The following is a 72,089-nucleotide window of genomic DNA, read 5'->3' on the forward strand; positions in this document are numbered from 1 at the left end:
AGCGGAGATCCCTAGCAGCTGCTCCTCAAGTGTGAAGCACTCCACCGGTATCCACCAAGATATCAATGTCATGGAGGAGGAAGAGGTTGAGAGAATTAGTTGCCTCCCTCTATTTCTACTTTAGAATTAGGGTTTTTATTTGGGTTGAGGCAAATAGGGTTTATAATAGTATATTTATAGGCAAAATTTTCAGCTGAAAATTTTTCATAAAATATTATTATTATTAATCCTTTAATTGATTATTCTTATTAACCAATTAACTAATAATTAAAACACCTTTTAATCATTAATCCCTTTTCTAAACACTTTAGAAAAATAATTTTCTCACTTGATTTAATTTCCAAAATTAAATTCTTAATTAATAATATTAAGAATTATTTAAATCTCATTTAATCAACTATTAAATCTGCTAATTAATTATTTATTTCACAAATAAATAATTATCTGCCATTATTAATTAATTCCTCCACCATTAAATCATTCTCTTTAATGGTGTGACCCTGTAGGTTCAATATTAAGCCGGTAGTAGAAATAAATCATAATAAAACTATTTTATCATTATTTATATAAATTCTCTAATTCATTAAATCTGATTAATTAATAAATTAATCATATTTATTCTACATCGTGAGGGATACTTCTCAGCATATCGCGACTATCCGGATAATACGAATTCACTGCTTAGAATACCAAGAACCTATTCAGTGAGTAGTTACCGTACAATCAATTCCTTCTACCCTGCAATGTCACGATTAAATACAAGGCATGGAACTTGTGTCAAGCCTATCTTATTTAATCATTTGATTTCCCATTCACTATGCTTAGTTCTATTTAATGTAAATTAGAAACTCCTTTCTAATTTCATTCACTCTAGCCAGAGATTCCTGAACTAGCATAAGTGGATCAACATTGAACATTCTCTTCCTTCACTGGAAGGGGTAGATCATTTATTGATCATACACTATCTTCGTGTACAAATTCCTATACCCAGTAGAGCCCTTATAATTGTCCCTGGAGACTAAGAACTAAACCAAAGCATAGTTCAGTATACACAAGATGACTATGATGACCTCAAGTCTAAGGATACTTGTACAACTATCACTATGTGAACAACTGCTGACACGTGAGTGAACTCCATCAGTTGTTCAGCTGTGTGAGTCATGTTCAGTGAATTTATTCTATAATAAGCACCTACATACTAGCTATAATGTCACCACACAAATGTCTATGAGAACAGAAATCCTTCATAATGAAGCAATCATAGTATGTATCGATCTTTGCGGATTACTAATTACCGGTTAGTAATCCTACGACCAGGAAATATTTAAGTTCAGAGTTATAATCTTTTAGGTCTCATTATTATGATCTCATCATAATCCATAAAAAGCTTTACTCTAAACTATGGTATATGTTATTTAAACACTTAAATAGATAAAGCCCGTAATAAAACCAAAACAAGTCTTTTATTAATATCAATGAAATCAAAACATATTACATAAAAGTTATTCCTAAATCATCATACATGATTGGACTTAGGACACATCTCTTTCAATTCTATAGTAGACTTCAGACTAATGACAAATTTTGAGCAAAGTTCTTAGTTATGCCTTATTTCTAAGGTGTATTGAAGTGAATCAGACTTTACTCCTTGTCTGATATTTAGCTTAATGCACACATTTACACTCCATATGAATGATGAAAATTACTGTGGTGATCAATGTTCTTTTAGATGAACAGCTTAAGTGTCAGTTGCATAAATTCTGAGGACAAGTTCTGATGGAAGTCTTGATGATTAAGTTATGTTGAAACCATATCATTATTTGTGTGAAGAACTACAGAAATAAACATTCATTTTTTGGGTTAAGAAGCCATATTCTGATGACTTTTAAATTCTGATAATAATCAAGTTCTGATGCTTACGTGGAAGTATTTATTTCCTTGATTTATTTTTAAGTCAATACTTGAACGGTCATATTTTATCAGAATATTGGTTTATGTGAGATAAATCAGTCATAATCATTTGTTTAGTGGGAACAATTTTTTTAAAAAAAAACTGCATGTGCATAGTAATCATTACTTATTTCTCGTGCCCATTAACTCTATCTTTAGATCTTTTACTGACTGTTATTATTACACATTGGTCTAGGGAGACGAGGTATCATTATTTTTACCTGTAATTATTAAATACTCCTCGCGTCTTTTGGTAAATATTGGCTATTTAAACCAACTATTCATTCCAGGCAATACATCTTCCATTTTCTCACAAACTCACTCTTTTTACATACTCATCAAAAACATGGTTCGTTTCAACTTGCTCCTGAACTATGATACTTTCAATATCGAGTTGAGTTGTGATGATTGGCGACAAGAGTGGCATGTAACTGTCATTCCTGAAGAGATCTGGAACTCAGTTCCACAAGAGGTTCACACATACCTCTTATTATTTTATATGGACTATCATCTCCATTGTGATCGTCTGGAAGAGGAAAGGAGAGAAGCTCTCCGTCAGCAAGAACGGATCATCCGTCTTGCAGTGCTCTTCGTCAGCAGCAGAAGAAGCTAGTCGTTAGGTCTTCTTAGACTAGGACTAAGGCTGTTGATGTTAAGAATTCTAAGAATAGGACTATCTTGTCATTTTTGCATGTAATTGATAAATTTCATAAATTGTACTCATCCGATATATTAATGAAATTTCCTTTAAAATTGCAAGATTTGGTCTTTGGTTCTCAAATTATGTGACTGTGCATGTTTTAATTGCAATTTGTTAATCTTTACTTCATCGTTTTTAAACTTTATCATGTGATGAATGTTTTGATTTAATAATGGTCAATATTAAATTTTGATGATTTGAGAAAATAATTGAGGTACAGGTTCAAACATCAGAACTTGTTACAAAAGTAGCTGAGAAGGTCTCTTCTCAGAAAGTTCAAGAAACTGGGAGTTCTAGGCCCTTCAAAAGGCTTAGAAAGATAAATTCTGATGATAAAGCTCCCAAAGTGTCTCCACCCTTGAAGAAAGTGAAGAAACAATGAGCTAACAGGGACACAGTTGAGTCAGATTCAGAGGATGTGGAAGCAGCAGCTAAGGAAGGGGATCAGGAATCTCTGATCTCAAAGAAGCCAATTGTGATTGAATCTCTTCCTTCTACAACCAGAATTTGCTGAAGCCACTGAATCTACACCTCTACTGTCACCAATTCAAGCTGAAGAAATTGCTCAAGATAGAGTACATACACCTCTTGTGTCTCCTATCATTGATCAAGTACATGCTGAAACTACAGGTACAAGTGATGAAGTAGACATTCATAATTTGGTTGTGCCTGAGGTTCGGTACTTGGAAGCTCCAACCATTCCTCAACATACTCCACCAACAACACTAATTTTAGATACTAATCTCAATGCAGATATTCCAACAACACCTCTTTTGAATCTAGATGATGAAGATCAGATATTAGGTGAGCATCAAAATTTGGATGTTGATCAGAACTTAGAGGATGATTTTGAAACCTCTATAGCCTCACATACTATCATTTTATCAGAGGAAGCTGATTCTGCAGGCTCTATAAGTTCTGATGCTGCAAATGTTGACATTACTAGTGAAGCTGCTATAAATGAAAATGATGATGCAGCTGGTCCTTCAGGACATGCACCTCTACCAGCAGTTAATAAAGCTGATTTGATTAAAAAAATTGTGAAAGAGGATGCACCAGTACCTTGGAGTGAAACTCCAAGAGGAAAAGAGTGGACCAAGGAATGGAACAAAGTTTATTTTGTTCTTACTGAAAAAATTCTTGCTGAGCACCTGGCTAAAGCTGATGAGATGCTAATAAATGATGATTTCAAAGCACAGCTTAGAGTTACTGCATTAAGTACAAGGTACCTTCAAATTCAACACTCAATAACTCAATCCAAGGTGAACAAAATTCAAGAAACTCTGATTCAGCAAGACATGAATGTCAAATTAGAAAAGAACAGGTTTTTTAAGCCATCCTTTGACCGCATTGGGTACATAGAAAAGACTCAAGAAAAGCAGCAAGCTCAAATATCTGATATTTTGAAGAATCAAGCTGCTCAACAAGATCAACTAAATAAAATCCAAAACTCTGTGGAATTGCTTGTCTCCCTCCTTCTACCTGATGATGCCAAAAAGGGGGAGAAAGTGATTAAGTCCAAATGCAAATTTGATCAACCACTGAAGGGTAAGGATGATGATAATGAAGACCAGGGAAATTCTGAAAGGGGTAGAGTCATGGTCAAGGCAAAGGCTCTTCATTCAGGAAAGCAGGAACTTCTACACAGAGATCAAGCTCTGATGCTGATAGAAGAAAAAGTTCTGATAAGCAAGTTATGTCTATGCCTGATGTTCTAATACAGGGTGAAAGTCAAGAATCACAGAAGTTAATGCAGACACTGAAGCTTAAGGGGAAGGAAACATCAGTCTACTATCAAGACCCCAAGTTACAGAAGCTGGATGAAGAAATTTCTAAAAGACTATTTCTCAAAGACAATCCAGAAATGGACTTTGAAAGTCTGAAGAAAGAAGAAGCCAGACTTAAAGCAGAAAATGTCAAGTCAAAGTCAAAAGCTCAAGTTATTGCAAAGAAACCACCTAAGCCTAAGGGCATTGTGATTAAAGAGAAGACAAACTCTGAGGCAATCAAATCGGAATCCAAAGCCAAATCACAGGTGGAAGTTGATTCTAGATACAAGGGCAAAGCTAAAGTTGATGAACCTGTAAAGGTATATATGCCAATCATGGATCTGGAAGCAAAATCTAGTCTGGTTTTGAAGAAAAAGAATATTCAAACAACCTCTGACAGAGCTCATGTTGTTCAAGATCAGGACTTGGTAAATTCTGATATTACAATGAAGCAAGCAACCTCTGACAGAGCCCAAGTTGGCTTGATATCAGAAGATAAAGAAAAGGAAACCTCTGACATTACTCATATTAAACCTTCAAAAATTCTACTACCTAAGTTTACTAAAGCTCAACAATCTACTCAACTTTTGAAGACTACATCAAGTGGTTTTGAAGCAAGAGTTATTAGAGGAAAGGAAGCTAGAGACAACTCAGGATTGGGTAGTTCTAAAGAAAAGAGAGTAAACAATACTACCTCTGATCCAACTTCTTTGAGTGAACCAGGAGTAGGAACAACTCCTGAAAGATTGAATCAACTGGAGTCTGTACAAATGGTTTACCACTCTGTATTGAAAGAAGATATCATGCTATATTTTATGACAGATGGGAGGGTATTCCAGATTAGAAAGAATCCTATGCGTTTGAAGTATTTTGAAGAATTGCAACATGTGCTATTTCTACTTCAAGTGAAAAACAGATCAACAGATGGTGCTGCCAGTTACTTAAAATCTGATATTGAAAGACAGAAGAAACTTTACTCTGTAAAGTCTGACAGACCATACTATCCTAAGTACAGAGCTCACAATGGTGATATAGTTAAGATGAAGCCTAATACCGCCAAAATCATCACTACATTTCTTGGTATTAAAGGTCTTGAATTCAGTCTAGAGTCTGATAAAGCCTATGTCATCAGACTGGATCAGGATATAAGGAAAGCAAAAATAAATGATCTCAGGGCTGCTATCTTTCAAACAGGTGAAGATACGGTTGAACTTAAAAATTTAAAAAGGAGGATGCAGAATGAACTTGAATATGCTGAGAGAAGTCTGTTGAAGAACTATCTCAGAACAACTACTGACATTAAAGAGAATATACACTGAAGCCAAGTCAAGAACTACAACTGTTAAATTCTGAAGGATATACAGGTTAAAGCTGATATCAGACTTTAAGGATGGTAAAAACCATAAAGACTGTGAGTTGTAGTTACTTAGTCAAATTCTCATATGCATTTGTACTTAATGTTTTTGACATCATCAAATATCTATTGAACTTGTATATTATGCTAATTTACAAGTTGGGGGAGATTGTTAGATATATGTGTGATGTCATGTCTAATAATGATTTGTGTTTAGTTTTCAGATCTTAACTAACAGGACAAATCACGACTTAACTGAAAATCAGTACTTATACTGAAGTTAGAACTTAAGATATCAGAACTCAAGTTATCAGAACTTAAGATATCAAAAGATATTTATCAGGAGATAATATCAGGACTTAAGAAGACTTTCAGATAAGGAAGGCGGCTGTTTGAAGGAAAGAAGATCAAGGCAAACACAAGAAGAGATATACATGGAGAAGAATTCTATGAAGAATAGAATACTTGGAAGAAAAGATAACTACTTGATATATTTTAGGATGCAGGCTTATGTTCGATATCAATTAGAAGATTATCTTGTAACTGTGTGTTTATATAAACACAATATAGGGTTTACACTATAAGTGTTATCTTAATCGAGAATATTATTAATTGTAACCCTAGCAGCTCTCGTGATATTTGTTCATCACTGAGAGAGAACGGTTCCAGTGTAATACTGTTTCATTAATAAGATTATTATGTGTTTCATACTTGTGTTCTTAATTCGATTTGATTGTACTAGACACTGTATTCAACCCCCTTCTACAGTGTGTGTGACCTAATAAATATATAATTGTAATATTATATATATATATATATATATATATATATATATTCGGGGTTTTTTTGGGTTTCGGGTTCGGATCGAGTTTGGATCGGGTTTGGATCGTATTTCAGATTTCGGGTTTCGGATCAGTATATCTAAATTCTAAATCCAAAAAATTTTGGGTTTAAAATTAAATCCATATCCAAATCCAAAAAATCGGGTTCGGTAAATCCAAAATTTTGAGTTTCGGATTATTTTGCCATCCCTATCCTTGACCATTCCCTCATAATCACGTCATTAGACAAGTATGACATTCTCTCGTAGACAAGTATGACATTCTCTTGGTTCGCCTAAATGGTAAAAATTATTCAGCATGGGCATTTCACTTTCATATCTTTGTCAAATGGAAGAACTTATGGGGTTATATTAGTGGCACAACACTTGCTCCAGAGAAAGAAAAAGACAAGGCTGGATATGCTAAGTGGGAAATTAAAGATGCACAGATCATGGGTTGGCTACTAGGATCCGTCGATCCCAAAATTATATTGAACTTACGATCTTTCAAAACTTCAGTTGAGATGTGGGTTTCTCTCAAGATGACATATAGTCAGCATGATACATTGCTCGTCGCTTTCAACTAGAAGATGATATAGGAAAACTTAATAAGATGGCTTATCAATTTCTGATTTTTATTCTTCATTCATGAATTTATGGGTTGAATACACTGATATTCTCTATGCTTCTGTACCGGCTGAAGGTCTTAAATCGGTTCAAGATGTACTGAAACTACTAAAAGAGATCAATTTATTATGAAATTGTGATCTGAGTTCGAAGCTACTAGGTCAAACCTTATGCATCGAGATCATCTTTTTTCTATGGACACATGTCCCAATGATTTGCTTCGGGAGGAACAACGTCTTCTCACTCAAGACACCTTGAAAGAACATAAATCTGAGTTAGTTCATGTGGTGTATGCAACACAAGGTAAACCAAGATGTGGGGATATACGTGATGTTCAAATTTTCTCTTGCAAAGATTTCGGACATTATGCTTCAAATTGTTTCAAAAAAAAATTGCAATTATTGTAAGAAAGATTGACATATAATCAAGGAATGTCATTTTAGTCCACCAAAGAAATCTGAGACAGCCTACACAGCCATGTTGGATCATCAAGTATTGGCGGTATGCTGAATATTGGATATCGCTCCCGTGACACCTAAAATGATTCAGCAAAGATCATTTCGGCATTTACCAATTAAAGAATTTCTACCAGGATCTCCAACTTCAGATCCAATGCAAGCCAATCCACCTCATCAAACTAATTCATTTGTTTATGGTCATGTTCAAGCTACTCCACCCCCTCAAAATGACTCTCTTGATGTTGATCTCGTTCAAGTTGTTACACCTACCACTCATAGACATAGCACTCAAGTGATCCAACCTCCAAGTATATATGGTTTTACTAATCTCATATCATTGACAACTACTGTATCAACCATTCATATTTCCAAATCATATAAACAGGCAATGAAGCATGAATGTTGGAGTGAAGCTATTGAAAATGAGCTTCGTGCACTAGAAAAAAAAAAACAAACATGGGATATTGTAGCACGTCCCCAATCTGTGAAACTTCTGGGCAACAAGTTTGTGTTCTATGTAAAATTTTATCCAGATGGTTATGTTGAGCGGTATAAGGCTCGACTAGTAGTTCTTGGAAATATAAAAGAGTACATCATAGATTATGAAAACACATTTGCACTGGTAGCTAAAATAACCATCGTGCGAACCATATCATCCTTTACTGCATCTCAATCACAGAAATTGTCTCAAATTGATGCGAAGAACACTTTCTTACACGGTGACCTCAGGGAAGAAGTTTATATAACACTTCTCACTGTTATGCCTATTTCACTTAATCATATTTTCAAACTGGAGCGCTTTTTATACGGTTTAAAGCATGCATCTAGAATCTTGTTTGAAAAGTCTAGATCCACTATACTTGGTTTTTCATTTAGGCAAAGTAAATATAACTCTTCCCTTTTTATGAAAAATACAAATGCATGTATAATTATGTTTCTTGTCTATGTGGATGCAATCATTGTCACTGGTTTCGATATATAAGCCATCTATTGTCTTAAAAATTTGTTATGTTCTACTTTCCAAATGAAAGGTCTTGATTAGCTCCATTATTTCTTGGGATTAGAGGTATTTTATCGATCATGGGTACCTTCTTGAATCAACACAAGTATATTCAATATTTGGTTGAATTAGCCGGACTCAATGGCTCTAATTCTGTTGAAACCCCAATGAAAATTAATATCAAATATAACAGAGAAGAAGGAGGGCTACTTCTTATACCTACTTAATATCAGAAACTAGTTGACATCCTTATATATCTTACCATTACTCCATCGGATATCTCTTATGATGTACGTATAGTAAGTAAGTTCATGTAATGTCCTCGGCACTTCCACCTATCAGCTGTCAAATGATTAATCCGGCACATCCTTGGAACTCTTAGTCGTGGCATATTCTTTCCCGCCGGTTCTTCACCCAAGCTTCAAGTGTAAAATGATACAAATTGGGCTGGATGCCCTGATACTAGAAATTATGTTACTAGTTGGTGTATATTTTTTGGAGATGCTTTTATTTCATGGAAATTCAAAAGGTAGAATCGTGTATCGAAGTCGTCTAGAATATCGTGCCATGTATGCGGCTTGTTCTTAAATTATTTGGCCATGTGGGCTCGTTACATAACTTGGATTCTCTCAAACCCAACGAACTCCATTAGATGTTGATAACACTAGCGCTATTCAGATTGCAGCCAATCCTGTTTACACGAACGTTATCGTACAAAAGAAATTGAGGTTGATTGTCATTGTATTCGCGAGACTTATGACCACCTCGTTATTAGTCTCTTACATATCTTCACCACTTTACAAATTGTTGTTTTTCCACCAAATCGATGTCACGTCAGTGCCACCATTTTCTTGTTGGCAAATTGATGCTTGAAGATTTACCAGCATCAATTTGAGGGAGGATGTCAAATGTGTTAGTTTTTTGTTAGTTGTATTACTTGTCCCTATTTAAGCAGAGATATATTAGTTATATTAACATATTTAGTTACCTTGCATATTTAGAGTATAAAACTGTTGTGAAGGTTGAAATATGTAAATTAGTTGCATTTTATAATAAAATTCAGCTTATATTATTGTTATATAATAAGGACTCTACAACGATAGAAGATATACTTTTTTCTTACCAATATTTTTTTTATGAAAGTCTTAAAAAATGAGAAACGATAGGTTCACCAAATTTTTTCCCCAATTTTTTTTCAAAATACTAATATCTCACGTAATAAATAGCAACATTTCTAAATATATTATGGACCTTGCATGCATAAATATGCGCCCAAAAATCAAAACCCGCCACCTAAACTACGCCTTTGATAAAATATTTGGAACTTGAAACTACTCATTTTGAGAATTCTTGCGAGTATTCCCGCTTAATTTTTTAACCCTTTGCGCCATGATGAGTAATAACCAATGATGTTTAGGTTCCGGAAATGCGTTAAAAGACCCACAACCACAACCCCGGTATGTAGAGTATTAGACTATTATCGGTACAACCGGCTACTAATTGGTAATTGATGTGACCCCAATTCGTTTCCTTGCGATGTGTCAAAACGAGTTGCCAACTAGTTGGGTCCATGTGTGCTCTAGTTCACCAATGTTACCGTTGATATATTTTTAGGACACCGATAAGGACTTGTACTTTCCATTATAATTATTTAATTTTAATTTAATCACATAACGATAAAAGTAGCATGGCGATAAATTGGAGTTTGTACTTAAAGCAAGCTAGGTGAGTCACCTAAGTAGATGATTTGATATGCTACTAGTACTACCCTAGGGTCAACGCAGTCTGCTCTTCCCCAAGTACTTCCGCAGTACTTTTATTTATTTATTAAAACTTTGTCATTATTTTTTGATGAGATATTTATATTATCGATTTTTTATGATGAATATATAATAAATAAAAGTTATGTACCAAATTTTATTTAGTTTTATTTTAAAGTACAAATTTTGATGAATCTTTGCATTCACAAATTATAAAAAAGGGTTTATATAATATATGCCCATATATGGTTTTTTTATATGTGTTGGGATCTATCATTATTAAAAAATAATAACCAATTTAAATAAATTAATTTTATAAATTTTCACAGATTTAGTAAGTGCGCTCAGTACAAAACAAAACAGATTGAATTTCAGGATGAGAAATTATTTTTGTTTTAGTAAATGAAGTGAGTGTTGCAGTGCACTATGCATTTAGTGGAAGAGCAATAACACAAGATACCGTGTGATTATCCATGCCTTTACAAAACTGACATGCATTACTACAGAATACAGTACAGTTGTACAGTTGTGGTACGATACTGGCTTTTAAATGCATGCATCGGCGCGTACTTGTTAAATTATTGTCAGTATTTATGTTGTAAGATGTAGTAAATGCACTAATGCTGTGGGGCAGCTAGTGGGGTGCGTGTCGTCTGTTTGGTGTGGGGTTGCACAAAAGTAATTACCCCCAGTTGTGTTTGTGTCTATACTCTACTTACTATATGTGTATGTATGTGTGTATAACGAATGAAGAATTGCATCCAACTGCATCTTATGATTCCTCGCCTTTACTTTTCTCTAAAGCTGCTTCTTTCTTTTTCTCCTTAAACTTATACAATACCCCGCCCCTCTCTCGTGGATGGATGAACTATCATTTGCAAAACACAATAAATAATATGGTTGAGTCTTGTTGTAAACTTATATCTTTAAATAAATCTATATGCTAGCTACTCATATAGAAATAAATTTATTTTATTTTACAAAATTTAAGTATTTATTAATTTTAAGGATTTATATATAATTATTTCTATGATCGGATCGGTTCGATCCGGTTTCTACTTGTAACCGTAACCGAGCTTATTTCGATCCGGTTTCTACTTGTAACCGCAACCGAGTAATCAATTTCGGTTTTTTTATTTTTTTAATTTCGGATCGGTTCGGTTTTATACGGATCGATTTTCACCAGTTTTACAGTTTTGGTTTCGGTTCGGTTTCATTCCGACTTTTTCTCGGTCCTAGCTTCAATATGAAAACGTGAATTATTTTTTGTAAATTAAATAAAGATAATTATATTGAATTGGTTAATTGCTAATATAATTTATGAACTATTTTATTTTAACTGTTAATATATTACTCCCTCTTTCCGTTAAAATGTATGCATATGGTTGAATTTGGAGGTTAAGAAAAAATATAATTTTGTGAGAAAAAATGAGTAAGATAGTAAGTCCAATAAATATTTAAATAAATAAAGTGAGTGTAGTGAAAGAAATAATTTATTCTAAGGAAATACAATTAATTTTATATTATAAAAATTTATTATTTTCAATAAATTTTAAAATATATAAAATTGAACTAAAAATCTAAACAGAAAAGGGGTATAAAAATGAACCGGACGAACTTACTCCTCTATGCTTCATATGGCACCCTTTTCCAATAATATTGTGTGGTGAAAGAAACTTGAACTTACTAATAATTGTATGTTGACGTCCCCATCACAAATTCAAGTGGATGTGACCATTGACAGGCACGTACCGTCAATTTCCTTCATTAACAAATTTTTATATGGAAGTAAGAGCTTAGAATCACTTTTACGGGTCATATTCAATTTCTTTCCAACTATTCGTATCTTTTTCAACTGTGTATTTCTTTTATTTTGCTTTTAAAAATACTTTATGAGGAATGTCACTCTACATTTGATTTCGTAAATTACAAATGGGATCTTAATCAAACAATAACAAGAGTCGATAACGACAGCTTCTTCCTACATCCTCTAACAAAATTACGATTTTAGAACTTAATTTAATTATGTTCTTCGTGTTAATCCTAAAATCTAATGATTAAAATTTGTTCAATGATATTTGAACTTAAATTTTCATGTATGATTTTTAAAAAATTCTTAATGAAATCCATATGAAATGAGACTTAAAAATATCCGGGAAAAACTTGGAATTTTTGAGAATGTTTTGTCTCACATTGAAATAAATAAAGGGGGTTGTGTGCTTTATATGATATCACATACATGAGTAGTATACAACTACTGAGGTGTGTGATGATCCATTGTGTTGTTTTGTGCTTCACGCGCGCCGCCGCCGCCCCGCCACGCACCGGACTAAACCGGGTCGAAGGGCGATTTGGGCGAATGTCTCGGCGTCTCGTGTACGCGAGACGACCTGGGCGAGGATTTTATTTATTTGATAATTAATTTTAATTCAAATTTATTTATCAGTGACTGGATTATTATTATTATTATTACAATTGTTGGGCTGGGTTCGATACTGAATTGGGCTTAGTTTAATTCATTGAACCTGGACATGAATATATAATCTGATCTGTAACTGATATATTGAATTAAAATTTAAATCTGATAATAATGTGGGTGTTAAGTGAAAAACTGTTACAAATAATTTAAATTCGAAATCTGATCAGTTTTGAATTTATTTATTAATAGAGCAGTTTAATTCATACATTAAGTGTGTGGACAGTTTCACTTTTCCTATTCTATAAATAGAGGCTAAAGTGAATGTATTTTACACACCACACAATATTCTCTTCTCTTCTCTCTCTCTGCATTTCTCTCCCAAAAATACAAGTTCGAAGTGCTGTTAGTTAGTTTTCCGGCGACTGAGGTGCTAGTTGAGGTGGATGTTTTGTTGTTGCTGTTAACACAAACTCCGAGTTGTTTTATCCTGGTGGAGATATTGTACGCATTCCAAATGCAGCAGATAGGGGGGCAATATTCTCTTCAAGAGCAGTCATGGCCTCGAGTAAGGCCTGGTGACTCAGTTGTGATCTTCTTTCTTGGCGTTATGTATCTGTGCAGAACCATTATTTTCGGTCACTGTTGAAAGTTATGGTTTCGGGTACATCTTCATTTTCTCTTCGTTATTTTAGTTACTTATTTTGTTTACATGCATGTTTTGTTTTGTTAACTGTGGTCTTGGTCTGGACTTGCTAAATTTTTTATATACTTGCCTTATGTTGCTATATTTGTTAGTGAGATTTACAACACCTCGTCCGTAAGTCTTTATGCTAATGTGTCTCTTTTTAAGTTCATTTTTCCTTTGACTTTGCAGTTATGGTTTTTTTGAAAATCTCAATTTAAATTTGACCTTAATTTATTTATAAAAAAAGATCAGGACAAAAAAATTTAGATTACGTCTTCTAAAAACTTAATTACACTTATTAAAAACAGATTTTGACAAACATATTTGTTCTTTGTAAGATACACACAAATCTGTTTATTTAGTAATGACATAGGTAATATTAAAATTAAGATTAATTTGCGGGCCTAAGATTGGGTGAAGGACAGATCTGTTAGAATTTCAGAAAAAATTGACGAACATAATCGATTCCGTGCAAGATGGCCATCTTTGGGCGAGGGGTCACACATTTCAGATTGGTGTAATTTCAATACGCATTCGGCAGCCGTGTAATTCTTGTTCATTTTTTATTTTTTTTATGTTGGTTACGCATTAGCAGTGGGGGTATTTCCTCATGGTTTTTAATTTATAAAGCTAGTTATGCATATGTGAATGAAGTAATGTTGAATAAGGCCGGATTACGCATTTGAAGGTGAAATAATATTGAATAATTTTTTTAATTGGTTGAACAAAGTGGAGTATTTTTATATAGTACACCAGTACACGCATTGTAGATGGGTGTAATGTGTATTTTTTTAAAAAAAAATCAAAAAGTTAACCGCGATTTGACTCACTAAATCCTAATTCCTAAATTGTTGTGTTTTTTATTCAAATTTTTTATATTTGTAAAACCCATATAATATATAATTGAAACCTACAATATTAAAATTTGTTAAATTAAGATCCAATATTTATATTAGGATTGATTCCTAGGGTTTCGGACCTAAAGTCCTAAACCCTAGATTAAATTAGGGTTTAGACTCTAGTATTTAGGGTCTTTTTTATTAATTTTTAAAAAATATGTTTTTAAAACCTAGAAGAGGACCAATAAACCCTAAAATGTTAAAAAATGTTAAATTAGTTGTGTCTTTTATTAATTTTATAATATTTCTAAAATTTAAAATTTAAAGAGAATTATTAAATCTAAAAAAATTAAATTGGGGCACACCTTTAAATTTAAAAATATTAATTTTAGAATGGCTTAGGCTTAGTATTAAGAGGTGTCGTGACTGTGAGTCGATGTTGGACACAAACACTTCTTATTACTATATAAAAATTAGCTATCCGGTTGTTTAAAGTATTTCAGTTTAATTAAAAAATGTAAATGATGATACGCAATAGCAATGTATTAGATTAGTAGCATATACGCATCTGACAATGGCATGTTGGATCGGTTATTATTGATCAATTTTATAATCTCGGCTATTTTGATATTATTTAATAAAGAGATAGTTGTTTATGTCATTTTTTTCCTAACATCATCTCCAGTTTATAACATCAAAATAATGTAATTTTTATACTTTTTAGTGTCAAAATTAGATCATTAATAAAATTAAGTCTAACCCATTTACACTATATTTTTCACTATATGTCTTATGTCTAACTCAGGATGTGATATTTTTTACTTTTTCAAAAGCTAATAGCTTATTTGAATATAATAGGATATAAATGAGATATGTTGGAAATAAATTTATTTTTATTAATAAAATAAAGAGTATAATATGAATTATGAGTTATATCAAATTTGGTGTAAAAATTATACAAAACATATTTTGACACCAAATTTAATGTCTTACTATTCATTTGATGTTACTTTTACACTATTATAATATTAAATTAAAGTTGATTTAAACCAAAATTTATACAATTATAATGTTATAGTATGGATTGGAGTTTGCACTAACTTACCTACAATACCAATCAATTCCTCGTAAACACCCTGTCAAAAAGCAAAAACATTGGCCACCATTTTTATCATCAACCCCATCGCCATCAGAGTTGAGACTATCTATCTACACAACACAAGTAATATTCTCCCCTTTAAAACTTTTATTGTACGTATTTTTTGCCACATACTTTTATCCCAGTGTTTGGTTATCTCATGACGAGTAGAGGATCACTCGGCGGTGCCATGTCAAAATTTCTATTTTATGCTTCAGTTGATCATGTACATTATAGTCTATTTAGATTATTATCTAAGTCCCTCGAAATTATTAAAAAATTTAAATTTATTGATTATGACTAGTTAGAGCATCTCCAAACGTTAGTTATAATTGATGAGCTAAATTGGACATGTAGACTAATATGTAAAATTTGTTGAACATTATATTTCGACAATATTGACTATACCTTAAAAATAATATGTTATTAAAATTTTATTTTATTATAAATATAATATATTACTTCAAAACGGTAATATATGATTTTTTTTTTACAGATTTCTTACAGACAATATCAACATGTTGACTATATTTATAAATAAGGGAAATGTACAATTAGAGATGAATTTATTTTACATAATCTCTATATTTTCTATTTATAATATGTATTACTAATTTTTAGCTAAGAGTTATACGTGATTCGATATGCTCTTATGATTTTTTACTAAGGATGAATTAATTTAAAAACGTTAATTAGGACCAATTCATTTTGTAGTAGATTACTTTCTAAATTTTAATAAATAAAATATTGATACGGGCCAAAAATAAATCTCAAACACATAATTAATTGGGTATTAATTAATCTAGTCTGATTCGAAAACCTAGGCCCAAAATGAACACGAAAACGATATTGATGGTATTGACGCATTTTATATTTTAAATTAAATTTATTTTTAATATTCTTATTTTAGTAGTAATTTATAAGTTCATATATATATATATCATATTATATAATTATAATTATTTAAATTTAATTAAAATTCTATATTATATATAAAAGTTTATTTGTAATAAATTAATTAAGAAAAATATATAAAAATTAATCAAATTTTAAAAATTGGGTTGATCACGTGCTTAACAAAGAATTAATATGGGATTAATCAAAATCGGAGATGCTCGTAACCACGATAAAACACTTAACTGAACAATTCTGAAAGTCTTTTTGATATGCTAACACTCCTAAAAAATTAACAAAATAAAGTGCACATGACACAAAAAATGTCCCAAGTATAATCATATGTAAAAAGTACAACTGCCCAAGTATAGGCCCGCCCAACTTATTCTGGTAATTCATAACATATATATTAATTATTGCTAACATTTTTTTTTATAAATCCTAAATTTTAATATTTTCTGAAATAATGTACTCCTTTCTTTCTAGCGAAAACGATTATTTTATACCCATTCTTTTCTTTAAACTCGCGATATTTTCAATGTTAATTAACTAAATATTCGGTTATATTATAATTATTTAAAAAAAATTATTTTGAAATAGCTTAATTTAAATTATATATATTAATATAATAATACATAATAATGAGAATATAATAAAATTATAAACGCAGAAACTTAAAAAAATAATATTACCCAAAACTACAAATATTGATTATCAACTTTTTATTAAATATTAAAATATAATAATGAATATTGATGTAAATAAAATTAATTTTGAATAATATAAAATTAGTGAAGAAAATAAAATTATTAATTTAAGAATATAAACATGAGCAAGAAAGAGAATGAGAAATAGGTAGGAGAGAAATAAGAAATAGGTAAGAGAGATTATTACGGGAGAAAATAAATGAAAGAGAGAGGTTGAAAATAAATTACGAGAAGGGACTTGTTAGTGGAAGATGAAATCAGCAGCAAAATTGATGAAAACTTGACACATAAATTTGATGATATAAATTTTTAAAGGGGAGTTTAACATATAAAATATAATTACTTAAGCTATACTTTATTTTAGTATAACGTACAAGATAACAGAGGACGAAGACAGGGACAAAAAGCAGCACCCATGTTAGCGTATTTCGCATCCTTACGAGCTGCTGCTTTAACCCAAGCCCACCAATCCATTACCTTAAGATATGTGGTAGCTGTTATTAAGTGTGTGCTTTTTGTCACGGACTTAAAACTCTCTTACTTCAACCGCACCGGCACTTAACGTTGAGCTTGCTCAGCAGACCTAACCCCACATTAATATGATATTAATACTGGAAGACAGATGTGCCTTCCAGTATGGGCCTAGGGGGAGCAGATAGCCAGATGGACTTCTAGTATGGGTCAAGGGGGAGTCAGATCACACAGGTGTCGGGCCCGATGTGTGAAGAGGGAGATTGTTAGGAGTTGTCTCACATCGTTTGTGGGAAGGGCAGATTGCTAGCATATAAGCAGCCAGTTAACTCCACTAGAATGAGACCTTTTGGGAGGTGCCCAAAAATAAATTCGTGCGGGCTCGGCCCAAAGCGGACAATATCATACTAATGTGGAGTTAAGCCTGCTCAGCAAGCCCAACAGGTGGTATCAGAGCTATGGTTGAAACGGTCCAAAACAATCTCAGATGGGCTACAGAAGTGACCTAGGAAGAGGCAGATGGGCTTGCCCGAGAATGGGCTCAAGGAAAAGGCAGATGGGCCTTCCAGTATGGGCCTAGGGGGAGTAGATAGCCAGATAGACTTTCAGTATAGGTCGAGGGGGAGCCTGGTCACACTGAAGGAGGCAGAATCGACAGGTGTCGGGCCCGATGTGTGCAGGGGGAAATTGTTAAGAGTTGTCCCACATCGTTTGTGGAAGGGGCAGTTTGCTAGTATATAAGCATCCAGATAACTCCAGTAGTATGAGGCCTTTTGGGAGGTGCCCAAAAAACAAATCCGTGTGGGCTCGGCCCAAAGCGGACAATATCATACTAATGTGGAGTTAGGCTTGCTCAGCAAGCCCAACAAGTGGTATCAGAGCTATGGTTGAAACGGTCCAAAACAATCTCAGATGGGCTCCAGAAGTGACCTAGGAAGAGGCAGATGGGCTTCCCCAGAATGGGCTCAAGGAAAAGGCAGATGTGGCTATGGGGAGCAGATAGCCAGATGGACTTCTAGTATGGGTCAAGGGGGAGTCAGATCACACAGGTGTCGGGCCCGATGTGTGAAGGGGGAGATTGTTAGGAGTTGTCCCACATCGTTTGTGAGAAGGGCAGATTGCTAGCATATAAGCAGCCAGTTAACTCCACTAGAATGAGGCCTTTTGGGAGGTGCTCAAAAATAAATCCGTGCGGGCTCGGCCCAAAGCGGACAATATCATACTAATGTGGAGTTAGGCCTGCTCAGCAAGCTCAACAAGTGGTATCAGAGCTATGGTTGAAACGGTCCAAAATAATCTCAGATGGGCTCTAGAAGTGACCTAGAAAGAGGCAGATGGGCTTGCCCTAGAATGGGCTCAAGGAAGAGGCAGATGGGCCTTCCAATATGGGCCTAGGGGGAGCAGATAGCCAGATAGACTTTCAGTATAGGTCGAGGGGGAGCCTGGTCACACTGAAGGAGGCAGAATCGACAGGTGCCGGGCCCGATGTGTGAAGAGGGAGATTGTTAAGCGTTGTCCCACATCGTTTGTGGGAGAGGCAGTTTGATAGTATATAAGCAGCCAGATAACTCCAGTAGTATGAGGCCTTTTGGGAGGTACCCAAAAAACAAATCTGTGCGGCCTCGGCCCAAAGCGGACAATATCATACTAATGTGGAGTTAGGTTTGCTCAGCAAGCCCAACAGGTGGTATCAGAGCTATGGTTAAAACGGTCCAAAACAATCTCAGATGGGCTCCATAAGTGACCTAGGAAGAGGCAGATGGGCTCAAGGAAAAGGCAGACGGGCCTTCTAGTATGGGCCTAGGGGTAGCAGATAGCCAGATGGACTTTCAGTATGGGTCGAGGGGGAGCCTGGTCACACTATTAAGAGGCAGATCCGACAGGTGTCGGGCCCGATGTGTGAAGGGGGAGATTGTTAGGAGTTGTCCCACATCATTTGTGGGAGGGGCAGTTTGCTAGAATATAAGCAGCGAGATAACTCCAATTAGTATGAGGCCTTTTGGGAGGTGCCCAAAAACAAATCAGTGCGGGCTCGGCCCAAAGCGGACAATATCATACTAATGTGGAGTTAGGCCTGCTCAGCAAGCCCAACAAGTGGTATCAGTGCTATGGTTGAAACGGTCCATAACAATCTCAGATGGGCTCCAGAAGTGACCTAGGAAGAGGCAGATGGGCTTGCCCCAGAATGGGATCAAGGAAAAGGCAGATGGGCCTTTCAGTACGGGCCTAGGGGGAGCAGATAGCCAGATAGACTTTCAATATAGGTCGAGGGGGAGCCTGGTCACACTGAAGGAGGCTGAATCGATAGATATCGGGCCCGATGTGTGAAGGGGGGGATTGTTAGGAGTTGTCCCACATCGTTTGTGGGAGGGGCAGTTTGCTAGTATATAAGCAGCCAGATAACTCCAGTAGTATGAGGCCTTTTGGGAGGTGCCCAAAAACAAATCCGTGCGGGCTTGGCCCAAAGCGGACAATATCATACTAATGTGGAGTTAGGCTTGCTCAGCAAGCCCAACAAGTGGTATCAGAGCTATGGTTATAACGGTCTATAACAATCTCAGATGGGCTCCCTAAGTAACCTAAGAAGAGGCAGATGGGCTTGCCCCAGAATGGGCTCAAGGAAAAGGCAGACGGGCCTTCCAGTATAGGCCTAGGGGGAGCAGATAGCCAGATAGACTTTCAGTATGGGTCGAGGGGGAGCCTGGTCACACTGAAGGAGGCAGAATCGACAGATGTCGGGCCCGATGTGTGAAGGGGGAGATTGTTAGAAGTTGTCCCACATCATTTGTGGGAGGGGCAGTTTGCTAGAATATAAGTAGCCAGATAACTCCAATTAGTATGAGGCCTTTTGGGAGGTACCCAAAACCAAAACCTTGAGGGCTCCGCCCAGAGCGGACAATATCATGCTAATGTGGAGTTAGGCCTGCTCAGCAAGCCCAACAAGTGATATCAGAGCTATGGTTATAACGGTCTATAACAATCTGAGATGGGCTCCCTAAGTGACCTAAGAAGAGGCAGATGGGCTTGCCCCAGAATTGGCTCGCCCCAGAATGGGCTCAAGGAAAAGGCAAACGGGCCTTCTAGTATGGGCCTAGGGGGAGAAGATAGCCAGATAGACTTTCAGTATGGGTCGAGGGGGAGCCTGGTCACACTGAAGGAGGCAGACTCGACAGATGTCGGGCCCGATGTGTGAAGGGGGAGATTGTTAGGATTTGTCCCACATCGTTTGTGGGAGGGGCAGTTTGCTAGAATATAAGCAGCCAGATAACTCCAATTAGTATGAGGCCTTTTGGGAGGTACCCAAAAATAAACCCGTGCGGGCTCGGCCCAAAGCGGACAATATCATACTAATGTGGAGTTAGGCTTTCTCAGCAAGCCCAACAAGTGGTATCAGAGCTATGGTTATAACGGTCTATAACAATCTCAGATTGGCTCCCTAAGTGACCTAAGAAGAGGCAGATGGGCTTCCCCCAGAATGGGCTCAAGGAAAAGGCAGACGGGCCTTCCAATATGGGCCTAAGGGGAGCAGATAGTCAGATAGACTTTCGGTATGGGTCGATGGGGAGCCTGGTCACACTGAAGGAGCAGAATCGACAGATGTCGGGCCCGATATGTGAAGGGGAAATTGTTAGGAGTTGTCCCACATCGTTTGTGGGAGGGGCAGTTTGCTAGAATATAAGCAGCCAGATAACTCCAATTAGTATGAGCCATTTTGGGAGGTGCCCAAAACCAAAACCGTGAGGGTTCCGCCCAGAGCGGACAATATCATACTAATGTGGAGTTAGTCCTGCTCAGCAAGCCCAACAAGTGGTATCAGAGTTATGGTTATAACAGTCTATAACAATCTCACGTGGGCTCCAGAAATTATCCAGGAAGAGGCAGATGGGCCTGCCCCATAATGGGCTCAAGGAAAAGGCAGACGTGCCTTCCAGTATGGGCCTAGGGGGAGCAGATAGCCAGATGGACTTCCAGTATGGGTCAAGGGGGAGTCAGATCACACAGGTATCGGACCCGATGTGTGAAGGGGAGATTGTTAGGAGTTGTACCACATCGTTTGTGGGAAGGGCAGATTGCAAGCATATAAGCAACCAGTTAACTCCACTAGAATGAGGCCTTTTGGGAGGTGCCCAAAAATAAATCCGTGCGGGCTCGGCCCAAAGCGGACAATATCATACTAATATGGAGTTAGGCCTGCTCATCAAGCCCAACAAGTGGTATCAGAGCTATGGTTGAAACGGTCCAAAACAATCTCAGATGGGCTCCAGAAGTGACCTAGGAAGAGGCAGATGGGCTTGCCCCAGAATGGCTCAAGGAAAAGGCAGACGGACCTTCTAGTATGGGCCTAAGGGGAGCAGATAGCCAGATGAAATTTCAGTATGGGTCGAGGGGGAGCCTGGTCACACTATCAGGAGGCAGATCCGACAGGTGTTGGGCCCGATGTGTGAAGGGGGAGATTGTTAGGAGTTGTCCCACATCGTTTGTGGGAGGGGCAGTTTGTTAGAATATAAGCAGCCAAATAACTCCAATTAGTATGAGGCCTTTTGGGAGGTGCCCAAAAATAAATCCGTGCGGGCTCGGCCCAAAGTGGAGAATATCATACTAATGTGGAGTTAGGCCTGCTCAGCAAGCCCAACACTTAACTCTTGTCTCCCCTTGAGAGCTACTAAGTAAGCCTTTCTAGCCAACTAAGTGAACACACACAAGAACACTTAGAGTATTTTGAAGAAAGAGAGGATCTTTTATTACTAAGAGCACTAGTGTTTACAAATGAGAGATTGTACAACTTTTTAGATGATCCTCCAAATGAGGGGACCTTCTCTATTTATACTACTCCAAGGAGGATTCTAGAACCTTTTACAATATTCTCCCACTCAATAAGGTTCTAGGAGTTTCCACCTAAAATATCTATCTAAGATATTTTCTAAGTACATTGCATAAGATTCTAGAGCTTTCTTTTATGTACAAGAGATTACTATAATATTCTAGATTACTCTAGAAAGTTCCACAAACAAAAAATGGCATGGACGGGTCCAAATTTAAGCGGTGTGTGACACTCTCCCCCACTTAATTCGGAGACGCCCTCGTCGACGTGTGATAATCGAGAATCTGCCTCTTGAACTGCCACAAATCTTGTTAATTCTCCCATGTAGCCTCACTTGTGGGTAGTCCTTTCCACTTAACCAAGTATTGGGTACTTGGTGGTATGCCTCGATGCCGAACGACTTGATCAGCCAGCACCTCATCTACTTCTCGCTCAAATGACTTTGTCATTAATGGAGGTGCGCGAGATGAGTCGTTCCTTAAGAGGTCTTCCACGTCTTCATGGTAAGGCTTTAGCATGCTTACATGAAAGACTGGATGAATCTTCATGTTGGAAGGTAGTTGCACCTTGTATGACACCTTTCCAACTTTTCCAACTATCTCAAATGGTTCTTCATACTTGCGAATGAGCCCTTTATGCACCTTTCGAAACTTAAATTATTGGGGAAGAAGCTTGACCATTACCTTGTCACCCACATGATACTCCATTGGTCGTCGCCTAACATCCGCCCATTTCTTCATCTTTTTGACCGCCTTGGTTAAATATGCTCTCGTCATATCCGCTTGTTCCTCTCAAGACTTAGCCATGTGCAAGGCTCCCGGACTTTGCCCACTTTATTGGTGTGCAACAGAATGAGGGGTTAGGGGTTGTTGGCCGGTCGTGAGCTCAAACGGGTTCTTATTCGTTGCGTCGCTCCTTTGTAAGTTATAGGAGAATTGAGCCATTTCCAATAACTTTGCCTAATCCATTTGGTTAGCCCCCACAAAGTGCCTCAAGTAGCACTCAAGTAGAGCATTCACTCTCTCGGTTTGTCCATCGGTTTGGGGGTGAAATCTAGTAGAGAAGTGTAGTTCGGACCCCGAGTAATTGAACAATTCTCGCCATAACTTCCCCGTGAAGCACGAGTCTCGATCACTTATGATGGTTTTGGGGAGCCCCCAAAACTTAACCACATTCTTGAAGAACAACTGTGCGGCCTCCTCAGCGGTGCAATCGATGGTGGCTGCTATGAACGTCCCATACTTAAAAAATCTGTCCACTACCACCATGATAGTGCCAAAACCCTCGGACTTGAGTAAGGCCGAGATGAAGTCAAGTGAGACACTCTCCCATGGTCGAGTAGGAATAGGGAGTGGCTCGAGTAGACCCTCCGGTTGCTTATTATCCACCTTGTCTTGTTGGCACACAAGACAAGTCTTCACATAGGCCTCCACATCATCTTTCATTTGGGGTCAAAAGTGGTTCCCCTCTAGAAGTGCATAAGTCCTTCGTTACCCCGGATGGTCCGCCCATTTTGTGTCATGGCATTCCCTTAGTTAGGTCTTCCTTAAACTTCCCCATCTAGGAACGTAAACTCTTGCTCCTTTTGTGTAGAGAAGTTCGTCATCTACCCAAAACCTTTTTGTCTTTCCTTCCATTGCCATGGTCATGAGTTGGGAGGCCACGGGGTCTTGATACAATCCCTCCTTAATATTCTTCAAAAGATCCTCCGTGGCTTGAGTAATAGCCACAAATTCCACCTTCCGACTTAGGGCGTCGGCCACAACATTTGCCTTGCCCGATTTGTACTCCATGGAAAAGTCGAACTCCGTCAAGAAATCTTGCCACCTAGCTTGTTTAGGAGTAAGCTTTCGTTGTGACTGAAAATAGCTAGTGGCCACGTTATCCATCTTGATGGAGAAGTATGAGCCCAACAAGTAGTATCTCCAAGTGCGTAAGCAATGAACAACCGCCATCATCTCCTTTTCTTGTACCGTGTAGCACCTTTCGGTGTCATTGAGCTTGCGACTCTCAAAGGCAATAGGATGTCCCTCTTGCATAAGTACCCCTCCAATAGCAAAGTCGGAAGCATCGGTGTGCACCTCAAACTCCTTAGAACACTCCGGAAGAGTGAGGACCGGTTCCTCCGTGATCGCTTTCTTAAGATCCTCAAAGCTATCTTGGCAAGCTTTGGACCATTTCCAAGTTTTGTTCTTCTTGAGAAGGTTCGTGAGTGGTGCAGCTCTCGAAGAATACCCTTTGATAAATCTCCGATAATAATTAACTAAGTCAAGGAAAGATCGTACCTCGGGGACCTTGGATGGCGACTCTCACTCCTTGATAGCTCTTACTTTCTTTCGATCCATCCTTAGTGTTCCATCCTTGATGACATGACCCAAGAACTCCACCTCATTCTTGGAAAATGAGCACTTCTCCTTCTTGATGTAAAGCTCGTTCTCCCTCAAGAACTTGAATACCATTCTCAAGTTCTTAGCATGATCCTCGAGCGTGTCGCTATAAATCACAATGTCATCAAGATATACCACCATAAACTTATCAAGGTAAGGGTGGAAGATTTCATTAATAAGAGTGCAAAATGTGGATGGGGCATTAGTTAGCCCAAACGGCATCACAAGTAACTTATAGGCACCATAGCGAGTCACACATGCGGTCTTTGGCTCGTCACCCTCGGCGATTCTTACTTGATAGTATCCCGACCTTAGATCCACCTTGGTGAAGTACTTTGCCTCTCCCAACATGTCAAATAAGTCAGCAATCAAGGGAATATGATACTTATTTTTAATAGTTACCTTGTTGAGAGCCCGGTAGTCAATGCAAAGCCTTAGCGTCCCATCCGCCTTCTTTTGGAATAAGACCGGTGCTCCATAAGGTGCTTTGGACGGCCTAATTTGCCCCGCATCCAAGAGTGATTTGAGTTGCTTCCGAAGTTCCTCCAACTCCGGGGGCGCCATCCTATATGGTGCCATAGCCGGTGGTTTAGCACCCGGCTCAAGATCAATCTTATGATTCACCTCCCTCCTTGGTGGAAGTTTCTTTGGTAGCTCCGGTGGCATCATATCCTGATTCTCATCTAGAACTTCATTGATTATATTTGGAAGGGAAACTCCATCTTCTTTGGGTTCATCATTCTTCATGACTACCGACAAGTAGGTCTCTTCTCCCTTTTTAAATCCCTTAGATAGTTGCATGGCCGATAATGTCTTCACCTCCTTGGTGCCTTCTATTGTTGGGACCATGCAAGGAGCCCCTTCTTTCATAATACACATCGAGTTATAATAAGGCATCGGGATAGCATTTACGTACCTTAGGAAGTCCATTTTCAACACGACCTTGTAGTCATCCATTGGGGCCACCGAGAAGTCTACCTTCCCTTTCCAAGTGCCAAATTGTAACTCGACGCCATGTGCTACTCCCTCCAAAGGCTTGGCCTTAGCATTATGGTCTTGAGCCACCCACTTTCATTAGAAATTTTTAAGCCAACCCTCTTGGCCTCCTCCAAAGTAATGAAGTTATGAGTCGCTCCCGTATCTACCATGGTTTGGGCCTTGTTCCCATTCACAAGTGCCTCCACATACATGAGCCCCTTGCTTCCTTGTGGTTTTGGCACCGGTTTGGCCTCTATGGCGTTGAGTAAGCGAATCGATCCAATGTGCCTTGCATCGGATGCTTGATCAGTGATTCTCTCTTGTTGCTCCATCATAGATGAGAGGGAGCCAAACTTCGGGCAATCCTTCATGGGGTGAGGACCTTTGCAAATAAAGCATCCCCCTTTTGGCACAAAGTTCTTCTTCTTTTCCTCATAAGCTTCCTTCTTGGCAAACGGCTTGTACCCCTCCCATTTGTCCTTGTAATCTTTGGAGCCTTTGTCTCCCCCACATTTTCCAAAAGTAGTAGGCCTAGCATGGGGCTTGGGTTTGGATGATTCTCCCTTTTAAAACTCCGTCAAAGACTCGGCTACAACAATAGCTTCATCCACATTCTTGACATCTCAACGTTGTAGCTCTTGCTTAGCCCATGATTGAAGTCCATCCGTGAAGTGGAATAGGGCATCTTCACTCGTCATACTTGGGATTTGTAGCATAAGAGTTGTGAATTCCTTAACATAGTCACGAATGGTGCCTCTATGGCGTAGCTCCCTTAGCTTCTTTCGGGCCTCATACACCACGTTCTCCGGATAAAATTGGCGTTTGAGCTCCTTCTTGAAGTCCTCAAAAGTGTCAATGGTGCATAGGCCTTTCTCAATATCGACCCACTTCCTACGCCACCACAAAGTAGCAATATCTGAAAGATAACGAGTAGCCATACGTACCTTAGTTTGCTCATCTGAGACTTCCATGCCCTCAAAGTATTGCTCTAAATCCCATAAGAAGTTCTCAACTTCCTTTGCGTCCCTCTTTCCTTCAAACGACTTTGGGCTTCGGGATCTTGATCCTTGGTGCCTCCCTAGTAACCATGCCCCCATTGCGAATCCCGGTCTCAATCCTTGAGAGTTGAACCTTGATCTCATTTATCGCCTCTTCCATCCTAATATCCACGACATTCAAGCATTCCTCATGGACCTTTCCTTGATCTTGAAGGTCCAAGATATCATTCTTCATTCCTTCAAGATCTAACCTTGTCTCCTCCGCCTCCTCAAGCATATGATGCTCAAGTGCTTCAAAGTTATTGACCATTTGCTCAATACGTGGGATTAGTTCACTCGTAGATTTTTCAAGAGTAGAAACTTTTTCTGCAAGTTGATCAAGGTTAAGACGGGACTTACTTGAGCCTCGAGACTTCTTGTCCTTGTCATTGCGTGGAATAACATCCTTTCCTCGGTCATTGACATTGCTAGCATCAGTGACTTCATCTCCTCCACTTCACGTGATGTCTTCCTTCAAAGTTACGCCCTTCGCAATCTTTGGCTCTGATACCACGTTGTCAAGGACTTAGAACCCCCTTAGTTCAACCGCGCCGGCACTTAACTCTCGTCTCCCTCTGAGAACTACTAAGTAAGTCTTTCTAGCCAACTAAGTGAACACAGACAAGAACACTTAGAGTATTTTGAAGAAAGAGAGGAATTTTTATTATTAAGAGTACTAGTGTTTACAAATGAGAGCTTGTACAACTTCTTAGATGATCCTCCAAATGAGGGTACCTCCTCTATTTATACTACTCCAAGGAGGATTGTAGAACCTTTTACAATATTCTCCCACTCAAGAAGGTTCTAGGAGTTTTCATCTAAAATATCTATCTAAGATATTTTCTAAGTACATTTCAGCTTTCTTTTATGTACAAGAGATTACTATAATATTTTAGATTACTCGAGAAAATTTCGCAACGAAAAATAGTATGGACGGGTCCAAATTAAAGCGGTACCTGACATTTCATGTTGATTTCAATACTAAATTTACTCGGCCTCAGTCGTTGTGATATACATGTGACTAAATTAATCGAATTGAATTCCAGTAATTTCTATTCAAGTTATTATTATCATCTAATGACTATTACTAGAGAACATCATCGAATGTATTTTTCAGTTCAAACTCGAATCTAATAGTATGTTAAACCGTGTCTACAGAGTTTATGTTAGAGAACAAATCAATTTTTTTGAAAGTTTATACTTTAATGGATCAATTTAAAAACTAATCCACCTTGCTAGTATGTATAAAAATGGCATTTCTGGTGGTTGATACAATTATAGATGTTTGGTTCATACAATTTATCAACTCATTTCTTTTGATTCAGTTTGTCTTTAGATATGATTAATTCTTTAAGCTCGATTTCAGGTGCTTCCAAATCTAGGAATATTAGAGTACTTAATAATCTTAGAATACATGTGCTTAGAAGAGGAAGGGCGTCACTAGAAATTATGCTTCAAAATAACGAGTCCCGGATATGCTCCGGATTGCTGAAGTCTTAGATCTTGGCCGCCTAAGAGATTGCTTATATTATTCTTACCCATAGTCCATGCAATAACTCCACAACTACATTGCAGCCATCTTCATATATTCTCAGTTAGTGACCAGCAGTTTGTGGCAGACGGAAGGAACCACCAGCGTAAAGCATTTGGTATACCGGTCTGATTCTAATCGTCAAGATTATGCTCAATACAGTTCCCACAACACAGGCTCCAGCCAGGAACAAGAATGTGAGCCTAAAGCAGTTGGGACCCAAGCAAGAAGAACCTTGTTGTTTTGCAGCCTCTGTATCATATACGTACCCGGCAAGCAGACCAGAAAAGAGAAGTGCACCAACAGGATTGCCCAACTGCATAAAGTTGAATATTATACCAAAATTTCTTAAGCCGAAAAGCTCAGAGGAAGTTGGAATCATTATACCAAACTGAACACCATAGCAGACCCCAAGTAATCCTGTTGCAACATATAAGGTGCCATTTAGAGCTGAGGCATATAACAGGTATGTTACTACCATTATCACTTGTGTGACTGTCATCCAAATTGTTCTAGGGATTGCTTTTGATCTGCAATACAAATTGAACACAGGCGGTGGTGACCAAAGTGTGGATCAAAAATAGCAATTATAAATGTCTAAAAGTAATAAGCTAGAGTAACCAGCTTAAAGTAATGTTAAGAAATTTTCTAAGTTATGGATTATAAATGGATTCAAAACGCCACAGCTGTGCTTAATAATCTCAGATAGATCTTCTTTCTAGGATTAAATAGACAATTTACTGTATCAGGTAAGGCAGTGTTTTCATTCCTTTTACGTCTTAGAAAGGTAATTTGAATTGACGTTTACCTCACAAAGTATTCTGAAATAACACCTGCTCCAAGACGGCCCAGAAAATTGCAAAAACTGAAGAGGCTCAACAATATTGTTGTATCATTAACCCCTAGTGAAACACCAATCTGTGCTAAATTATTGAGGACAGTAACTCCAGAACCAACCCCAAGGAAGTATACTACCCATAAAAGCCAGAAATCAGCCTTAATAATAGCTTCACGAAATTTAAAATCTTCTCCTCTCCTAGGTTTCCTTTTCTTCTTTATTGCTCCCTCCCCCACAGCCAGAAGCATATCAACTTCCGAAATATCTTCGCTCTCATAGTAGCTATCAAGTTGTGCTGCTGATGAAGATGGTGTCAACAATAGATCCGTTTGGTTTGTATCACTATCTCCTTCAACCAAGTTGTCTATAGAACTAGTTTTGTGAATAGGCTTATTGTTTGCAGGAAATATTGTCATTTTGATGGGGATAGCAAGAGGAGACATTAGAAAAATAACCATGATGCCAACTAAAATGTAGGATAGAGATTTGCTCAGATATAATATATCTTTCAGTATCGTAGTTGTAAGAAGATACACAGCAAGTGTGATACTCGCAGCTTGAGCAAAAAGAAAGTGAATGTGCTCAGACGAGTCCACTTCTGAAGCAGGAGTACATGCACGAATCAAGTACATCATTGCCAGACATGTAATGGGAATACCCAGAGCCATAAACAGCAACAGATCTGCAGCTGAGTCATTAAGAAGCATACTGTACACCTCTGTGAATACTGCAGCACTAATCCCAACATAACCTTTGAGAAGTCCAGCAACTGTGCCCCGGCTTAGGGGGAAATTCCTCATATTTGTAACAAGTACCGCTGTTCCAAACCATGCGCTGCTATTAGTGGCAACACAAAGTGCAAGCCACAACTGTGATAGCATGAAATGCGCATTATAGAACATAGAGGTCTGTGCTATTACTCGCATCAAGATCTCAAATACAGTATTGTAGTATAGCTTCAGAGTATAAATGAAACACCAAACAGAGTAAGCAGAAAACTACTCCATAAGATATACATTGTTCTGAGATAGCTAATGGGCACATAGCCATATCATTACATAAAAGATATCAGCATAAAATCTCTCTACAGAACGGGTATTACAAGGTTGATAGAGATAGAATCATTTCTGGATAAATTCATTAGGGTCAAAATGTAAAATTTCTCTACTAAAACAGAAAGGACAGCAAAGGAATCAGCTAAATATATGGAAATGGAGATCTCTGACACAGGAACTAATTTAAGGGATAATTATGTCACTGTGACCTCTATTTACTATTTAGAATTACCACTACTACAGTATATAATTGTTGCATATGATAAGATACCTAGGTAGGATTATTAGAGCAGTTTTGTCAATTCATAGCCAATGGCAAGAGCAACCTTCAAGTCTGTTTGGCATTGCTTTCCCAAAGTACAAGAAAAGTTTTTTGATCGTTTGTTGAAAAACATCTACACTGCCGTGTTTGTTAACATCTCCCCAACTGTTCTCCTAATTGATGCCAATAAATAAAGCTTCTTTGATGCCAATAAATAAAGCTTCTTAGCAGCCTTTCTTATTTTTTGAAAGAAATTATAGACAGTAACTTTAGTTCTAGATTAAACTAAATAATTATATATTATTCTTACAGAGTTGGAACATTTATCGGCCCTTAAATCTTAATCAGGAAGTAATTAGCCCCAATATGCAACCACACTTGAGACTTATCGCAAACACGAACCAGGCCTTCACAATACAAGTAAAACAAACGAAAAAATTCATAGACTTACCACCCAATAAGGCACCGACAATACAGTCCTGCTAACAGCAAGCCAAAGAACACCATAACCGCAGAAAGATGCAAAAACACCAACCAACAAAACAGCCCACGGCGGAAACTTATTACAGGCTATGCCTGGAAGAATGCCCACATTTTCACCAATATCATTAGCAACTCCAAGCATAGTAAGTTGTTGTTGACTGAACCCCAGTACTGATTTAAGTGCATGAGAATATAAAGGAAAAGTATAAGCATTTCCAGCAGCAATTTGAACCCAAACTGCAGCTCCAAGACCCACCCATGGTGGTCTACTTCCAGCTTTTAAAACAGCCATTTGTGTTTATTGAGCACTTTAAAATGATCACAGTCTCTGAGCAGAATGATGTTTTTCCAAAAGTTTAGGAGGATCTTTTCTTTTGGTTTGTGTCGGAACTGATGGGGTCTTGTTAATGTTTGGACATGAAAATCTTGTTGATTAGATACGTATGAAGTTTGTAGCCACATACATGTCTCAACAATTTAAGACCTTAAATCTATCTCTACCAGTGTTTGTTTTGATACATATGTTTCACAAGTAAGATTTGTGATCAGAGCACGGTTGGATAGCTCAAGTGGTAAAGGGCTTATCCTCTGTCGTCCCAGATCCTGGGTTCGATCCTGGCTCACCCCGAGAATTGTTGAGAACAGATACTCATTTGTAAGGCTATAAGCCAAAATTAGTCAAAAAAAAAAGATTTGTGATCAGATTCTGTGTTGACTTTGTTTTACTTAAACATCAACTATGTTTATTTTTATCTTCAACTTGTTTCTATTCTTTAATTTATTTCACGCACTTTCCTTTCTTGTAATATTTTCCATTGTTTTTACATGTATTTTATTGTGATTTCATAAATTATTAAAAATAATAATTTTAATCTTACATGTACCGAGATGTTTTAATATTCAATTAAGGCCCACCAAGGAAAAAAGAATTTAAAAGTTACAAAATCTATGTCATGGTATATGTAAGATCAAAACATTTGTTTCAGTAAGTGCTAATAATTTTTTTCTCTCCATGTAATGGGCGAGAGTTATCTGAGTTTCTCTTCATATTCAAACTTCTAACTTAAAAGTTAGGATTTGTGAGAGTTTTGTTTATTTTTCTATTTTCTCTTGACATAATATCGAGAGATCGATAAGCAGATGGCAAGCCTTGATAATGAGGAGGAGGAAAATGTAAGTTTTGTGTTTGAGGGCGCTGTGAAAAGAGAAGTGAATAAATATGAGTTTGGTTTAGTGAGAGAGTTTTTTACGGAGAAGACAATAAATTTATGGGCGATGAAATAAAAAATTGATGATGTCTGAAAGCCTACGATGGGTATTACGTTAAACAGTTGGAACATGTTATCTCCATATTTCAATTTTTTCACAAAGAGGATCTACACTGGGTGATAAAGGGAGATCCTTGGATGTTCGACAATGCTATGATGATTCAGGAGGTGGTGGGTGCAGGGGAGGATCCTTTTAAAGTTCCACTTTGGCATCTAAACATCTGGATACAATTACACTTACTATGGATGTAATGACAGAGGCGGTGGGTCAACAATTAGGTAATTTTTTCGGAGATTTTCTTAAATATGATACGAAAAATAACTCATCAATTTGGAGAGAATGCATGAGAGTCCAAGTTAAATTGGATGTAAGGAAACCCTTTAAGAGAAAAAAAAATTGTGAAAAAGGATGGTACAAAATTAATTGTGAACTGTAAGTATGAGAGATTGGGTGACTTCTGTTTTTCATGTGGTATGGTTATGCATATGGAGAGATTTTGCCGGAGATTCATTGATAGAAGTTGAGAAGGTGGAGAAAAAGAATGGGGGTTATGGCTGAAAGCACCACTGCGAAGGGTGGCGAATCAAGGACATATTCGTTGGCTCAGATAGGAGGGATATGCCATGTGGGAATCCAGAATTGGACTGGTTACCATAATTTGGGGGGGGGGCAATTCAAACAGGGTGAAGGAGATAAGTAAAGTGAGTAATAATAGGAGTTTGGTTGTTACTGATCCACGTAATATTAGCAGTAGTTCAAAATTAGCGAGATTTAATACATTTTCAAATTTACTTTTTGGGCAAAATGAGAAAGTGGATATTGGGATTAAAGTTGATAGTGGTAAAAGAGGGAGAGATGAGGTGGGTATTATGGATGTGAATTTAGGCCTAAATAAAACTGGTCCAAATTTTTGTTGGACCAAACGAAAGCTTATATTTCGGAAAGAGATTTGGAAGCGTCTTCTGAAACTAATATGACTACGCTTGTTGTGCAAGCTAGCCGCTCGCCATGAATCTGTTAAGTCGGAACTGTTGGGGATTGGGCAATTTTCGTTCAGTTCATGTTCTTAGAGATATTTAAGATCTCATCAGCCTGACTTTTTATTTCTTTCTGAAACTTTCTCAGTAGGTAGTAACATTGCAGACATTTATTCTAAATTTGGTTTTACTAATTTCTTTGCAGTAGATAGACAAGGTGTAACACCCCAGTCCCAAATCGAGGAGATTTTGGACTTCTGTTCAGTTTATAAGGCAAAGTACTACTACTATGTGTTGGGAAAATAAATAGTACTACGACTAAACTAACACGAGGCAGTTATATCACCAACTACAAGAACAAGACAGAAATACCAATAACGAAAACAAAACACGAAGGTCGAAAACAGAATATAATCAGAAACTGTAAAATAAAAACAAGACAAGAAAGAAAGCTTATCGTAATGAAGCTTTCAACACAGTTGAGTCACCAATCCCTCAACAGGAAGAGGCTGTTCTTGAAGAGTTTATTGCCCTCACCTACTGTGTTCAGAGTCTGCAATAACCTTCTAGGATAAAACAGTAACAGAACACTGATCTCACAGCAGCACGATGTTCACCAGCAATCAGACCTCAGTCACCCAAAAAACCTATGTACGTATGTATATTTTCAGAGAGAGATAAGGGAGATGAGAAGAGGCTGCTAGGGTTTTTACAGATGTGTATATATCTGTATATCAAAAACATTTTTCTTATTTAAAACCAAAAATATAACTGATCAGTTTTAATTAAAATAAATATTTCACTTAAAATAAATTTTAATTTGAATATTAATTAGGATTGTAACCGTTAGATATGTCCAATTTACCAAGCCCGGACCATAAGTAAATTCTAGGCCCACCAAAAAATTCTAACACATAGTGTTTATATTGAAATATTATATTAAGTCACTATTTATTTAATTAAAATAATAGTAAAATCCCTCGCCCAGGTCATCTCGCGTAAGCGAGACGCCGGGACATTCACCCAAATTGCCCTTCGACCTGACCCGACCCGACCCGAGTCATGTCATGTCGTGACGTGGCATGACGTGACGAGGCGGCGGCGACGTGCGTGTGTGTGCGTGTGTGTATGCGCGTGCGAGGCCCACACAATACCCATGCACACCCACATGCCTTAGTAGTTGTGCACTACATTTGCATGTTATACTACATAAAGCCACCAACTCTCTTTTACCATATCAATGTGATATTCAAGTTTCACAACTTAATCGACCACAAACCCATTTCAAGGTAGCCATTTTAACTCTATTTATTTATGGATTCGACTAAGAAAATGTCTTAGACCCAAACATGAAAGTTTAAGTCCTCTTATCAAGGAACAATTTCCAACTATTAGTTTCCAGAAATTACATCAAGATCATAATTTAATTATGCCTCAAAATTCCATTTTCTAACAATCCCCCACAAATCCATATCAGATTTTATCATTACCTATTTTTCAGAGTCGGTACCCTTCCGGGTTTAAACCTTCTAAGTCCTCTACTTCGATGGCTACCGAATATAGATGGAATATCTTACCTTGAATCTTTATCCATGTAGTGTAACCACACTCCATAGACGATGACAAGTCAAAGGCTATGGTCAGATGTACGGCTTTGAGATGTTATAGTCGTGTCTCAATCCTGTTCGTCGAATGCTTCGAGAAATACCCCTTTCCTCTAATTGCGACCTCAAAATAACATTCGCTTAGCTGGGCATCTCCAAAGATGTACTGCTAACATCTCGTCTTATGACTTGATCCCATTCAGAGTTCCAAAAACTCTTGCTATACTAGCAGTTTCAGTACCTTTTGAGGTTTCCAGGGGATAGAATCATATACGTAAGTATCAATCTATATATAGTAAAGGTACTACTGATTCATCCTTACAACTTGTTATTAACACATTGAATACACTTCGAGGGATCCCTCTCACGTGTATTAGGTTCCCGCGTTAGATTAACCATGATGGGTTATCAGTCTCATCCCCCACCTCGACTTAAGGACCACAGCATGCTCAATCCCCTAAGTCAAGGGATCAGATATATTATCCTGAGTTCCTATAAACTCTATAGCAATAATTTTATCAGACACAAGACCCCTTATATACTTAAGTCTAACTTGGACGTGTCTCTTTGTTTTAGCATTATACTTCACAATTCTGACCTTGTCGACAGTTGTACGGCTATTACAATGAACAGAAATGGCAGGAAACGGTTTGCTTACTACAGGTAACATTGACATCAGTCCATGTAATCATTCATCCTCCGTCCCCGTGGCATCCAATGCACACAACTCAGCCTCGAACATAGAACGAGTAATTAAATTATGTCTAGAAGACTTCGAGGACACTGCAGCACCCCCAAGGTTAAACAGATATCCAGTCACTCCATTGGAACCAGATTTCTTAGTTATCTAGTTTGCATCACTGTACCCCTCGAGTACCCCCCGAAAATCTCCGGTAATGCAAACCAAAGGAAATAGTTTCCTTAAGATATCTAAGAACTCTATCTAGTACCTCCCAATTAGTCTTGTTCGAACAACTTGTATATCTAGCTAATTTAGACACAAAATAAGAAATATTTGGTCTAGTCAGATTAGCAAGATATTGCAAACTACAAATAATCTGAGAATACCTTAACTGAGACACAGGAACCCTGAACTATTCTTGATAAGGCCAACTTTAGGATCAAATGGAGTACTAGCGATTCTATAATTTGAATAACCATACTTCTCAAGTATAGATTTCTCTATGTAATGAGACTGTGACAAGGTTATTCCATCAGTTGACTGAGTCAACTTGATCCCAAGAATCACACTAGCTTCACCCATATCCTTCATCTCAAAGTGCCTTTTAAAAAAACTCTTTGTCTCGTTAATAATCTCAATATTGGTTCCAAACAATAATATATCATCCACATATAGGCACACAATCACACATTCATTTCCTCTAACCTTATAGTAGACGCACTTGTCACTTTCATTAACTAAAAACTCAAAGCCTTAAACAGTTTCATCAAACTTCTTATGCCAGTCTATAGGAGCTTGTTTTAGGCCATAAATGGATTTGACTAACTTACATACTTTCCTCCCGTTACCAGAAGCAATAAATCCCTCATGATGATCCATATAAATCTCTTCTTCAAGGTCACCATGAAGAAAATCTGTCTTTACATCCATCTGATGGATGATAAGACCATGTACGGAAGCCAATACAATAAGCAACCTGATTGTTGTCATTCTAGCAAATTGAGAATATGTATCAGAATAGTCAATTCCTTCTCTTTTCCTAAAGCTTTTAGCAACTAGACTAGCCTTATAGTTATCTATTGAGCCATCAGGGTTTAACTTCCTCTTGAAAATCCCCTTACATCCTATAGTAGAACACCCAGTAGGGAGATCGATTAACTTCCATGTTCCGTTAGAAATAATAGAGTCCATCTCACCCTTCACAGCGCCTTTCGGTCCTTTCCAGTGCCTCGACTCCGAAGAATCCATGTCCTGTCGGAAAGTTAAAGGTTCATCCTCGATATTATAAGTGATATAATCACTTCCAAAGTCCTTGAATACCCTTGCACGCTTACTCCTTCTAGGTTCCTCTACTTCATTAGAAGTAGAGCTACTAAAAGGAATATGTCCTAAGTCCAATCATGTATTAGGATTTAGGAATTACTCTTTATGTAATCTGTTTTGATTTCATTGATTTTAATAAAAGACTTGTTTTGTTTTTATTACGGGCTCTATCTATTTAAGTGTTTAAATAAGATATACCATAGTTTAGAGTAAAGCTTTTATGGATTATGATGAGATCATAATAGTGAGACCTAAAAGATGATAACTCTAAACTTAAATAGTTCCTGGTCGTAGGATTACTAACTGGTAATTAATAATCCGCAAAGATCGGTACATACTATGCTTGCTTCATTATGAAGGATGTCTGTTCTCATAGACATTTGTGTGGTGACACTATAGCTAGTATGTAGGTGCTTATTATAGAATAAGTTCACTGAACATGACTCGCACAGCTGAACAACTGATGGAGTTCACTCACGTGTCAGCAGTTGTTCACATAGTGATAGTTGTACAAGTATCCTTAGACTTGAGGTCATCATAGTCATCTTGTGTACACTGAACTATGCTTTGGTTTAGTTCTTAGTCTCCAGGCACAATTATTAGGGCTCTACCGGGTATAGGAATTTGTACACGAAGATAGTGTATGATCAATAAAGGATCTACCCCTTCCAGTGAAGGAAGTGAATGTTCAAGGCTGATCCACTTATGCTAGTTCAGGAATCTCTGGCCAGGGTGAATGAAATTAGAAAGGAGTTTCTAATTTGCATAGAACTACGCATATTAAATGGTAAGCAAGTGATTAAATTAGATAGGCTTGACACGAGATCCATGCCTTGTATTTAATCGGGACATTGTAGGGTAGAAGGAGTTTATTGTACGGTAACTATTCACTGAATAGGTTCTTGGTATTCTAAGCAGTGAATTCATATTATCCGGATAGTCGCGATATGCTGAGAAGTATCCCTCACGATGTAGATTAGAGAATTTATATAAATAATGATAAAATAGTTTTATTATTATTTATTTCTACTACCGGCTTAATATTGAACCTATAGGGTCACACCATAAAAAGAGAATGATTTAATGGTGGAGGAATTAATTAATAATGGCTAATAATTATTTATTTGTGAAATAAATAATTAATTGGCAAATTTAATAATTGATTAAATGAGATTTAATTGATTATAAATTAATTAAGAAAAGTTCTTAATATTATTAATTAAGAATTTAATTTTTGGAAATTAAATCAAGAGAGAGAATTATTTCTAAAGTGTTTAGAAAAAGGATTAATAATTAAAAGATGTTTTAATTATTAATGAGAATAATAAATGGGATAATAATAATAATATTTATGGGAAAATTTCAGCTGAAAATTTTGCCTATAAATATACTATTATAGACCCTATTTTTATTTGAACCCCAGAACCCAAAAAAGTTTGGAAAACCCAATTCTCTCCACCTCCTTCCTCCTCCTTAACATCATTTTCTTGGTGGATACCGGTGGAGTGCTTCACACTTGAGGAGCAACTGCTAAGGATCTCTGATCGTTGTCTCCGAATTATTTTAAAGGTTAGATTCGATCCCTATGTTTTTACCCCGATTTATATGCTTTTATTTGGATTTTATATGTGTAAAAGTGTTTTGCCACGCCTCCGCTGCGTTTAAAATCCAACAGCTACTATCAGGATCCACCCCCAGATTCAATATCCTTTCCACATGATCGGGAATGGAACTCGATATGCGAGTGAGATCATCATCAGAATTACCTTAAGGTATACCCGTCTTCATAGGGAACACATCCTCAAAGAATGTTGCATCACGAAACTCAACTATCACATTCACCACAATACCATCTATGTCAGATTTTAAGACTAAAAATCTCATAGCAATTGTGGTTTCAAGATAGCCCAGAAAGACACAATCAACAGTTTTCGGTCCTAGTTTCTTTCTCTTATGTTCAGGGACAAGTACCTTGGCAAGGCACCCCACACACGAAGATAATTTAAACTAGTTTTACGCTTTCTCTAGAATTCATAAGGAGTCTTATCCATGTGTTTCAGAGGGACTCTGTTCAGAATATGGCAAGCCGTATTCAGAGCTTCTCCCCACATGTACATAGGCAACCCCGAATTAATCAGCTACTATTAATCATATCTTTAAAAGTTTTGTTCTTTCGCTCTGCCACTCCATTAAACTCAGGTGTGTGTGGTGGAGTCACCTCATGAACTATACCATTGCTTGCGCAAAAATCATTAAACGAGGTACTCGTATACTCACCACATTTATCCGATCTCAACCTTTTAAGTACTTTGTCAGTTTGTGTTTCAGCTTCATTTTTAAAAATAATGAATTTATCTAGTGCTTCATCTTTATGTTTAAGCAAACAAACATAACAATATCTACTACAATCATCTATAAAGGTAATGAAATATTTATAATGATCCTTAGTCAACACCACCAAATTCACATATGTCTGTGTGTACTAGATCTAACAAGCCAGAATCCCTAACAACATTATGAAATGTTTTCTTGTTTGTTTAGCAGTCACACATACTTGACATTTAGTTTTCTTATCAATGATATGCTTTGGAATCAACTCTAAATTCATCATATTCTTTAGAGCACCAAAATTTAAATGACCAAGTCGTAAGAGCCACAAATCAGATGATTCTACATAATTAACAGAAGTTGCAACACTATCATTAATAAAACTGCCCAAAACAGGCTCCATATTTATTAAAAATAAACAGTCAGACAAGTATTTCTTGCCAAAAAATGTACCAGTATATGTAATAACTACTTTTTACATTTTAGAGAAAGTTCAAAGCCATTTTTAACTAAACAGCTTCCACTAATAATATTTCTACGAATAGAGGGAATATGACGCACTCAAGTGAGAGATAGAATCCGCCCAAAAGCAAACATCGGTTCCATGTTTCCTATTCCAAGCACTTGTGCAGCACTAGCATTCCTCATCATCACTGTCACTCCATTAGTCTGTTGATAAGATACAAACAGAGTAATATCAGCACAAATATACACATTAGCTCCAATATTAATCAATCATTCATTAGACAGATAAGTGGAAAGTTGTTCAGGGTTGTAGTTAACATACCAGGCGTTGGCTTCAGAGGAAACAACCTCACCAATAACCATGTTATCCACATGCCCACTAGTGGTTGCAAGTCCAAGCACAGTGTTTGCTTGAGCTACCACTCCAGCTTTCTTCGCTTTCTTCACAGAACAGTCCTTGCTCCAATGACCAGCATGTCCACAAGACCAACATGGTTTGTTTGCCTTTGGTTTCTTAGCCTTGTTCTTGTCAGTTTTAGGTTTAGTGTTATCCTTCTTACTGACATATTTCCTTTTCTACCCAACAATCACTACATTTACCTTCAAACTACTCCCATGTTCAATAGGCATCACATGTCCTTGTTTGGACTTGTGTTGTTCCTGCACAGAGATGTCCAACATAAGGTTTGTCCATGTGATCTCTCCTTTCTGTCTTTTCAGGGAGAGAGCAAACTTCTCCCAAGACTTAGGGAGCTTTTCAATCACAACCATCACCTTAAACTTCTCAAATAAGTCCATTCCAGACTCACCCAAAGCATGCACCAACATCTCAAACTCATGTACTTACTCAGTCATGGATTTGGTATCCACCAGCTTGAACTCAAGAAACCTCGCCACATAGTACTTCTCAAGACCTTGAGAATCAGTATTATGGGTTTGGTCCAGCTTCTCTCACAATTGATTAGTACTATAGGCATCTGAAGAATAACATCAAATAGAGTGTTCGCTAAAGCAGGCAGAATGGCTGTCCTAGCCACCCCATCCTTCTCAGCCCATAGCGCATAAACAATCATAGTTTCAGCCTTTTCTTGATCCAAAACCAGAGGATCATACTGCACACCGGCCATAGACCTATAACTGTTAACCAGAGCTTCATCTTTTTCTGCCAGCGTGAAAAAGAAGCCCCCCACTAAATTTATCAGGCATTCCCGATAAATCAATAGGTTGAGGAAATCTGTACATGGTCAAATCTATGGTGGACGCAGTAACTCCAGAACCAGAACCAACATCAACAGGAGTCTTATCAACATTAACAGGAGTCTCACTTTCGTTAACCATCTTGTTAAATTGCTATATAACACGTAAACTCTTCAAGATTGTTGGGAAAATAAATAGTACTACGACTAAACTAACACAACGAGGCAGTTATATCACCAATAACAAGAACAAGGCAGAAACACCAATAACGAAAACAAAACATGAAGGTCTAAAATAGAATATAATCAGAAACTGTAAAATAAAAACAAGATAAGAAAGAAAGCTTATCTTAATGAAGCTTTCAACACAGCTGAGTCATCAATCCCTCAACAGGAAGAGGTTGTTCTTGAAGAGTTTATTTCCCTCACTTACTGTATCCAGAGTCCACAATAACCCTCCCAGGATAAAACAGCAACAGAACACCGATCTTACAGCAACACGATGTTCAACGGCGATCAGACCTCAGTCGCCCAAAAAACCTATGTACTTATGTATATTTTCAGAGAGAGACAAGGGAGATGAGAGGAGGCTGCTAGGGTTTTTACAGATGTATGTATATCTGTATATCAAAAACATTTTTCTTATTTAAAACCAAAAACGTAACTAATCAGTTTTAATTAAAATAAATATTTCACTTAAAACATATTTCAATTTTTGAATATTAATTTGAATTATACCCGAGACATGCCCAATTTATCAAGCCCAGACCATAAGTAAATTCTAGGCCCACTAACAAATTCTAACACATAATATTTATATTAAAATATTATATTAAGTCACTATTTATTTAATTAAAAAAAATAGTAAAATCCCTCGCCCAGGTTGCCTCGCGTACGCGAGACGCCGAGACATTCTCCCAAATCGCCCTTCGACCCGACCCAAGTTGTGTCGTGACGAGGCGAGATGAGGCGGCGGCGGCGCGCGCGTGAGGCCGAACTTTACCCATGCACACCCACATGCCTTAGTAGTTGTGCACTATACTTGCATGTTATACTACATAAAGCCACCAACTATCTTCTACCGTATCAATGTGGTACTCAAGTTTCACAACTTAATCAACCACAAACCCATTTCAAGCTAGCCATTTAAATCCATTTATTTATGGATTCCACTAAGAAAATGTCTTAGACCCAAACATGAAATTTTAAGTTCTCTTATCAAGGAACAACTTCCAACTATTAGTTTCCAGAAATTACATCAAAATCACAATTTAATTATGCCTCAAAATTCTATTTTTTAACACTATGTGCACCAATAAATCATGATCTTTTGGGGCCATGTGGTGGGCTTGTTGTTTACCCAAGTTGGCTGCATTTTGGACAGTAGGCTTCAGCTTATTTCGGACTCGGAATCAAGGACTTGACTCGGTTTTCAAAAAAGACTCGGGATTTGACCCGGGTTGTCACACAAGGTAGGGGAGGTGTTTTAACAGTTATGTGGAAACATACAATGGTGTGTGAAGTAGTTGGCTCTTCTCAAAATCATGTTGATGTGGTTGGCAAAGAAGGTAGCATTATTTCATGGAGGCTTACTTGCTATTATGGTTTTCCTGAACGCGAAAGACGACAATAAGCATGGGATTTTCTTCGTTCTTTAGCAACTAATTCGCAACTTTCGTGGTGTGCCATTGGAGATTTTAATGAAATTCTTTATAGTTCTGACGAGAAGGGTAGCCATTCTCACCCTCAAAGGTACATGAATGGTTTTAAACAAGTTATCAAGGATTGTTTACTTCTAAAAGTTGATTTTCTAGGTGGAGATTTTACCTGGGAGAAGAGTAAAAGAACTACATACTGGGTTCGTGAAAGGCTTGATAGAGCATTCGCTACAAAATCTTGGTCGAAACTGTTTCCCTTATGTGCTCTATCGGTCTTCATTGCAATTATTCCAGATCATGAGCATACCAAGCTGACTTTGGTGAATACAATAATTACAAAGAAGGACTTTTGATTCAGATTTGAAAACATATGGTTAAATGAGGATGCTTTTCATTCTGATGTTTCAAAATTCTAGAGAGTGAAAGTGTTTGTCCTAAATCCAATCATGTATGATGAGTTAGGAAGAACTTTCTTGTATTCCTATTTGATTTCATTGAAATTAATAAAAGACTTGTTTTGGTTTTATTATGGGCTTTATCTATTTAAAGTTTATTAAATAAGATGCTCCTTAGTTTAGAGTAAAACTTCTAGAATTATAATGATATTATAATAATATTATAATAGTGAGATCTAGAAGACGATAACTCTAGACTTAAACAGTTCCTGATCATAGGATAACTAATCGAATGTTAGTGGATCCGCAAAGATTGATACATACTATGCTTGCTCCCTTCAGGAGGATGTCTGTTCTCATAGGCATTTGTGTGGTGACACTATAGCTAGTATGTAGGTGCTTATTAGGGAATAAGTTCACTGAACATGACTCGATAAGTTGAACAACTAATGGAGATTACTCATGTGTCAATAGTTGTTCACTGAGTGATAGTTGTACAAGTGTCCTTAGATTTGAGATCGTTAAAGTTATCTTGTATATAATGAACTGTGCTTTGGTTTAGTCCTTAGTCTCAAGGACATCCATTAGGTCTATTCTGGGCATAGGGATCTGTGTATAGAGATAGTTAATGTCAATAGAGGATCTACCCCTTCCAGTTTAGGAAGAGAATATCCTATGTTATTCTTAGTATGCGAGTTCTGGAATCTCTGGCCAAAGTGTATGAAATTAGAAAGGAGTTTCTAATTTGCATTAATATGAACTTTGCATTATGAATAAGAAATCATATGATTAAATTTGATAGGCCTGACATGAGATCCATGCCTTGTTTTTAATCGGGATATTATAAGGGTAGAAGGAATTCATTGTACGGTAACTAGTCACTGACAAGTTCTTGGTATTCAAAGCAGTGAATTCATATTATCCGGATAGTCGCGATATGTTGAGAAGCATCACTCATGATGTAGAATAAATATAATTAAACAATTAATTATATTTAGTGAATTTTAGTATTCACGTAAATAATTAATAAAAGTTTATTATTATTTATTTCTAGTACCGGCATAATATTGAACCTACAGGGTCACACTATAAAAGAATATTTTCTTTGATGTAATAATGAGAGAGATAATTATTTTCTAAATAGTTTAGAAAAAGAAATAATGATTAAAATAGTTTTAATTATTATTAAAGCATTTTATAAAGATAAAATGTGGGGCTAATATATATATATATTGATATATTATGAAAAACCATAGGAGAGCCCTATAAATAGAATGAGATGGCTCATTCTAAACATATACTTGATTTTGTGAAAACCCTAAGAAGAGCTAGCCTCCATCTTCTTCCTCTCTCTCTCTCTCTCTCCCAAAAACTCCATTTTTATAAAAGCTTGGTTTTATAAAAAGTTTCATCGAAGAGGATTATTCTTGGTGGATACCGGTAGAGTGCTTCACACACCGAGGAGCAACTGCTAGCAACCATATTATAAAGCTTCGATTTTAAGGTATGGTTATGATTCCTCCGTTTTTCTGATTTATACGTTTTTCTATATGTGTGATACATGGTTTTTACGGAATAATTGTTATATCATGCTTCCGCTCATCCACAAATTCCTTCATTGGCATCAGAGCTAGGTTCTGCATATAGAGATTCATATAAAAAATTTCAGATTTTTTTATGCATGTATGGATTTGTTATAATTTTTGCAAGTTTATTTAGATTTAATTATGAATTAATTCGAAATAATTTTTGCATAAGATCTTGACTACTAATCTGGGTTCTATAAGTGTTGTAGGTCATCTAGGTATTTTTTCATAATTTTGTGATGGGTAGATTATTTGTTATGAATTTTTAAAAATTGTTTTAATTAAAATTCATGAAATAATTATGCATGTGAATAAAAATATGATTAAAATTTGCACAAGTACCCCTGGCTGATCTGATAATTTTCTGCTACTACCTGATTTAAGAAATTATATTATTTTGATTTTTATTAATTTATTAATTAAATGTTAATTAATTTATTAATAGTAAAAATTAAAATGATAACATATTAATAAAAGTTATTAAGTGAGGGAGTAAAGGAAAGGGGGGTCACCCTTTTGTTTGTTTTGTAACGGCTGACAATGGCAGGAAAACAAACGGCAGGAAGAAAACAAACAAAAAACACTATATTGCAACGGTCGGCCTGGGTGCATGAAGCGCACGCGCCGGGGGGGAGGGCGACGCGCATTCTGGGAATGCGTTACACATTGTTGCGCATTCAGTGAATGCGTTACACCCGTTAATGGCTTAACAGGGTTGTAACGCATTACCGGAATGCGTTACAGACCTTGTAACGCAATCCTGTAATACGTTACAGCCCATCTATCCACATTAAATTTGATTTTTTGAGAGTTACGTAACTCCGTTTTGGGCGTGCAATATATCGTTGGATTCGTTTTTTCGAGACGCATCTAATGGAGTTGTTAAATATTTTTTATATAAAAGTTTTGAACTGTTTATATTCCCGAAAGTATTTTAAAGCATGTTTTAATTGTTTTAATTCTTTTAAATGCTATAATAAATCCATACATCATTATATCAATGTGTGACATGATATTACTTGCATGTTTACTTGTTTATTTATTTTTATATATGAGATATACGCCTATGTTTACCATGCGATGATAGATTTAGGTGAACTTAAATCAAAATAAGGCGTGCTCTAGAAAATCTAGAATAAAAATCGTTTCTTGCCTTAACAATAATATTATGAATACAATCATGAGATTCTTGTGTTTATGAAACACGTAATTAAATATAAATTTTCAATATTGAGAGAAAGGATGATTCTGTCAAAAGCATATTTCGATCTGTAAGAAAGGGGTATTAAGTGACGCCTCTTGACAATGCTCCCCCCCCCGATCTGGGAATCATCTGATTATCGATTATTGATTTGAAATATTTAATTTAAAAGGAAGAATCTCTTTATAATATGATTATGATTGTAACATAATATAATCCCTCTAAAATTAAATAATATCAAGTAGTAATTGGCCAATGACACAACGAGTTTGTGTCGCTCATAGCCTTCCAACATGGTAGAAAGTAGTTGTTATTTTTAAATCATTGTCGTTTCGTGCTACAGCCGAGGGCTTTGATTTTGAAATAAGAAATACTTGTCTATTTCATAGAGATGTGTACATTGAATTAGAATCTAAAGGTCGTTATGTGCTGCAGCCGTGGGCCGTTGGAGACTGATTCAATTATACGAAATGTTGGGTTAGACTTGACTTAGAATATTGAGTCTGTCGTGCTACAGCCGTGACTCAATTATTCAAGAGGCTAAAGTTTTATTAGTGAATAACATAAGATGTAATTCACAAGAGTTGTCTGCCTATTGAATATCACATGACGTTTCTTGCTACAGCCGAGGTTGTGTGATGGAATGTAGGATCCCTAGTTCCACTAGCATTATGAATGCTTAATTTTTCACTTAAGGGGGTTGTATAAATTAGATAAACTAGTGGGAGCCAATTATGAATAAAGACCCGATTCATATAGTTTTTGAAATGAAATTGAATATTTGCTAAGTGTTGTTATGTGTTCGTCATTTACAGATTTACTATATACGTTATGTCTTCTGCATTATCACTCTGGAGTATACTAGATGCTCACAAGTTGACTGGTCCTAATTTTGCTGACTGGCTTCGAAACTTGAGAATTTTTCTCAGGGTTGAGAAGCTGGAATATGTGCTTGACTCACCTAAGCCTGCTGAGCCTGCTGACGATGCACATAATGATGAACATGTTGTGTATCGTAAGTGGATAGATGATGCAAATGTTGCTCAATGTATCATGCTAGCTTCCATGAACATTGAGCTACAGAAGCAGCATGAGCATATGGATGCTCACACTATCTTTACGCATCTACAAGAGTTGTATGATGTGACAGGGAGGACAGCTCGATATGAGATATTGAAGGAGCTGTTCGGTTGTAGGATGTCTGAAGGATCATCTGTGAATGACCATGTACTTAAGATGATTAATTTGATTGAATGTCTTGGACAACTTGGTTTTAACATGGATGGGGAACTGACTCAAGACTTGGTCTTGCAATCACTTCTGGGTTCGTTTTCGCAGTTTGTTGTGAACTTTCACATGAATAAGCTGGATGTCAGTCTGGCTGAACTTCACAACATGTTGAAGACCGCAGAATCGAATTTTCCCTCCAAGAAGAGCTCTGTTCTTCTAATTGGTGAAGGTTCAAATCCTAAGAAAAGGAAGAAGAACCCTTCCAAGAAGAAGAAAGTAGGTGAGAAAAAGCCGGTTCCACCAAAAGCTGAAGACCCCGAGAGCAAAGCTGTTTGCTTCCACTGTAACAAGGCGGGGCACTGGAAAAGGAACTGCAAGGTTTACCTTACAGAATTGAAGAAGAAGAAGGGTAGTGAGACTACCGCTTCTATTTTAGGTATGTTCATGATTGAAGTGAATATGTCATTAAATCAAATTTCTACTTGGGTATTAGATACCGCCTGTGGTTCTCACATTTACAATTCGTTGCAGGGACTAAGGAGAAGTAGGAATCTTGCGGAAGAGGAGGTGATTCTACGTATGGGAAATAGAGCAAGAGTTGCTGCTGAAGCTATAGGATCATTTCATTTACATATGCCTACAGGCAAGACTATTGTTTTAAATAATTGTTTGTTATTCAGAATAATAAATGTTCAATTCTTAGAGATAGCTTTCCTTATAGAAGTGGTATTTTAAATAATGGTCTGTATGTATGTGATGTAGAGCATAATTTACTACAAATTGAACATACTAATAAAAGAAAAAGGGATGATGAAAATCTCACCTTTTTGTGGAACTGCAGACTTGGTCATATTAGTGAAAATAGACTGCGGACATTGCATAAGGAAGGGTTACTTGACCCCTTAGATTTTGAATCATATCCTACATGCGAGTCTTGTCTATTGGGAAAAATGACCAAATCTCCATTTAGTGGACATGGAGAGAGGGCTGCAGATATGCTAGGATTGGTACACACAGATGTATGTGGACCAATGTCTACGCAAGCCATGGTTGGATTTTCATACTTCATTACTGTTAGGTCCCAATGTGTTTGTAGAAGGGGGGTTGAATACAAACAATACCAAATAATCGAATTAAATGCGGAATAAAAATATGAAACAAAATTCAAGTTAAATAAGAATATTATTAAACTTGAAAGGTGTTACAACAACTGTATCGATTACAAGGAATTAATCTCAAATTAATTATCACAAATCTAGAATAAATTCAACATGAACTTTTTCTATTTTTGCAATAAAAAGATTCAAATGCTAAACGCAATTTGAGATTAAGTTCTAGGGATTTTGATCCGCTAGATAGTTACACAAGAACAAGATAAAGATTTCTAGTGATTTGGATTTAACTTTATAAACTAGAAATTATGATCTTGAAGTTTGCAGATGAAGGATGAAATATTGTCTTCTTTTTCTTTTCTGCTGTGTTCTTGTTTTTGACTTGTGTTCTGTGTGTATCTTTTTCTTCTGCTTCTTCTTTTCTTTTTAAATCAATCAACAGACTCTCATTGAACTGGCAAGACAATCCAGAGCTCAGCAAGACAATCGGTAGGACTATTGATTGTACTAGCAAGACAATCTGATTGAACTACAATGACTTTCGGTATGACAATCAGTTGAACTAGCAAGACAATCTCCTTCCCAGTAGAACTTTTGGTGTGACTATTGAAATGACTTGGCATGACAATCGGTATGACAATCCAGATTGTCATGCTAGTTCATTTTCAATTGTCTTGCTGATTTAAGACTGTTTTTAATCCAATTAAACTTCTGAAAATTCTTAATATTAATTCTGAATTAATTAATCAATTAATTCAATTAATCAATAAATTAATCTTTGCAGATATAATTTATTTTCTTAATTAAATTATATGACTTAATTAATTAATAGAGAATTAATACTAATCTTGAGCAGCAACCATTCTTCTGAAAATCTTCTGATAATCACAGTCAATTATGAATCAATTCCACCACTTCACTGTTGACACTCGATGTACTGTCTGGTTCATGAGTGACTAACTTCCGTGACGTTTCTTCATGTCTTAACTTTGATAATTGAATTTCTTCAGATTAAATCCTTGTAATTCTTTGATACCCTGACGAGATCTCTGTCACTTGATTAAATCCACAACCTTGATTTATATCATTGAGGCTTGATCAATTTCTTGAACTTCTTCTAGTGAATTAATATCTCAAGTCTGGAGATGAACCTTATTTCTGAATCCTTTGACAGATATTACTTTGCGAGATCTCTTTGACGGTAGATCCACTATTTACTTATTACATTCTTATTTGAGTTGAGTTAAATCCTCGAATATACAAATAGGCTATGACATATGACTTACAATCTCCCCCTATTTGTTTGTTAGACAATAACACACAAATACTTAGAGGATAACTCAACTAACAAATAAGAAAATGATATAAACAGAAATGCAAAGTAAATAGCAGAAAAGTTCTGGATGACATTTAACCTTTTCCAGATTCCAAATAGATGTTCCTCTAGACTGAACATATCTTCAAGTAGTTTCATTTTCATTTGTACAACCACATTTCCTGTTGAGAAACGCATATCTGTCTTGCTTCTCCCCCTATGAGAATCAACTGATTAAAGAAGATCACCTTCGTTTACCACCTCTCCCGTACAATAGGATCCACAGATAAAAAACCAATGGTACTCTCCTTTTGGAAAACAGCTTCTTCCTAGGAAATCACCTTGTGCTTACCACCTCTCCCGTACAATAGGATCCGTAGTTACAAACAACAATGGTGTGGTGTAGTGTACATATGTAGGATCTTTTTCTTCCTCCTTGCTATTTCTCCCCCTTAGTTGAGGAATCCTCCAAACTGTTACTTAAGCTTTTATCTCCCCCTTAGAGAAGGAATGTATGCCGTTGTCTGAAGGAGTTCTCATATTTCACTTGGTTGGAAAAGAAATAACAAGTAGTTTCTCTTTCTTCCTCACTGTGAGTGTGTGATTCTATTTAGGTGTACCTCATATGTGTTTCACTCTTCTCTCCACTCGTGTTTACTCTCATTCTCACAAGTGTATCACTCCTCTCATAGCTCGAACATTCAGCTGTACCTGCAAGGAAAATCACCTTAGCCATCCTTAAGGAGGTCACAGGTGGTGCAATGGGAGTTCGCAAATCCCCATCCTTGTTAAACTCGTCAGATGAATCTTAGTCATAATCTACAAGTTGCTAGTTTCCCTTTTAGGGTTCCAGATTTGAATTCTTGGAAGGTAAACGATGATCCAACAAATTTAGCATAAAGATCAAAGTTCCCTTCTAATGTCTGTGAAGACATTTCCTTGTGACTCATCAGGTACTATCTGAATCATTGTCAACAAGTTGTCGATCTGCACCTATGTCAGATCCACTATCCGCAGATGCATCCAGGGGATTTAAGCCCGGGGAGGTAGACACTGACCACTGACATATGGCTTTTGGATCAGTATCCTCTCCTAACACCTGTAAAGGCAATTGGTCCATTAACGAACCTTGAACAATCGAATCTGACCTTAAAATGGTCAAAACTCTTGTGTCCGTCAACTCATCCTTTGTGTGTGTAACATTTCCTTGTGCATCAAGAATTGTTTATGTTTAAAGTGGTGACACTACATCGGATGCCTTGGCCGACAGGCAAATTTCAATAGACGCACCCTGTTGAGAGAATGAATCTAGTAACTGTTTTGTGCCTTTTTCAGCCATTACATCTTTTTGAGAAGATGTATGGGGGCTAGCAGTTGTCTCGGTTTAAATACTACTCATCTTTGTAGGAGACAGAGCTACTGGGTTGACTTCAGAACCTTCCTTATGTGGTGCACTAAGGCACTATCTCCCTCACGCTCATTTATACTTCATTTTAGTGGTAAGAGAGTGTTGGTTGGTTCTGCTTCTGTGTTTGTCTTTACAGTCTGGGATAGATGTTGTGGGTTTTCAATCTCATGACTGTCAATGAAAGAAAGTCATTGGAGACTGAACCTGTATCACAGAACATATGGCAATAGAGAGATAAAATGTACTTAAGATCTATAATGAATGAAAATTATACATTTAATCTTTTGAGAGAAATGATGTACAATAGTGATTTCAAAAGATTTTAATGAAATAAGAAATCACTAATGTAGAAAGAAGTTTGATTTTCTCCTAAAACTCACTGCACATATAAAACAATATGTTTGTGCCTAGTGATAAGAGAGTTATTAATATGACGACTCTACTAGTTCATATTAAACTGTAACTTCAGTTAGAGTGTCATACCATGTTCTTGACGATTGCTTGAGTAGTACACTAGTTCATACCAACCTGAAGTAAGATTGTGAAGAAGAGATTGCATAGTCCAATAGATCTGCAGCTGTAAAGTCCATGAACTGTGGTGCACTGACTTCCTCTTTTGACTTACCAACCAGGAGTACACTTGTACACATCTTACTAGAGTCCAATTCCAAGTGTAATGTGCATCAGGTGCATGATATATCGTAATATTCTCAAGTCTCGTCACTGGTGCTATATGTTAGATACTACTTCCTGATAATAACCTAGCACAATATATAAATTTTCAATGATAACATTACCAGCTTACAAACAGCCATATCCCTCAGATAAACCTTTGCTGTTATCTCCAAAGGTAACCAGGGGGCCAGCTTTCTCAACCACATTTGATAGCAGGGCTCTATCTCCGGTCATATGTCTTGATGATTCACTGTCAAGAATCCACACTACCGGTTCCACCTGTTTAATGCCCTGCACTACAAATGGATTAGACCTTCTTCGGAACCCAAATTTGGTTGGGCCCGACATACTTGTAGAATTGTCCTTTGTCAGGCAAAACAACATTTTTAATTTTCATGGTCTCAACTTTCTCAATGACTGAACATTTGACCTTATAAACAGCCTTAACAAATTTATGTTTAGGCTTAGGCACAAATGTCTCCTTTCTAGCCTTAGAAGGACTAACAGTCTTAGACCTATCATTCTTCTTATTATTCATATGCTGACGAGGAGTAGTCTTATCATTAGAAATATGCTTACCATTAAAATAAGCATACATCAAATTGAAAGCACAAGACATACAATTAGCAACTCCACATGCTTTATGAGAGTGATTAACAGCAGGCAATTTATGCATGGTAGACATGGCATTTTTGTTATCCAACTCATGTGTGTCTGAGTTAGTCTCAGTTGCTTTCATAACTTTGAATGGAACTTTCGACACACTTGACTCGGAAACAACCTTCTCATTAGCATGATCTTCAGCACGTATTTCTTCTTGAATAACAGAAGAGGTCGCATCAAATGGTTCAGCAATTGATGCTTTATAGAGGGGTTCATCAACACCCATAAGCACATGTGGTACTTCCCTCCCTTTAGCACATACATGAGGAGGGGAGTTTATGCCTAATTCTCCAATAGCAACATTGTAATCAAAACCTATTCCAGATGTTTGATTAACAGCTTGCTTACTGTAGAACACTTTAGCCTTCGAACAAGAATTGAAGTAGGCTCTAACCTTAGTCTCAAGACCGGTGATCTTGTCTTTGAGAATAGTTTCGAGTTTTCTATAACAGTCAACTCTATTCTCTATAAAAGATACTTGTTCTTTTAACTTGTCTTGATTAATGTGCACAAGTCTTAATTCATTGACCTCTTTCTCAAGGTCTTTCATATGCTGACTTAACAGTTCATTATCACGACGAGCACAATCTAAGGAACCTCCTAGATGATAAACTAATTCAGCATCAGTAAATTTTACCTCTTTTCTTGACGATGAAGCTTTTCCATCAATAGCCATAAGAGCAAGATTCTCGTCTTCTTCATCTTCACTATCAGTATCATCCCAGCTTCTTCCCTTTGCCAGGTAAGCCCTTTCAGAGTTACTCTTCTGATTTGAATCATAAGAGTTCTTCCTTACTTACTTTGGCTTCCTGCATTCTGTGGCAAAGTGTCCCAACTCATTGCAGTTATAGCATTTAATGGTGCTCCGATCAACCATCCCTATTTTGTATCCACCACTACTGGTGTTAGAGGATGAAGATTCACCTGTCTGGAATCTGTTGTAGTTGGACTTGTACTTGAACTTGGGATTTCTCTTGAATCTGATATTGGAGAATCTCTTGACAATTTGGGCCATTGACTCATCTTCCAATTGCTCCAGCTCTTCCAAGGAATAAAAATCATCACTGGATTGATTTGTAGTAGGAGGATCATATTCTGCTACTATCACATTTTCCTCAGCCTTGGAAACTGTACCATTCTCTCTGACTGTTGAGATTGTTGTTGTTGTTGACCTTCAGCTACAAGAGCAGTAGATGTGCTGACCATTCTATCTTTCCCGTAGACTTCCTTTTGCTGAATCTGCTCCAACTCATAGGTTTTCAACACACCATAGAGTCTATCCAAAGAAATCTCACTCAGATCTCTAGTTTCTCTAATGGCAGTGATTCTATGTTCAAGATGAGTTGACAGTGTTAAAAGGAACTTTTTGTTGACCTCCCTGATTGAATAATATTTTCCATTTCAAATGTTTCAAATGTGGTTTGGCTGGGCATTTTGCCAGTGAGTGTAGAAAGTCAGATTTTAGCAAGTATTAATTTAAGCTTGTTGATTATAAACAGAAATACTTTGAGTTTCTCAAGCAAAAGGAAAGGTCTTTCATTACATAAGAAAATGACTGGGTAGATAATGGATTGGATGAAGATGAAGAAACAAGCTATGTCAACCTAGCCCTGATGGCCAAATCAGGTAATCACCACAAACCTAGCACATTTATCTAAAGTTGAGTTTAATGATGTAATTAATGACATGTCCACAGAATTATATCACTTGCGTGTTACACTTAAGTCCCTCACTAAGGAAAATGCTAAAATTAAATAAAATAATTTGTTTTTAAGTGAGAGGAATAAAGTGCTACAGTCTCAGTTCATTGAATTTGAAAAATTGAGAATTGAGTGTAAGATTGCTAAGGATGAATTAACTGAGTCCTTGAAGAAAGAAGAGATTTTAAAGAAGCGGCTTGAACGAGAACAGGAAGTGATTAAAGCATGGAAATCATCCAGAGATTTCCATGCTCAAATCACTAAAGTTCAAGGTATTGAGTCCTTTTGTGATGTAGCCTGAAAAAAGAGTAAGGAGAAACTGGAATCCAACTTGGTTGAAGGATTGTTGACAGATGTGGACTCGACGGATGATGAGAATCATCCGTCGGATAATCAAAAGGATTATTCGTCGAGTGACAAAGAGCCACATCCGTCGGCTGTGAGTAAACCTGTGAGAAAAGCTAAGCTTGCCAAGCTGAATGAAAAATATGGATCAATTTCCAAAAACTTTGTTTCAGGAAAATCAAGTCAAGTGAAGAAGGAGAAGAAAGTTAATGTTGGTCATTTGTCCATCAAGCAACTGAATGACAGATTAGAAAAGATTGAGGTTAAACCAGAAATTAAAAAAAATAGAAATGGAAAAGTAGGAATTAACAAGAATAACAACTACACATTTGATAAATATGCACCAAGAAAAATTTGTGTTAAGTGTGGTAGTGTTAATCACCTGTCTGTTAATTGCAAACTTGCCATGTATACTCCTGTGTTTGTGCCTCCCTCTTTTCCTAACATGACTGTTATGCCTACCATGCCTATGAATGTTATGTCTACTCAGAATATGAATGCACAATTTGCTAATATGCCATTTGCACCTAATCCTTATTATGCTGCATTTAGTATGCCACAAATGCCATTTAGCATGCCTTATTGGAATAACATATTTGCAAATAGCATGCCTTTTCCTGTTAATCAAAATGTGCATGATAATTCTGTTTTAATGACTGGTTTCAAAGGTCCAATTCAAATGACTAAGGATGAATCAGAAATTCCCAAGTCAAATGAAATTAAACCTAAGAAACCAAAGAAGAAAGCTAACAAGGCAGGACCTAAGGAAACTTGGGTATCAAAATAAACTTGATTTGATTTTAATGTGTGCATGGAAATAGAAAGAATCTTTGGTACCTGGATAGTGGTTGTTCAAGGCACATGACTGGAGATTCTACCCTGCTCACAGAGTTCAAGGAAAGAGTTGGCCCAAGTATTACTTTGAAGATGACAACAAGGGTTATACTGTGGGATATGGCTTGATTTCTAAAAAAAATGTCATTATTGAAGAAGTTGCCCTAGTGGATGGTCTCAAGCACAATTTGTTGAGTATCATCCAGCTTTGTGATAAGGGCAATTCAGTAACCTTCAATTCAGAAGCCTGTGTTGTGACAAACAAAAGAAGCAACAAAGTGGTTCTCACTGGAGTGAGAAAAGGAAATGTGTATCTAGTTTACTTCAACTCATCTAATGCAGAATCTGTCACTTGTCTTCTCAGTAAAGCAAGTCAAGATGAAAGTTGGCTATGGCACAAGAAGTTGTCTCATCTAAACTTCAAGACCATGAATGAGCTTGTCAAGAAAAAACTGGTTAGAGGTATTCCTCAAGTGGAGTTTTCTAAGGATGGATTGTGTGATGCCTGTCAGAAAGGAAAGCAGATTAAGGCATCATTCAGAAAGAAGCTTGATTCAACAATTGAAGAACCTTTGTAATTGCTACACATGGATTTATTTGGACCAGTCAACGTGTTGTCCATTTCAAGAAAAAGATTTTGCCTAGTAATTGTGGATGATTTCTCAAAGTTCTCTTGGACATATTTCCTAAAGTCTAAAAATGAAGCTAGTAAAATCATTATCAATCACATAAGGCAAGTCAATAATCATCCTGATTTTAAAGTAAGAAGAATCAGAAGTGACAATGGAACTGAGTTCAAGAATTATATGATGAGATCATTTTGTGAAGAGAATGGTATTATGCATGAGTTTTATGCAGCAAGAAATCCAAAACAAAATGGATTAGTGGAAAGAAAGAATAGATCTCTTATTGAAGCTGCAAGGACAATGCTTGAAGAATCAAAGTTACCAACATATTTTTGGGCTGAAGCTGTGAATACTTCCTGCTACACTCAGAATATTTCTTTGATTAATCAAGCAAAGTGTATGACACCCTACCAATTGTTCAAGAACAAAAAACGAACTCTGAATTTTCTTCATGTCTTTGGCTACAAATGTTTTATCTTGAGGAATCAAACTGATCAGCATGGGAAGTTTGATGCTAAAGCAGATGAAAAAAATTTTGTTGGATATACTGTGGGAAAGGCATATAGGGTCTAAAATCTAAGAACCAACATTGTTATAGAATCAATACATGTTGTGTTTGATGATAAAAAGATTGAAGGACTGCAAGATGGAGATTTCCATGAAAGCCTCAAGTTTGATCATGTGGAGATGGTTATTGATGACAGTGATGATGAAAGTGATCAAAAAAAAAGTGAATAAGGATAATGCAAAAAAATCTAAAACTAATGAAGCACATAATTCAACATCTGTCGAGTTGCAAAATGCTTCATCCGTCAGGCGACAATCTGTCTTATCCATCGGGAGGCAATCAGCATCATCCGCCGGGACACAAAGTGCATCATCCGTCGGGTCATTAAGAGAAGCTAAAAGTCAAAATAGATCACTTACAGAAAGTTCCTCTTTCTCAAATCAAAGATTCACAAACTCAGGGGATGTTTTTAATAATCAAAACTTAGTCACACGTCAAGACAATAATGAGGCCTCTTCATTTAGAGCTAATCTACCCTAACTAAGAAAATGGACTAAGGATCACCCTTTTAAGCTCATCATTGGTGATGCATCTTCTAGAGTTCAAACAAGGAGAGTAACTCAAGAAGAATGTCTATACAGTAGCTTCATATCTATGGAAGAACCAAAGAAGGTAGAAGAAGTTTTGTTGGATCCTGATTGGATTTTAGCCATGTGAAAGGAGCTAAACCAATTTGGGATGAACAAGGTATGGAAGCTGGTACCCAAACCTAAAGGAAAGAATCCAATTGACACCAAGTGGGTATTCAGAAACAAGATGGATGAAAATGACATAGTAATCAGGAATAAAGCTAGATTGGTTGCTAAGGGCTACTGTCAACAAGAAGGAATAGTTTTTGATGAAACCTTTGCTCCTGTTACAAGACTTGAAGCCATTAGAATCTTCTTAGCCTATGCAGCTCATGCCAATTTCAAGGTCTATCAGATGGATGTCAAAATTGCCTTTGTGAATGGAGATTTGGAGGAGGAAGCCTATGTTAGTCAACCTCCTGGTTTTGAAGACCCAAATTTTCCAAAAAATGTTTACTATCTGTTGAAAGCACTTTATGGACTGAAGCAAGCACCTAGAGCCTGGTATGACACTTTATCAAAGTTTCTTTTGGAAAATCACTTCACAAGAGGTATTGTTGATAAAACTTTATTCTTTAGAAATGTTAATGGCTCTAGTATACTTGTTCAAATCTATGTAGATGACATTATATTTGGCTCTACAGATGAAAAAGTTTGCAAAAAATTTGCCAAATTGATGCAAAGTAAGTATGAAATAAGCATGATGGGAGAACTAACTTACTTTCTTGGCTTACAAGTTAAGCAAGTTAGTGATGGAATATTCATTAGTCAAACTAAATACATTCATGATCTTTTAAAGAAGTTTGATCTAATGGATTGCACATCTGCAAAAACTCCCATGACCACTGCAACTAAGCTTGAATTAAACACTACTGAAAAGTCTGTGGATATTTCAAGCTACAGGGGCATGGTTGTCTCACTTTTGTACTTAACAGCTAATAGGCCAGATATAATATTTGCTACTTGTCTTTGTGCTAGATTTTAGGCTGATCCTAGAGAATCTCACTTAGTAGCTATCAAGAGAATTTTCAGATATCTCAAGGGAACACCAAAACTTGGCATTTGGTACCCTAGAGATTCTGGTTGTGATCTAACTAGTTACTCAGATGCAGATTATACAGGTTGTAAAATAGACATAAAAAGTACCACAGGAACCTGTCAATTTCTAGATAACAAGCTTGTGTCTTGGTTTAGTAAAAAGCAAAATTCAGTTTCTACTTCTACAGCTGAAGCTGAATATATTGTTGCTGGTAGTTGTTGTGCACGGATTTTGTGGATGAAAAACCAATTGTTGGACTATGGTCTACAAGTGGATAGAATTCCCATTTTCTGTGATAACACAAGTGCAATTGCCATAACTGAAAATCCAGTGCAGCATTCAAGAACAAAGCACATAGACATCAAGTACCACTTCATAAGGGAACATGTGATGAATGGTACTGTGGAACTTCATTTTGTTCCAAGTGAAAAGCAGCTTGCAGATATATTTACCAAGCTACTTGATGAGTCCACCTTTTCAAGGTTGGTAAGTGAGTTAGGTATGCTTAATTATTCTTGAATCATTTCAGATATTTTTGCAAGTTGTTGTGCAGTCAGAAACTTAATTGATTTTTCTGTTTTGGATAAAATTTTGGCTAATCAAAATTGACATCCCGAAGGATGCTCATTATCCATCGAGTTTGATCATCCGTCGGAATACCATTTGTTAATAAAAATCAATTATTTTTCTGGAGTATTTTATAACTCGATGAATAACTGATTTATCCTCATCCGTTGAATTATCTCAATCCTAGCCGTTAAAACTCTGAACATTATCCATCGAGTATACTTACAGTTTGTAAGCATGACACTGAAAGAGATGTGTCGTAAGTCCAATCATGTATGATGATTTAGGAATAACTTTAATGTAATCTGTTTTGATTTCATTTATATTAATAAAAGACTTGTTTTGGTTTTATTGCGGGCTTTATCTATTTAAATGTTTAAATAAGATATACTACAGTTTAGAGTAAAGCTTTTTATGGATTGTGATGAGATCATAATAATGAGACCTAAAAGATGATAACTCTAAACTTAAATAGTTCCTGGTCGTAGGATTACTAACTGGTAATTAATAACCTGCAAAGATCGGTACATACTATGCTTGCTTCATTATGAAGGATGTCTGTTCTCATAGACATTTGTGTGGTGACACTATAGCTAGTATGTAGGTGCTTATTATAGAATAAGTTCACTGAACATGACTCACACAGCTGAACAACTGATGGAGTTCACTCACGTGTCAGCAGTTGTTCACATAGTGATAGTTGTACAAGTATCCTTAGACTTGAGGTCATCATAGTCATCTTGTGTACACTGAACTATGCTTTGGTTTAGTTCTTAGTCTCAAGGGACAATTATAAGGGCTCTACTGGGTATAGGAATGTGTACACGAAGATAGTATATGATCAATAAAGGATCTACCCCTTCCAGTGAAGGAAGAGAATGTTCAATGCTGATCCACTTATGTTAGTTTAGGAATCTCTGGCCAGAGTGAATGAAATTAGAAAGGAGTTTCTAATTTACATTAAATAGAACTAAGCATAGTGAATGGGAAAGCAAGTGATTAAATAAGATAGGCTTGAAACAAGTTCCATGCCTTGTATTTAATCGTGACATTGCAGGGTAGAAGGAATTAATTATACGGTAACTATTCACTGAATAGGTTCTTGGTATTCTAAGCAGTGAATTCGTATTATCCGGATAGTCGCGATATGCTGAGAAGTATCCCTCACGATGTAGAATAAATATGATTAATTAATTAATCATATTTAATGAAGTAGAGAATTTATATAAATAATGATAAAATAGTTTTATTATTATTTATTTCTACTACCGGCTTAATATTGAACCTACAGGGTCACACCATAAAAGAGAATGATTTAATGGTGGAGGAATTAATTAATAATGGCTGATAATTATTTATTTATGAAATAAATAATTAATTGGAAATTTTAATAATTGATTAAATAAGATTTAATTGATTATAAATTAATTAAGAAAAGTTCTTAATATTATTAATTAAGAATTTAATTTTTGGAAATTAAATCAAGTGAGAGAATATTTCTAAAGAGTTTAGAAAAACGATTGATAATTAAAAGGTGTTTTAATTATTAATGAGAATAATAAAGGGTTAATAATAATAATATTTTATGGGAAAATTTTCAGCTGAAAATTTTGCCTATAAATATACTATTATAAACCCTATTTTTGCCTCAACCAAAAAGATTTACAAAACCCTAATTCTCTCCACCTCCTCCTCCTTCATTACATCATTTTCTTGGTGGATACCGGTGGAGTGCTTCACACTTGAGGAGCAGATGCTAAGGATCTCCGTTCATCATTCTTGGATCGCTATTAAAGACCTCCATCTTTCAATTCACGTATAGTTTCTTAAGGTAAACATACTGAGCTATGAATTAAATATTATTTTTTTCGCATGGATCCTGCAGAGGGTTTCATTTTTTTTAAGATTTAAATTTACGTTTTTGCTGCATTTATGTGCTAAAAACCCTTCAATGGTATCAGAGCTACTTGCGAAAAGTTTTTAATTCGTTTATGTGTTTAACTGTTTTCGATATATGAGCATGTACGTGATTCGCAATGATTTGATGTTGATATAATATTGTTAGGTCCCAACGTGTTTGTAGAAGGGGGGGTTGAATACAAACAGTACTGAATAATCGAATTAAATGCGGAATAAAAATATGAAACAAAATTCAAGTTAAATAAAAATATTATTAAATTTGAAAGGTGTTACAACAACTGTATCGATTACAAGGAATAAATCTCAAATTAATTATCACAAATTTAGAATAAATTCGACATGAACTTTTTCTATTTTTGCAATAATTAGAATCAAATGCTAAACGCGATTTGAGATTAAGTTCTAGGGATTTTGATCCGCTAGATTGTTACACAAGAACAAGAGAATGATTTCTAGTTGATTGGATTTTACTTTGCAAACTAGAAATTTGATCTTGAATTTAGCAGAGAAGATATAATGTTTCAGAGGCGGCTGCTTTGTTCTTGAGTTGTGTTCTGTGTTGATTGTTTGACTTCTGTTCTGCTGCTTTCCTTTTTAACAAATCAACAGACTTGAATAGAGCTGGCATGATAATCCTTTTAGCTGGTAGGACATTCGGTGAGACTATCCTTTTGAACTAGCAAGACAATCCCATTAGCTAGCAAGACTATCCTTTGAACTGGAGAGACTTTCGGTATGACTATCAAAATGAACTAGCAAGACTATCTCCTCCCAGTGTAACTTTCGGCAAGACAATTATTTGTACTAGCATGACTTTCGGTATGACTATTGATTGTCATACCGATTGTCATATTAGTACAATCAGATTGTCTTGTTGAATTTAAATAGATTTTAATCCAATTTAAATTCTGAAAATCCTTAATATTAATTCTGAATTAATTAATCAATTAATTCAATTAATAAATAAATTAATCTTTACAGATATAATTTATTTTCTTAATTAAATTATATGACTTAATTAATTAATAAAGAATTAATATTAATCTTGAGCAGCAACCATTCTTCTGAATATCTTATGAAAATCACTGAAAATTATGAATCAATTCCACCACTTCAATGTTGACACTCGATGTACTGTCTGGTTCATGAGTGACTAACTTCCGTGACGTTTCTTCATGTCTTGACTTTGATAATTGATTTTCTTCAGATTAAATCCTTGTAATTATCTGATACCCTGACGAGATCTCTGTCACTTGATTAAATCCACAATCTTGATTTATATCACTGAGGCATGATCAATTTCTTGAACTTCTTCCAGTGAATAAATTCCTCAAGTCTGTAGATGAACCTTGTTTCTGAATCCTTTGACAAATATTACTTTGCGAGATCTCTTTGACGGTAGATCCACTATTTACTTATTACATTCTTATTTGAGTTGAGTTAAATCCTCGAATATACAAATAGGCTATGAAATATGCCTTACAATCTCCCCCTATTTGTTTGTTAGACAATAACACACAAATACCTAGAGGATAACTCAACTAACAAATAAGAAAAAGATATAAACAGAAATGCAAAGTAAATAGCAGAAAAGTTCTGGATAACATTTAACCTTTTCCAGATTCCAAATAGATGTTCCTCTAGACTGAACATATCTTCAAGTAGTTTCATCTTCTTTTGTACAACCACATTTCCTGTTGAGAAGCACATATCTCTCTTGCTTCTCCCCCTATGAGAATCAACTGATTAAAGAAGATCACCTTCGTTTACCACCTCTCCCGTACAATAGGATCCGCAGATAAAAACCAATGGTACTCCCCTTTTGAAAACAGCTTCTTCCCTTACTAGAAAATCACCTTGTGGTTACCACCTCTCCCGTACAATAGGATCTGTAGTTACAAACAACAATGGTGTGGTGTAGTGTACATATGTAGGATCTTTTTCTTCCTCCCTGCTATTTCTCCCTCTTAGTTGAGGAATCCTCCAAACTATTACTTAAGCTTTTATCTCCCCCTTAAAGAAGGAATGTATGCCGTCGTCTGAAGGAGTTCTCATATTTCACTTGGTTGGAAAAGAAATAACAAGTTTTCTCTTTCTTCCTCACTGTGAGTGTGTGATTCTGTTTAGTGTACCTCACATGTGTTTCACTCTTCTCTTAGCTCCAAAAATCAGCTGTACCTGCAAGGAAAATCACCTTAGCCATCCTTAAGGAGGTCACAGGTGGTGCAATGGGAGTTCACAAATCCCCATCCTTGTTAAACTTGTCAGATGGATCTGAGTCATAATTTAAAAGTTGCTAGTTTCCCTTTTAGGGTTCCAGATTTGAATTCTGGGAGGGTGAACAATGATCCAAAAAATTTAGCATAAAGATCAAGGTTCCCTTCTAATGTCTGTGAAGACATTTCCTTGTGACTCATCAGGTAATATTTGAATCATTGTCAACAAGTTGCCGATCTGCACCTATGTCAGATCCACTATTCGCAGATGCATCCAGGGGATTTAAGCCTGGGGAGGTAGACATTGACCACTGACATATGGCTTTTGGATCAGTATCCTCTCCTAACACCTGTAAAGGCAATTGGTCCATTAACGAACCTTAAATAATCGAATCTGACCTTAAAATGGTCGAAACTCTTGTTTCTGTCAACTCATCCTTTGTGTATGTAACCTTTCCTTGTGCATCAAGAATTGTTTATATTTGAAGTGGTGACACTACATCGGATGCCTTGGCCGACAGGAAAAATTCAATAGACGCACCCTGTTGAGAGAATGAATCTAGTAACTGTTTTTGTGCCTTTTCAGCCATTACATCTTTTTGAGAAGATGTATGGGGGCTAGCAGTTGTCTCGGTTTAAATACTACTCATCTATGTAGGAGACAGAGTTACTGGGTTGACTTCAGAACCTTCCTTATGTGGTGCACTAAGGCACTATCTCCCTCACGCTCATCCATACTACATTTAGTGGTAAGAGAGTGTTGGTTGGTTCTGTTTCTGTGTTTGTCTTTACAGTCTGGGATAGATGTTGTGGGTTTTCAACCTCATGACTGTCAATAAAAGAAAGTCATTGGAGACTGAACCTGTATCACAGAACATATGGTAATAGAGAGAAAAAATGTACTTAAGATCTATAATGAATGAAAATTATACATTTAATCTTTTGAGAGAAATGATGTACAATAGTGATTTGAAAGGATTTTACATGAAATAAAAAATCACTAATGTAGAAAGAAGTTTGATTTTCTCCTAAAACTGTTTGCACATATAAAACAATATGTTTGTGCCTAGTGAGAAGAGAGTTATTAATATGACGACTCTACTAGTTCATATTAAACTGTAACTTCAGGTAGAGTGTCATACCATGTTCTTGACGATTGCTTGAGTAGTACACTAGTTCATACCAACCTGAAGTGAGATTGTGAAGAAGAGATTGCATAGTCCAATAGATCTGCAACTGCAAAGTCCATGAACTGAGGTGCATTGACTTCCTCTTTTGACTCACCAACCAGGAGTACACTTGTACACATCTTACTAGAGTCCAATTCCAAGTGTAATGTGCATCAGATGCCTGATATGTCGTAATATTCTCAAGTCTCGTCACTGGTGCTATATGTTAGATACTGCTTCATGATAATAACCTAGCACAATATACAAAATTTCACTGATAACATATCCAGCATGCAAACAGCCATATCCCTCAGATAAACCTTTGCTGTTATCTCCAAAGGTAACCAGGGGGCCAGCTTTCTCAATCCACATTTGATAGCAGAGCTCTATCTCCGGTCATATGTCTTGATGATCCACTTGTCAAGAATCCACACTACCGGTTACACCTGTATACTGCCCTGCACTTCAAATGGATTAGACCTTCTTCGGAACCCAAACTTGGTTGGGCCCGCCATACTTGTAGAATTGTCCTTTGTCAGGTAAAACAACATTTTTAATTTTAATGGTCTCAACATCCTCAATGACTGAACATTTGACCTTATAAACAGCCTTAACAAATTTCTGTTTAGGCTTAGGCACAAATGTCTCCTTTCTAGCCTTAGAAGGACTAGCAGTCTTAGACCTATCATGCTTCTTATTATTCACATGCTGACGAGGAGTAGTCTTATCACTAGAAACAAGCTTACCATTAAAATAAGCATACATCAAATTAAAAGCACAAGACATACAATTAGCAACACCACATGCTTTATGAGAGGGATTAACAGCAGGCAATTTATGCATGGTAGACATGGCATTTTTGTTATCCAACTCATGTGTGTCTGAGTTAGTCTCAGTTGCTTTCACAACTTTGACTGGAAATTTCGACATACTTGACTTGGAAACAACCTTCTCATTAGCATGATATTCAGCACGTATTTCTTCTTGAATAACAGAAGAGGTCGCATCAAATGGTTCAGCAATTGATGCTTTATAGAGGGGTTCATCAACACCCTTAAGCACATGTGGTACTTCCCTACCTTTAGCACATACATGAGGAGGGGAGTTTATGCCTAATTCTCCAATAGCAGCATGGTAATCATAACCTATTCCAGATGTTTGATTAACAGCTTGCTTACTGTAGAACTCTTTAGCCTTCGAACAAGAATTGAAGTAGGCTCTAACCTTAGTCTCAAGACCGGTGATCTTGTCTTTGAGAATAGTTTCGAGTTGTCTATAACAGTCAACTCTATTCTCTAGAAAAGATACTTGTTCTTTTAACTTGTCTTGATTAATGTGCACAAGTCTTAATTCATTGACCTCTTTCTCAAGGTCTTTCATCTGCTGACTTAACAGTTCATTATCACGACGAGCATAATCTAAAGAACCTCCTAGATGATAAACTAATTCAGCATCAGTAAATTTTACCTCTTTTCTTGACGATGAAGCTTTTCCATCTATAGCCATAAGAGCAAGATTCTCATCTTATTCATCTTCACTATCAGTATCATCCCAGCTTCTTCCCTTTGCCAGGTAAGCCCTTTCAGAGTTACTCTTCTGATTTGAATCATAAGAGTTCTTCCTTACTTGCTTTGGCTTTCTACATTCTGTGGCAAAGTGTCCCAACTCATTACAGTTATAACATCTAATGGTGCTCCGATCAACCATCCCTGTTTTGTATCCACTACTACTGGTGTTAGAGGATGAAGATCCACATGTCTGGAATCTGTTGTAGTTGGACTTGTACTTGAACTTGGGATTTCTCTTGAATCTGACATTGGAGAATCTCTTGACAATTTGGGCCATTGACTCATCTTCCAATTGCTCCAGCTCTTCCAAGGAATAAAAATCATCACTGGATTGATTTGTAGTAGGAGGATCATATTCTGTTACTATCGCATTTTCCTCAGCCTTGGAAAACTGTACCATTCTCTCCGACTGTTGAGATTGTTGTTGTTGTTGACCTTCAGCTACAAGAGCAGTAGATGTGCTGACCATTCTATCTCTCCCGTAGACTTCCTTCTGCTGAATCTGCTCCAACTCATAGGTTTTCAACACACCATAGAGTCTATCCAAAGAAATCTCACTCAGATCTCTAGCTTCTCTAATGGCAGTGATTCTATGTTCAAGATGAGTTGGCAGTGTTAAAAGGAACTTTTTGTTGACCTCCCTGATTGAATAATATTTTCCATTTATGTTCAGGTTATTGATCAATGCATTGTACCTCTCAAACACTTCAGAAATTCCTTCTCCTGGATTTGATTTAAAATGTTCATACTCAGAGGTTATGATCTCCAACTTGTTCTCCCTAACTTCCTCTGTGCCTTCATTAATCACCTCAATAGTTTCCCACATATGTTTGGAATTTTTACAGTTCATCAAGGGATCAAGGGAATCAATTAATATTAATTGAAGGCTGGCATCCAAGGAAGCTTCTTCCTTTTCAGCAGGAGTAAAATCTTCAGGCTCTTTTGGATAGGTTCTAGCTTTGGTAATCACAACATCATCTTCTATCACCTCTGGTTCAATAACCATCGGAGTTTTTGGACCCTTCTTTAACAAGTTCAGATATTTGGGATTTGCAACTTATAAAAATAATAACATCTTCTTCTTCCACATGATGTAATTTTCTTTATCAAATAGTGGAATTTTAACGGTTCCAACTTTTTGTGAAGTCATTATGAATTTTAGAATAAATAAAAATTCAAGGAGTTGAAAAATCACAAAAGTCTAGGATCTTGATTTGTTCGTTAATCAGAAGGCTCTGATACCAATTGTTAGGTCCCAACGTGTTTGTAGAAGGGGGGTTGAATACAAACAGTACTGAATAATCGAATTAAATGCGGAATAAAAATGTGAAATAAAATTCAAGTTAAATAAAAATATTATTAAACTTGAAAGGTGTTACAACAACTGTATCGATTACAAGGAATTAATCTCAAATTAATTATCACAAATTTAGAATAAATTCGACATGCACTTTTTCTATTTTTGCAATAATTAGAATCAAATGCTAAACGCGATTTGAGATTAAGTTCTATGGATTGTGATCCGCTAGATTGTTACACAAGAACAAGAGAATGATTTCTAGTTGATTGGATTTAACTTTGCAAACTAGAAATTTGATCTTGAATTTAGCAGAGAAGATATAATGTTTCAGAGGCGGCTGCTTTGTTCTTGAGTTGTGTTCTGTGTTGATTGTTTGACTTCTGTTCTGCTGCTTTCCTTTTTAACAAATCAACAGACTTGAATAGAGCTGGCATGACAATCCTTTTAGCTGGTAGGACATTCGGTGAGACTATCCTTTTGAACTAGCAAGACAATCCCAATAGCTAGCAAGACTATCCTTTGAACTGGAGAGACTTTCGGTATGACTATCAAAATGAACTAGCAAGACTATCTCCTCCCAGTGTAACTTTCGGCAAGGCAATTATTTGTACTAGCATGACTTTCAGTATGACTATTGATTGTCATACCGATTGTCATATTAGTACAATCAGATTGTCTTGTTGAATTTAAATAGATTTTAATCCAATTTAAATTCTGAAAATCCTTAATATTAATTCTGAATTAATTAATCAATTAATTCAATTAATAAATAAATTAATCTTTGCAGATATAATTTATTTTCTTAATTAAATTATATGACTTAATTAATTAATAGAGAATTAATATTAATCTTGAGCAGCAACCATTCTTCTGAATATCTTATGAAAATCACTGAAAATTATGAATCAATTCCACCACTTTAATGTTGACACTCGATGTACTGTCTGGTTCATGAGTGACTAACTTCCGTGACGTTTCTTCATGTCTTGACTTTGATAATTGATTTTCTTCAGATTAAATCCTTGTAATTATCTGATACCCTGACGAGATCTCTGTCACTTGATTAAATCCATAATCTTGATTTATATCACTGAGGCATGATCAATTTCTTGAACTTCTTCCAGTGAATAAATTCCTCAAGTCTGTAGATGAACCTTGTTTCTGAATCCTTTGACAGATATTACTTTGCGAGATCTCTTTGACGGTAGATCCACTATTTACTTATTACATTCTTATTTGAGTTGAGTTAAATCCTCGAATATACAAATAGGCTATGAAATATGCCTTACAAATATGCTTATATATGTATGGTTTTGAATATATGATATTCATGTGAGTTGTATAATCATAAGATGATTATGTAATCTGTATATATACTGATATATACAAGATATACATGATTTATGTTTGTTCTAATTATGAGAATCATATTAGATATGGATTCTAAATTGGCTGCTGTAGATTTGCTGAAATCTGGGTTTGGTGTCCGATTTACACAAATGAATACCCTATTCCATAGGTAAACGAGCGTCTGAATAAAACTAATAGATAAAGCTATCAACGACTCGTCTGTAAGGCATTTGATGTCGTTTACTGCCCGTAAACAGTGATTCTTGTTTTTCTGATTTGATTCTGATTTTTGTCATATTTTTTTTTATGATTAGATCATGGATAATATGATATGTTAAGATCAGATTATGTGTTTTAACATGCTTTTATGTGTTGTATGAGCATGGTGGATGGTTATGGTCTTTCGACCTTAGTGTAATGGTTTTGGTTTTGGTTTTAAATACGACTTGCATGTCGTCAATCTTTGTAATCATAAATCTCGAATGTAACTTGAGTTATTCTTGTAAGTTCATTAGATTAGTTTTACTTTCAATTATGTAATGTAATTGAAGACTCAAGAAGGCTATCCAATGGAGGTGATACAAAGAAGAAGACGAGGCATACAAGAAGTCTAAACAAAGAAGAAGACTTATGTAATAAATAGTTGTATTTATTTCCATCACCATATTAGATTGACCTTGATCTTTATCATGAGCTTGATAAGGATCACATAGGATGGGGCCATAACCAAACACATTTACTTTATTGCACTTTACATTTACTTGTTTATTTAATTTTATATATGAGATATATGCCTATGTTTACCATGCGATGATAGATTTAGGTGAACTTAAATCAATATAAGGCGTACTCTAGAAAATCTAGAATATGAATCGTTTCTTGCCTTAACAATAATATTATGAATACAATCATGAGATTCTTGTGTTTATGAAACACGTAATTGAATATGAATTTTCAATATTGAGATAAAGGATGATTTTGTCAACAACAGATTTCTATCTGTAAGAAAGGGTTATTAAGTGACGCCTCTTGACAATGCTCCACCCGATCTGGGAATCATCTGATTATCGATTATTGATTTGAAATATTTAATTTAAAAGGAAGAATCTCTTTATAATATGATTATGTAATGTAATATAATCCCTCTAAAATTAAATATTATCAAGTAGTAATTGGCCAATGACACAACGGGCTTGTGTCGGTCAAAGCCTTCCAACATTGTAGAATGTAGTTCTTATTTTTGAATTATTGTCGTTTCGTGCTACAGTCGAGGGCTTTGATTTCGAAATAAGAAATACTTGTCTATTACATAGAGATGTGTACATTGAATTAGAATCTAAAGGTCAGTACAAGCCACAACCATGGGCCGTTGGAGACTGATTCAATTGTACGAAATGTTGGGTTAGACTTGACTTAGAATATTGAGTTTGTTGTGCCACAGCCGTGACTCAATTATTCAAGAGGCTAAAGTTATATTAGGGAATAACATAAGATGTAATTGACAAGAGTTGCATGGCTATTGAACATCACATGACGTTTCGTGCCACAACCGAGGTTGTGTGATGGAATGTAGGATCCCTATTCCCACTAGCATTATGAATGCTTAATTTTCACTTAGGAGGTTGAATAAATTAGATAAACTAGTGGGAGACACTTATGAATAAAGACCCGATTCATATAGTGTTTTGAAATGAAATTGAATATTTGCTAAGTGTTGTTATGTAATTATCATTTACAGATTTACTATATTCGTTATGTCTTCTGCACTATCACTCCAGAGTATACTAGATGCTCACAAGTTGACTGGTCCTAATTTTGCTGACTGGCTTCGAAACTTGAGAATTGTTCTCAGGGTTGAGAAGCTGGAATATGTGCTTGACTTACGGCCTCCTGAACCTGCTAGCGATGCACATAATGATGAACATGTTGTGTATCATAAGTGGATAGATGATGCAAATGTCGATCAATGCATCATGCTAGCTTCCATGAACATTGAGCTATAAAAGCAACATGAGCATATGGATGCTCACACTATCCTTATGCATCTACAAGAGTTGTATGATGTGGCAGGGAGGACAGCTCGATATGAGATATCGAAGGAACTGTTCGGTTGTAGGATGTCTGAGGGATCATCTGTGAATGACCATGTACTTGAGATGATCAATCTGATTGAACATCTTGGACAACTTGGTTTTGCCATGGATGGGGAGATGAGCCAAGACTTGGTCTTGCAATCACTTCCGAGTTCGTTCTCGCAGTTTGTTATGAACTTTCACATGAATAAGCTGGATGTCAGCCTGCCTGAACTCTACAACATGTTGAAGACTGCGGAATTGAATTTCCCCTAAGAAGAGTTCTGTTCTTCTAATTGGTGAAGGTTCCAATCCTAAGAAAAGGAAGAAGAACCCTTCCAAGAAGAAGAAAGTAGGTGAAAAAAAGCCGATTCCACCAAAAGCTGAAGACCCCAAGAGCAAAGCTGTTTGCTTTCACTGTAACAAGGTGGGGCACTAGAAGAGGAACTGCAAGGTTTACCTTGCAGAATTGAAGAAGAAGAAGGGTAGTGAGACTGCCGCTTCTGATTCAGGTATGTTCATGATCGAAGTTAATATGTCACTAAGTCAAATTTCTACTTGGGTATTAGATACCGCCTGTGGTTCTCATATTTGCAATTCGTTGCAGGGACTAAGGAGAAGTAGTACTCTTGAAGAAGAGGAGGTGATTATATGGATGAAATATGGAGCAAGAGTTGCTGCTGAAGCTGTAGGATCATTTCATTTACATATGCCTACGGGCAAGACTATTGTTCTAAATAATTATTATTTTGTTCCCTCGATTGTGAGGAATATTATTTCTATTCCATGTTAGACTTGGCTGGATTTTCGTTTGTTATTCAGAATAATAAATGTTCAATTCTTAGAGATAACGTTCTTTATGGAAGTAGTATTTTAAACAATGGTCTGTATGTATGTGACGTAGAGCATAATTTACTACAAATTGAACATACTAATAAAAGAAAAAGGGATGATGAAAATCTCACTTTCTTGTGGCACTGCGGACTTGGTCATATTAATGAAAATAGACTGCAGACATTGCATAAGGAAGGGTTACTTGACCCCTTTGATTTTGAATCATATCCTACATGAGAGTCTTGTCTATTGGGTAAAATGGCCAAATCTCCATTTAGTGGACATGGAGAGAGGGCTGCAGATCTGCTAGGATTGGTACACACAGATGTATGTGGACCAATGTCTACGCAAGCCATGGGTGGATTTTCGTACTTCATTACTTTCATAGATGATAGATCGAGATTCGGATATGTGTATTTGATGAAACACAAGTCTGAAGGCTTTGAAAAGTTCAAAGAATATAAACATGAAGTGGAGAAACAAATCAAACACAGTATTATAACTCTTCGATCAGATCGAGGTGGTGAATACTTGAATGGGGAGTTTCTAGATTATCTCAAAGAAAATGGTATAGTCTCCAAGTCGACTCCTCCATATACTCCACAGTTAAATGGGGTATCTGAAAGGAGAAATCGAACTTTGTTAGACATGGTTCGGTCCATGATGAGCTATGCGAATCTTCCAGTTTTCCTGTGGGGTTAAGCATTGGAAACCTCAACATATTTACTGAATAAGGTGACTTCCAAATCTATTCCTCAAACTCCATATGAGATATGGAAAGAAAGGAAACTGAGTCTTAAACACGTTAAGATTTGGGGATGTCCAGCTTATGTCAATGAAGTTGACCCAGATAAGCTGGAATCTCGATCTGTAAAATATAATTTGTGGGATATCCTAAAGAGACTTTAGGGTATTACTTTTACACTGATCATCGGGTGTTTGTCTCCAGACATGCTACCTTCTTGGAAAAGCAGTTTATCCTTGAAGGAAATAGTGGGAGCAAAATTGAGCTTGATGAAGTTCAAGAAGCACAAACTACTACGGATCAAGTGGAAACACCTGTTCAGACTGAATAACCTTCTGTGGAACAGCCCATTCGTAGGTCAGGGAGAGTGTCTCGCCAACCTGAGAGGTATTATGGCCTTGTCATTGAGAATGATAATGAGTTGTCAATCATTGATGATGACGACCCTGTGACCTATAATGAGGCTATGAGTAGTGTTGACTCAGAGAAATGGCATAGTGCCATGAAATCCGAAATGGAATCTATGTATACCAACCAAGTATGGACTCTGGTTGAGGCGCCTGAAGGTGTTAAGCCTGTTGGGTGCAAGTGGGTAT

The 72,089-nt window shown here is 36.5% G+C and overlaps 2 protein-coding genes across 2 annotated transcripts; both read right to left on the reverse strand.

The window, feature by feature from the left end:
* Positions 1-22,724: 22,724 nt before the first annotated feature.
* Positions 22,725-23,189, reverse strand: LOC141685600 (uncharacterized). Its single transcript, XM_074490692.1, has 2 exons — positions 23,097-23,189; positions 22,725-23,054 (listed from the first exon to the last, which is right to left on the reverse strand). The coding sequence occupies exons 1-2, from the start codon at positions 23,187-23,189 to the stop codon at positions 22,725-22,727; spliced, it is 423 nt and encodes a 140-aa protein (XP_074346793.1).
* Positions 23,190-28,113: 4,924 nt separating this feature from the next.
* On the reverse strand, positions 28,114-31,529 carry LOC141684870 (protein NUCLEAR FUSION DEFECTIVE 4). Its single transcript, XM_074490008.1, has 3 exons — positions 30,953-31,529; positions 29,155-30,053; positions 28,114-28,876 (listed from the first exon to the last, which is right to left on the reverse strand). Exons 1-3 carry the CDS (start codon positions 31,274-31,276, stop codon positions 28,411-28,413), a joined length of 1,689 nt encoding a protein of 562 aa, XP_074346109.1. The 5' UTR covers positions 31,277-31,529; the 3' UTR covers positions 28,114-28,410.
* Between the last annotated feature and the right edge of the window lie 40,560 nt (positions 31,530-72,089).

The sequence above is a fragment of the Apium graveolens genome, chromosome 9 (genome assembly GCF_009905375.1).
Source record: "Apium graveolens cultivar Ventura chromosome 9, ASM990537v1, whole genome shotgun sequence".
In the NCBI taxonomy this organism is placed as follows: Eukaryota; Viridiplantae; Streptophyta; class Magnoliopsida; order Apiales; family Apiaceae; genus Apium; species Apium graveolens.

Excerpts from the sequence above, each read along its gene's own strand:
- LOC141685600 (XM_074490692.1), bottom strand. The coding sequence starts at position 23,189 with ATGACGAGAGCATATTTAACCAAGGCGGTCAAAAAGATGAAGAAATGG. Across the intron at positions 23,055-23,096 it reads AGTATCATGTGGGTGACAAG|GTGCATAAAGGGCTCATTCG; the intron begins GTAATGGTCAAG and ends AAGTTTCGAAAG.
- LOC141684870 (XM_074490008.1), bottom strand. The coding sequence starts at position 31,276 with ATGGCTGTTTTAAAAGCTGGAAGTAGACCACCATGGGTGGGTCTTGGA. Across the intron at positions 30,054-30,952 it reads TGTCGGTGCCTTATTGGGTG|TTGTGGCTTGCACTTTGTGT; the intron begins GTAAGTCTATGA and ends ATGCTATCACAG. Across the intron at positions 28,877-29,154 it reads ATTTCAGAATACTTTGTGAG|ATCAAAAGCAATCCCTAGAA; the intron begins GTAAACGTCAAT and ends TTTGTATTGCAG.